Here is a 69,873-nt window from a genome sequence, read left to right as displayed (position 1 = left end):
ACTTTATATAATGCTATAATAAACACTAGATATGTTCCAAGCTCTCTTATTAGGAAACGGAGTACATTTAAACTGAATGTCCACGAAAAGTTGGCATATTAATGCTAGACAGTTGTAAAAACAAAATTTTAAAAAGTTTAATTATTTTGTATTCATTTCTTAGAGAATTAGTTTATTTCTTTTTATTAAGAAATGTATTATCTAGATCAGTGGTTCTTAACCTTTTTAAGCCGCGACCCAAATTTGAGAAATATGTTCATGTCGCGACTCAAAAAAAAAGTCAAAATTTTTTCATTGCTTTATTTTAGATCGTATTTTTAAAAAATCTTCAATCCTACCATGATGATTTTTTTTAACTTACAAATTTTTTATTTATTTTTTTAATAATAATGATAAACAAAAGTACTTTTCGATCCAAGGAAAATTTAATTAATAATCAAGTGTTTTTAATAATTTTTATTGACCAAATTAAAATATATTTATAACTTTTTGAAAATAATTGACATTTTAACTTATTCCTAAAAAAAAGAAATATCAATGCATATGTTAAGTCTTTTAAATTTTAAATGCAAGTCATACAGTTTTAATGAGATCCTTGTGCTTGAATACATTTTGAAAGATCTTCAAACCTCGGTTGAATGTTTGTCAAGGAGCACCTTATATCTATTTCAGGATTTAACTTGTTCCGGTAATTGTTTTTGAATACACACAGAGCCGAAAAACCAGCCTCACACATATATGTTGTTGAAAAGGGCAATAATACTTTTAGGGCTTCTTTAACAATTATTGGCTTTTCGGTTTTTAATTTTAACCAGAAAGCACATAAAGATTCAGTGTTTTTGTAGAAATTGTAACGAAGTGCTTGGTCACTTTGTATTTCTATTAATTGTTCTTGAAATTGATTAATATTAACAAATTCCTCATGCAAATCACTTACATCAAAATTAAATGGCATTCGAACCCAATTATATTTGAAAATATCGTCTGCAGGGAAATATCGATCAAAGTCTGCTATTAGTTTTTCTAAATGATTAATAATAATTTTCTGTATTTCAAATAGAGCCAGCTTTGCTCCATTTAGTTCTCACCGTTATAATCATCACACGTACTTTTTTTGCTCTCGCTTTTTAATCAGCTGATATTTTTTGATCTTGTTAATCACATTCATTTTTGATTGTTGATATTTATTCAAGTCGTCATTTCTAAAATGTCTGAAATTTGGTGTATTACTAAATTTTTTGGTTCGACTCAGCGCGACCCAAGAAATATGCTTCGCGACCCAATTTTGGGTCGCGACCCATAGGTTAAGAACCGCTGATCTAGATAAATTAAAAACATTTTCAAATCGTAGCCAGATATAGTTTTAAATAAAGAATGCCTGTTATTTTTTTCTGCAGCTCTAATCTGAAAAGCGAAGATTCATTTAGGAATTCAGAATTCATTTCCAAGCTTTCGGTTAAAAAAAAAAAAATTCATGAAGTTGTTTAATAATTGGAGTGAATGATCCACTTTTATCTACAATGAATATCAGTGGTAGTAATTATTCACTTTAATTGATAAGTTACTGGGTTGATTACTACAATTCTTCATTTTTTTCCACCCTGCAGCTCAAATCTAAGAAACGATATATGGCTGAAACTGCAGAAAAATCCATACTTACCAAAATGAAACCATGCTAGCTATTGTTAATACTCCTTTTGAATTTATGTTCTGCTTGAGATCTTATTTCAATCATCAAATTGATTGTATTTTAAAAATTACTTATTTGCTTACATTGTTTTCTTTGATGTGAAAATATTTGTGATTTCAGAGAAAAGTACTTTTAAATATTATACGCAAGATCTCTTGTTTCAATCCTCTGAATTAATCCGATTGGAGATAACATTTATTTGTAAAACATTATAATTTCTAATTTTGAGAGTAGGAAGAAGGATTGTTAACGCTTTAGTCGTTTCGTAGCAGTTGAACATGAGAACTGAATGTTGAGCTTCTAATGAAATCTCGCTTCTAATTACGCACGAGATAATTTGTCATGCAATAAATGCATTTAAGATATAAATGAAACAAATGAGGGAAATGACAGTCGTATCGGATATTTTTATACTCTGCCATTCTTTCGTTCGGTTATCTTTTATAAACACTTTAGTTTTGAAACTATGGAATTTTTTTTAAAAAGAAAAAAATATACACTCATTTTATTAAAATGTATTCATGCCATTTATATATAAAATAAAAGAATAAATATTTGTCATTATACCTCACTCAGTGATTTTAGATACAAATGAAAAGGCAGTTTACATAGGGAAAATAAAGCCTTCCAATTCATTATCTAATGCTAAAATTCTCTAAAATGTTGATTATGAAGGAATTGGGGGTGCAGGATTGAATCGATTCGATTAGCTCTGAAATCTTTCTCTCATGTCCTTTTTACCTAAAGTACTAAAGTGGCGAAAAAATTTCTAAAGTGTAACTTTTGCGATACTTCGAACGTCATTAGATCAAAACAAAACAGATCTGATTATTTGAATGTTTCATTCTATATATGCAAACCTATAAGAATCAAGATGAAGACAAGCCTTGATAGAATTTTTTTTCCGATAAAACAGAATGTAGCATATTTAAAAACAAATTGTTATAATTCGACGCAATAAACTTTTATTCAATACTACTGAATCAAAGAGTACCCGGAGTACTAGCATAAAACAAAAAATATTAATTTATTGCGCCACCAAAATAATCTTCGCCGACTGCCATGTCAACTTCTGACATTTTTTCCAATCGTCAAACACGCCTTGAAGTCATTTCTGTTAAATCTCTTCCGAGTTCGCAGTGAATTTTATTTTATCGAAATTAATAGATTAAAAAAAAGTTGCGGAGAGAGGTTAAAATTAAAAATCAAATAAGAAACTTTATTTAAAGAACATTAGAAAACAAGCATAATTTGAAGGCAATAATTCCTGAATTATCGTATCCTATAACAACGCTTTCACTCGCCCGTCCAAAAAAATATACTGTATTGTTGACGAAGTAAATGTACAACCCATTTAAGTGCTTTGAACCATTGATTATTTCGTATCAGACACACGCATATTTTTAAAAATTCAATCAATATTCATTAGCAATTACTTTTAACTACATCATAAAGAATCTAATTTATCTCTATGTACCGAGCTGAAAGTATTTCAATTCTCTACTGTCAATTACTTGCTCATTTCTTTTAAAAGGACAAAGTTAATTTAACCTATTGATTAAAGTTACTCTATTAATCAGTTACATACAGTATTGCATCGATATCTTAAAAATATTTTCAATTCATCTATGCATTTTTCTTTTTGAATGAGAATGGTATTCAGTTTAAAAATCTACAGACGTGACTTAAACGTGGATGGCAAGTCATTAAGCAGCCCGTCCAAATAAATCATTACTTATTTTCTACTCAGTTTGACATTCGTAGAGAAGGCATCAATCTTTGATGGTGTTTCAAATGGCGACTCGCATCGAAATTTCCATTCTAGATTGCAAATTACACTGATCTTCTGCTCAATTTAAAAAAAATACTAAAATTATTTGAAGAAATAATAAGTTATATATCCTTAAGTATCTATTCTATAAGTACCGTCAATAAATATCTATTCATTTAACACTTATTTTCAGTCCTAAAATAATGAAATATGTAGATGATCATTCGGCATCTACCTCTAATTTTTAGGAATTTTGGAAATTATGTAAAATTAACATGCTATTTTTCAGAAGTTTTGAAGCTTAAAGAGTAAAAATTAAATGCAACAAGTATATGAAACGAGATTTTATTCACAAATTTATAATACAGAAACTAAAATTAGATTAACATAGCAATACTTGCTAAAAAGATCGACAGAGCAGTAAGAATAGGTACAACGCATTCATACACCCATTTGAAACAAAGATTTTGCATAAATTCTGTTATTATAACATTAAGACAATTAGGCATTTATTAAGACATTTAGATTTATATTAATATTTAGGCAAGATAATACTGTAATTGGAGACATTGGTAATATATTTAAACAAATTCTAATACCAATATACATAATTCAGAATACTATTATAGTTACAAACATAACAAATCGAATAAATATGCAATTATGAAATTTAAAATTTTTCAAACATTTCTTAATGGGCTGAGTATTTGAAATTTTTACACTTTTGTATGGTCGATGACACTACACATATTCTATCTATTATAATTAGATTAATTGATTGATTAAATTGACAAATTGTTCCAACTGGCAATACATTCAAGAAAAAAGTCGATTTCACTATTCTACCGTCTTTTTACAATTGTAAAACTACAGATTTACAGTTACAAAAAATTAAAGATGAAATATAGAAAATGAAAGAAATAATCTTAGTACTTTCATAAAAAAAATACTTAAAAACAATATTGGGGAATTATTGGAAAAATAATTTCAATCAAGACATCGAATTCATTCAAGAATCACAAGTAGTTATGTTTTGCATACAAATTTGGCAAGTTTCAAAAAACCAATACCAATTTTACCAATCAATAATACCAAATTTATCAATAATAACCCATCTTTGAATATTTGAATTTTAATATCAAACTTGAATTCTTTGGCAAGAAACATTAACACAACAAGGATTCAAAGTTGAACATGTTTGCGCACAAATCTTTTTCAACTTATGTTGACTTAATGGAACCGATGAAGACTAATAAGCCCGCATAAAATTAAATTATACAAATACTTCTTAAAAAGAAAATTGACAAGAAAGTAAATGAATAGCATTCAATATATTCAAGCCACACTACATTTGAAACAATATGGGCAAATATAGACTTTGCGTCATTAAAAACTACGAATTTGCATCCATTTGATTTTACTTCTAGAAATAATCTTCAATTAAAAATATTTGATTTTTCATTGAAAAATTTTTAAGTTATAAAATATTAATGAAATTTGTTAATTAAAATTTTAAAAGAATAAATTTTCGTTATTAAACATTTGAAACCTAGTGTTTTCTTAAGCATTTTAATTACCATGCTGATCAGGCATGGCAATAAAATGCCTTTTCTATTTCTTTAATCTATGGATTTCTGATTGGCTGGCTAGCACAACCATCAGATATCCTTTGCAGATAATCTATAAAAAAATTAGTTTAAAATTGTCTATATATTTTCACAAAATTAAAGTTAAAATATTTCCGATTTTAGACACTAAGCTACCACTTTTTATAGTTAAGAAATTAAAAATGGATGCAAAATAGACACGTGCTGTGAGCAATTATAAATAACTAATTATTTTTTAAATATTTGAAAAATTTCAAAGATTTAAATTAAATTGTTACAGTATGTACGAGTCAACATTCATTTGAAACTTGATTATTTCTCTGCATTCCAAAGCATTTTAATGTGTGTCACGAATTTCCATATACCAAATTATTTTCCATTTCCAAATTTCATGCTACGCAGATCATTACGTTTTCATAAAATTCAAAAATATTGTATCTGGCATTTATAACGAAAGATTTAATTCATACACAACATCAAGTTTATTTGTAAGGTAACAAACTTTAAATAGCTTAAAAATAATTATAAGCAACAAGACATTTATAGCATACTCTTGAAAACAAATATTTTAGATATTTTAAATTATACACTTATTTACTTATTTCAAATTTGTTAATTTTATAATCAATTTTTCCTTCGTTTCATATATTATAATTTAGAAATTTTGTAACTTTTTGATAACACTGTTTTACATATTTTTAAAATTATCAGTTAGATTTAATACCTAATAGAACAGGAACCAGATAAGAATTTAGAAGATAAATTACAAGGTTTCGTATCATAATGAATTATAAATTAAAGTTTAAGAAATAAAAAAACAATTCTATTTTATATTATTAATAAAAACAGTTTTAAATTACATTTATTACTGAAAATTCTTTCTTGCGCTTCATGGAGGACGAAATGTTTTCCCATTTCTCAATTTTGAGATTCAGCACTTTAACTTAAAATCAAAGCTTCAAATTCTATTTTAAAGCTCCAATCACCAGAGAGTTCTGAGTATTAAAGAACTTGAATAAAGAATCTTAAGCAAGCAGAATTGTTTCAAGTTTCAGGTTGTCGACGCTTCAAAAGATGGATGCCAAAATATTTACATATTAAGTCTTAAGCAATGAATATCTGACAAACAGATGAAACTTGTTATTTGGCATTTGTACAAATGCGTGGCATATAATATATGCATAAATTAAATATTGTTGCACTCTAGGCTGTCCTCATGTAGTACAAATAACGTAATATTTCTAGAATTTAATCTAAAGTAAGATATGAAGCAAGAATTACTCATAACTATATTCAAATTACAGCAGAGCATAAACTGAGTATACAATAGCCTGAATCGCAGAGCTCCTTAGATTTCACCATGTTCAATAGCTAGGCAACTCTGAAGCTGAAGTAGAACAGCTGCCGGTCTTAGTTTTGCGCGATAGAACAAACTTTCTGGAGATTCTCTGCATCTCAAAAACCAATCTTCTTTGAATATCGAGTGGGCACATTTCCATTTGGCGATAAATTTGATTTCCAAATCACCAAAAGACAAAACCGTTGCAGCAATATTGCTCATGTATTAAAGCCATCGTAATTAAAATTTCATGGCATCGTGGATTGGATTCCATGTCATTAATTTTTTAGTAAAAAATTAAAAATTTTCGTTATAAAACTTACGAATAACTGGAAATATTAGCCAGTGAGAAAATTTACATATCAAAATTAAGCGCAAAAATATAAAATTTAAATATTTTATTATATTACAATCCTTCCTTTGAAATAAAATCAATCATTAGATGACAGAAAAACGCATTCTTAAGACTATCGATTCAATAACCAGCTTTTAGAACCTGTATTATGTTTCAATTCTATTGGCACAAAATGCCGAACATTGTTATCTTTCCATCATATATCGAACATCTTGTATGGTCGGATCATTCCTTATTAGCACAAGCAATGAACGGAAATTGCTATGAAATAAGAAAAAAATAAATTAAATATTTCCGCATTTGGTCTGAACAAACATTTCGATTGAGAATGTTAGAGATACAACTAACATTTGAAGAAAAACTGATCAATTTAAATCTTAAATTCATTTGAAGCAATGAAACCATGAAATGATTAAAGAGCTGCTTACTAAGTTATTGACACTTATAAACTATTTAATCGATAGCAATTCTGTCCACTGTTACAACCTTTAAAATGATAAATTAAGTCTGAAAGGAGGTCAGAATATTACTTGTTTTCTGTTATGTTTGAAGATGTTGCTAATCTAATAAACCGTGATATCCATATCGAAAATTACAGCTGTCTTGAGAACTGAATAAGCGTCTCGATATTCAGTTGTAGCAAAATTCGTGCTACTAATAATTTTTTGAATAATATCTCGTATGAAATGTTAATTCCAAGTATTTAAAATATGGGAAAAAGTAGCAGATAAAGAATAATCAACTTCTAGTGAAAATCGTTTAAGCCGTTAAACACATTTTCTTGCTTGCATAATTTCTTGCATCCTTCAGCTGTCACCAAGAAGAGTTGTTGGATGCTCCGCCGTTTGTAATATTCTTTTAAAGCCTTGCGATTCCAAGAGTTTGATGATTCAAAGCAAGCAACATTGAAAATGATAAACAAAATGTTTGTCTTCCCATAACTGAGGTCTGAAAAAATAAACGAAACATACTATATATGGATCTAATAATTGTTAGCAAGTCAAAAAACTTAACAAATTAATGATCACAGTAATATAATACTATGTCAGGCCCAAATTTATCTAAAAATAGATTTCAAGATTTCAGCATCAAGGAAATAGAGTAATCATAAATTTCGTTAAGACGTTAGTGCATGAATGTACGGATTTAGAACTGTTGACAACAAAGTATTTCATAGCACAATAAATTGGTTTATCATTAAAATTTATAACACTTGAAAGTCTGAGTATGTATTAATTTCAAAAACAGGGAATAAGAAGTGCATAGGACGAATGCCTTGCAAAATGAATATATTTTTTTAAATAAAATAATTTGATTTCTAATTAAAATATTTATACATTACATTTGAACTTACCAAGTTCTTACACATGGGACGCTTCTATCCATCCTCAAAACAGAATGTTACCATCCAGAAAAGTTGGTGTTGCTGTTGTCCAAAGATGGATCTGGCATTGGGAAGACGCAAGAGCCAGATGGCTATATTATCCAAGAAAATAACAGAAACAGATGAATCTTCCTTTCTGCGACACTTTATTGAAGGCACAATGGATGTAGAAGATACGTGTGGAACATGGCAGATCAAAGCAAACTTCACTGTAGAAATTTTCCTTTGAGTTAGAGCCTGCAAGCTGTCAGAAATCTATATGCGATTGTAACGTTCAGCACGACTCTTAAGCATCAAGTTAACGCTGAGCCTATGCAACTACCAGGTTTCATTTTCCTTAAAAATTGAAGTGGAGTCACAGCATTCTATATATCTTTCCGAATTGACTTCGGGAAAAATTCTACAGATCTCTCCAAAATCATTACTGATTACACCAAGGAAAGCTACATGATTTTAGAATACCGGCATATAAAAACTGGTGACATGATATATTAGAAGATAACTTCTTCATTCAGTTTATCTTAGGAAAACTATCCTAATGCATTCTAAAAACTATCAAATCAGTTTTAAAAACTTGAATACATGCAGTTCGAGAAACAAAGATACGAAGGAAAAACTAATTTAAAAACTGCACCAAACTAATTTAATTTAAAAACTGCAGTTTATTAAATAACTTAAGGATTTCATTAGCATTTATATTCGCTGTTATTGCAATCGACAATTTTCTAATGAAATCATTTCATTCCACGTACAAAAGTATTGATATTTGATTTTTCCCAACCTTTTCTAGTCGATTCTAGTACGATTTCAACCCGGAGTAACTTCAATGTATTTTAAATGCTGAATTCTGAGCATCCACAGTTTATGAAGGTTCATCCTGACCATTACTGTTGAGTTCTTTTATTCAAGTAAAAAATTGAAGCATGTAAACAGGACATGTATGTCAATTTGAGTATACGAGGCACGCATGATAAATCCCGTATTTAAATCGTAATTTTAACTTTAATGTGCAGAAATTAATTTAACCAATGATTTTAATATTAAATTTTAGCTACTATTAAACACCCGTTTATTAATTGATGAATTTGAGAACTTTTATCGTTGACATATTTCCATACGTTTTACAATGTATTCTATGGTGGCGGGGAGGGGATAATTAAAAATTAAACTGAAATGAGATGAAAATGTAAAACCGTTTCCATTACAAGTGAGAAAATTCCAAGATCAGGTAAAAATAAAGCACTACGAGGATAAAAGACCAGATATCAAAAAAAAAAAAAAAAAATAATATATATTACGAAAGAGTGAATTAATGAAATTCAATATTTGAAGAATTATCTCGAACTAAAAAAATGACTCCGAGTTGTTTCGTGGATTTAAACAATTATGATATGGAGTAAAATTTATGGGTCGTTCTTTCCAAAAGATTAATTAACTTTAGGATACCACTTTCAGGGTGTACCTATAACACGAAATGAAATTAGATACCTAAAAATTTTGCAACCCTTTCATGGGATGTTTAATTCTTTCAAAATGGCGATTTTGCATTTCACTTTTTAAGATTTCTGCGCATTGAGATACAAAAGTCTCTTAAATCTGAATTTCCTTCCGAACATCGCTAAATAATTTTAAGCTTCGAAAAAAATCGGATATTTAAATATTTAACTAGCAGTGATAATTTGATAATCAATTACAATTATCATGAGGGGTTCTTTGATATCATGTCACATTAAACCGTTTCAACCATTTCCATTGGGTTTTCACCATTTAAGTTTTCCCGATTTGAAAATTCCCATTTTCCAAAACTTAGAGAAATCAGAATTTTCTTAGCATCCGATAGAATCTAAAACCGATAAATTAAAGGAACCCAAATTTCTACCTCATGTCTCATTTTAGAGTTATATCTATTTTTGAACTATCAAGTATTGCATGGTGTCCATATTTGGTCAGCTAGATATAAATTCAGGATAGAATTACTCTCACAATTTGACATTTAATATTTTAATGACTTAATACAAGATTCAAAGTTAATATTTTTGGCCAAGTTTTGCATCACACACATTCACTATTTTCCAATTTAAATTCATATCGAGTAATGCGATGTATTCAGCTTTTTATCAAGATTAAGGATTATATAATTCCGGTTTTGTAATAATTACACTTATTCGACTAGACATTTCATTAGGAGATAAACTAGTGTTATCGTCCGAAAAAGCTATATTAAGAAAATTCCTGGAAGATTTTTTATAATGTGTTTCAAAATATAGAAATAGTTTATTCTAAAATGATTGGCTTGTTAAACAGTTTCATATCTTTAACCCTTAAAAACTGGAGAGATCAGTTTTATATTAAAATCTTTCAAAACTGTTAGATAAAATTAGAATATCCTAATATTTGGGTACTCACTCTTCGGGTGGGCAAATATTTTGTGACTTAGATGCTAAGATTGCGTTTTATTAGGTTCTGGAGTACAGGAGAGTTTGCTATAACCTGGAAGACATTTAATTTGAGAATGAACTTATATAAATATGAGATTACATTTCTCTTCCTCCCCCCGTTCTCTTAGAATATGGTCATTCCTGGAAATTGCACACCAATAAAACACATTTCTGAAGTAAAACATTTAACAACAGATTGAAAAAATCCCCAAATGGAATTATAAATATACATATGTACATTTTTAACGGGCTAAAAATCATGGAGTTACTATATTTCAGTAGACGTTTCTCACAACCATGTATCTAACGGTTTTAAATTGTCTTGATGCTCAACTATTCTGCAGTAGAATCCCTCTCCCCCTAAAATTTTCCATAAATTCACAAAGACGGTTGGCATAGGTCTTTATGGGATCTGTCATCTGATCTGGTGTGGCGCATAGGTTAGTAATCTTCATATTGATTTTTGGGAATTTAATTCTTTATTGAAACAAAATCTGCCGAAGTTGCAATAACCTGGGCAGTTAGATTATAAATTATTCCTTTATTAAGAATGGTATTTAGAGACGATTCAGAATAAAGCAGAATACATTGCAAGACAATTTTAAAATTTATAAGTACAAAAACTAGAAAGCTATTGCGGGAGTTTGCATTTTAAAAGCCATTATGTATGTATTGTCTATAATATTACGTTTACCATTTTGATACGACTTAACAATAGAGAAGATATATTTGGAAACAAGAACCGTAGTTACAAGAATTAAATCCGCAGCATTTCGAGTTTTAACAAGGAGGAATATTTCGCAACGGGACATTCTATATAGTCTTCCGTAAATAACCAAAATCTGCAAATCAGAAATAAGGAAAAAAATCTAAAAATACTAGTGAAACGCATCTAGAAAACGTTTATGACAGAAGAATGGATTGAGATACAAGTTCCTTTTGCATTAAATAAAGATGTTTCCGATTTCCACACAACACACGCATAACCCACACCACAACGATATTCTCCAGTTTTCATACATAACCCATGTCACTTGATCCGCCAATTCCCCCGGCACATGCATTCCTTACCCACGCCACAACGATCCACATACAGTTCAACCGACACATGCATTCCTTACCCACGCCACAACGATCCACATACAGTTCAACCGACACATGCATTCCTTACCCACGCCACAACGATCCACATACAGTTCAACCGACACATGCATTCCTTACCCACGCCACAACGATCCACATACAGTTCAACCGACACATGCATTCCTTACCCACGCCACAACGATCCACATACAGTTCAACCGACACATGCATTCCTTACCCACGCCACAACGATCCACATACAGTTCAACCGACACATGCATTCCTTACCCACGCCACAACGATCCACATACAGTTCAACCGACACATGCATTCCTTACCCACGCCACAACGATCCACATACAGTTCAACCGACACATGCATTCCTTACCCACGCCACAACGATCCACATACAGTTCAACCGACACATGCATTCCTTACCCACGCCACAACGATCCACATACAGTTCAACCGACACATGCATTCCTTACCCACGCCACAACGATCCACATACAGTTCAACCGACACATGCATTCCTTACCCACGCCACAACGATCCACATACAGTTCAACCGACACATGCATTCCTTACCCACGCCACAACGATCCACATACAGTTCAACCGACACATGCATTCCTTACCCACGCCACAACGATCCACATACAGTTCAACCGACACATGCATTCCTTACCCACGCCACAACGATCCACATACAGTTCAACCGACACATGCATTCCTTACCCACGCCACAACGATCCACATACAGTTCAACCGACCCATGCATTCCTTACCCACGCCACAACGATCCACATACAGTTCAACCGACCCATGCATTCCTTACCCACGCCACAACGATCCACATACAGTTCAACCGACACATGCATTCATTACCCACGCCACAACGATCCACATTTAGTTCCCTCGGCACATGCATTACCCACGCCACTACAATCCACATTTAGTTCCCTCGGCACATGCATTACCCTCGCCACTACAATCCACATTTAGTTCCCTCGGTACATGCATTACCCTCGCCACTACAATCCACATTTAGTTCCCTCGGCACATGCATTACCCTCGCCACTACAATCCACATTTAGTTCCCTCGGCACATGCATTACCCTCGCCACAACGATCTCCAGACGTATCCCTCGGCACATGCATTACTCACGCCACAACGGTCCCCAATTCCCACAACACACATTTCCCGCATCCATTGCTTACAGTTCCACATAACCTATAAACCTGTGTTTTGCCACTTGCACCGCACATACTTCATGCATCCATTACTTGCATAAAACTATTTACCCTATGCATTATTTACCATGATCCACACACCACTCAATTTTCAATCCACACATTGTATACCAAGTTAAACCTTTTATCTCGCATATCACCGACATTTTCACTTCGCGTGGTGGAGTAGTGATGGATGGTACTTTGAAGGCCATTACGGAGACAGAATAGTAACTAGAAAAATGTATACTGTAAATATATCCTTGCACCCCACATTTCAAATTGATTTCATAACTTCTGATTAAAAAACATTCCCAACTTTTTGCTAAAACTACTTCATGATAGATTCTGTATATGTCGCATACTAAATTAAGGAATGTTTTTATAAACTGACCGAAAGTCAGTCCTAGGGCATTCTAATAACTACACACTTCAAATGTCAGTCAGTCTCTCATGACCTAATTATGACACCGATATCCTATATCGTTTTAATTACTATAATCTAGCGAGTTACGACAGTTTCTTCTATAGGCATAACGATTTTAAAGCGATCTTAAATCTAGGTTTGAAATTCTGTGAAGGGAGGCGACGGAAAGGTCGGGATAAATGCAGCTGCAGTAATTTTTAATATCATCGACTAAAGATTGCAACGAAATCAATTCGAGCTAAAGCAAGCTCTGAAAACCATATTGCTTTTTCTTTTTGAAGGCAACTTTCGTGTGAAAAGATAAACACTGTTCGAATTTAGAAAAAAAATCCATGAAAAAATGCACCCACAATTTCAGTTTTTGGAAAGCGGCTAAACTTAAAGAATTGTCAACTGATACCCTCCATTTTACAATTATGAAATCGTTGATTATTCGTATCTTATTGGCTCCGAAGCTTTCCTGCCCTTGCCCCAGGCTTGAAGAATTTATTTCTTTAAGAAAGCATCCACCTTATATGATATTTAAATTGGATAATTAGTCAAAACACTCGTTAATGTTTTCAATGGTTTACGCTTTTTTTTTACTGAGATTCCTGTCTAGATTTTACCCTTTGTAAGAAATATACAAATAAATGTTGGATGTTTAAAAGACATTTTTATCTACTGCCACTTCGATTTGCTCCACAATATGTTTTATATAAACATTTTTCCTTACCAATAAAGTCAAATTAAGAACCAGGGTTCATAGACCTAAACAAATCTTTTCTTGTATATTTTTGTAATTAATAATTCGGGACTTCTTAGTACCCAGTTTGATTGCGATACAATTCGCGTCCTCAAAACCAGTGTCATGAACTGAAGTTTTGCGAATGGCTGGTTAAAATTTCATAGATAACTACGGATCCAAGAGTAATACTTTCTTGCCAACCTTTCTTTGTAATATTAAAGTTATTAATACCTCCCTTGCCAAAAAATCTGATTTCTGATATTCAATACTACACTGTCATTTTAATCCATTTCCAATTCCCGAAAATTTACCCCAGGAATGTTTTAAATATGTTTACTCTTTTCTAAAAATTGCTCTGACTGATCAATTACCAAACTTGCGATTCTAGCATTTTATAATCTCATACCTGGATAAAATGCGTAATGAAGGAAAAATCGACAGTTGAATTTGAGTCAAAATAGTGGAGAGTACAGAATGTGAAGTTCTTAAAACATGCTTAAGAATTTTAATTAATACAAAAGCCAAAAATCAGTTGTAATGGCAATCTATTTGAATTAAGCATCTGGCTTACCAAAGACTGACAGCATGTAATAAATGATTAAGCCTTTAAGAATAGATATCGCCAAAAGAGATTAAATAGGAATCTCAATTCTCCTTAAGATTAATGGATTCCTGACAAGTTTAAATGTAGACTTCACTACGTTGAAAATTGAAAATTAATGAATTGGATTAAAACAGGAAGAAATAAAACAACAACGTTATGGGAATTGTTGAAACAGCTTAATGCAATACGATATCAAAGATTTCTTATGATGATTGAAATTGATAATAATTTATCGTTGATTAAAAATAAATTTATTGATTCTTTAATCATTTTGTTCTATGTTTAAATTTAGTAATTCTTAGAAAATTAATGAATATCCGATTGATAATTTTTCGGGACTCAACTCATAGAAATGTCTTTCTAAAATTGCTTATTAAGACTAATAGCAATCTTGATAGAGTTTAAGATCTTATAAAATGGTTATAAAAATTGGATTATTCGTAGTTCTATTTCATAACAAACCTATATTATATCTAACAAACTTGAATGTATAGTCCAAAAAGATGAATCTCGTAAATAGATATATTTAGTTTCAAGTAGAACTCCAAAAAATATCTTCGCCTTTATTCTTACACATGGAATTTTTTAGCTCTTACGAAATATTTTATTCTAAATTTTCTTCAAAATGATAAATATTTCCTACATAACACATTCCTTTTTGCTATTTCAGCAATTTAATTTTCCATTTTAAAATACGATGTTGATTTCATCCTGTATCTTGTTCATTCAAATCTTAACTGCTAATAATATTCCATCTATCTGAAGACAATTTAAATTTTAATAAGATTTCAAATATCAGTAATCAAAAATTAGGGATATTACGCGTTTTCGTCTAGTCTATAAATTACCGTAGTAATAGATTTATATAAGTAGTTTCTAAGTACTTGTCAATGTTTTAAAAAGAATTTTTTTTACTTTAATTATTTCGCACTTAATTTGAAGATAAATATTTCAAATTCATGATCAAAGCATCAATGGTACGGAATCTAAATTTAAATTACTGAAGTTCTGAAGTTGTTTAAAATAATTTGTTGTAATCCAGAATACATAGTGACAACTTCAAAATTAACTCACTCCTGAAGAAGTTTTTATTCACATCTTTAAAAGCATGAAACAATTAAAAAAATAAGCGATTAAAAATGAGATTTAAAAAGCTACAACTATTCAGATATTCCATTTCTGCTATTAAGGTAAGAATAGCTTTTATACTTCAAGGATTTGTTATACGCAACTTTTATATAGAAACTGAAATGGCGTATGGTCCAATTAATGGTTTAACCAATTTAATTAAATGGGCCAATTTTTTAAAATTACATTAATGAACTGAACTAGGGAATTCAACTGAAACGGACCTAGGATGTATGTCTTAAACACAGACAGATGCACAGAATTCAGCATTTGAGATTCATTAAGAATATTCCAAATTGAAATCATGCTTGTATTAACCAAAAAGCTTGGAACAAGTCCAATATTAACGCTCTTGTAAGACGAATGAATTTCATTAGTCGATTGTCAATTGCGAAAACAACGAATACGAGAACTGTTAGTTTCTAACTTAATTAAAATCTATTTTAAAAATGTGCCGAAATGGTCCATTTTTTATAAACCTATTTGAAGTCCAATTTCTCCTGCAGGACGTCTGATAAAATGGTATTGTTTATTTATTTTCCTAGCTTCAAATATATTTTATTTCAAAATTTTTAATATGCGTTAAAATTATTCTCCTGAGATAGTGAATGAGGAAGAATTATCTTCTAATATGCCACACAACCAGCTTTTAAAGACGAATATTCTAAAATATGTAGTCTTACTTGATGTTGTCCAATGAATCGGAAGATAAACTGAAGAAATTTTCCGTTCAATTAACTATAATAAAACATAGTACAACTCTTCTCTTTTATGGACACAACTTGAATGCCACATAGCATCATGCCAGAAAAACTTGTTTCTCCACGCCAGCAACAGCATGATCTCATGCACATGATGACTTGATTACTGGACATTAAGATGGAGACGCTTGTTCTCATTGCTATTTCCTTTATGCGAAGAACTGGACCTGCAGAAAAAAACTGCATTAAATATTTGGAAAATAACGCTGGCGTACTAAACCACTAAATTCACTAATTTATTAAAAATGGCTACATTTCATACATTCACAAATCTTGCACTAACTGCCAAATTTTACTGTCCTGATTAACAAATAGTCTTAAATTTATGCCCATTCGGAACAAAGAGCAACTGAAACCTTTCAATATTACCTTTCACAATTCTTTATTTTTACTTCTATACGTAATATAAAGAAAGTATGCTAATCAAAAAATTAGAACTAATTTTGACGTTTATTTCCACATTTTAGACTTATTCGAGTTCAAAAAACATTTTTGGAAACTGTACGTCTGTCTGTGACAAAGATAATGCAAAAACGCTTTGATCTAAGCGAATGAAATCTGGTATAAAGTCTACACCAAATTTGTAGATTTCTATCAAATTTTGATCAAAAGAAACCTGTTTGTCCGTCTGTTCGACTACATTTTACATAAGAAAATGCACATTAAATGCAAAGAATGCACATGCTCGGCATTCTTTGAATGTGAAATCTCAATGTTCCCCAAATCGATCAGTGTAAGCGTCTAACGAACAAAGCATGCGCCAGGAGTTTTCAATTAGTCGAAAACAAAGCGTCCCAAAATGCATGCTTGGTTCTTTATTCTCTGAAGCACAAAACGATCATATGCGAAATACTGAAATCGGATACTATGAGTGCTGATTGCATTCCCGACCATGCACAATTTTTATACGAGTGAAATGTGGATGATCCTCGCTTACTCCTAAGAAAAGTTGAAGTTTAGAGAAGATTATTCGGGCGAGTATTTAACTCATCAGAAGGGTTTATGGCAAAATTTTATCCTAAATGGATCATTTATAATAAAAAACCATTAAAATTTTTACATTAATATTTATGTGAATAACCAATATTCAGGCAAATTAATCAAACTGAGCCAAACGAATTGTTTGAAAATTATTCTCGGTAACCATTTTTGCTACATTTAGTCTTGTAGCAATATTAACATGCATCATCGCAATGATGCTATTAACATGCATCATCGCAATGATGCTATTAACATGCATCATCGCAATGATGCTATTAACATGCATCATCGCAATGATGCTATTAACATGCATCATCGCAATGATGCTATTAACATGCATCATCGCAATGATGCTATTAACATGCATCATCGCAATGATGCTATTAACATGCATCATCGCAATGATGCTATTAACATGCATCATCGCAATGATGCTATTAACATGCATCATCGCAATGATGCTATTAACATGCATCATCGCAATGATGCTATTAACATGCATCATCGCAATGATGCTATTAACATGCATCATCGCAATGATGCTATTAACATGCATCATCGCAATGATGCTATTAACATGCATCATCGCAATGATGCTATTAACATGCATCATCGCAATGATGCTATTAACATGCATCATCGCAATGATGCTATTAACATGCATCATCGCAATGATGCTATTAACATGCATCATCGCAATGATGCTATTAACATGCATCATCGCAATGATGCTATTAACATGCATCATCGCAATGATGCTATTAACATGCATCATCGCAATGATGCTATTAACATGCATCATCGCAATGATGCTATTAACATGCATCATCGCAATGATGCTATTAACATGCATCATCGCAATGATGCTATTAACATGCATCATCGCAATGATGCTATTAACATGCATCATCGCAATGATGCTATTAACATGCATCATCGCAATGATGCTATTAACATGCATCATCGCAATGATGCTATTAACATGCATCATCTCGCAATTTGAAAATAAACTACCACGTTGTACTTAAATGTTTTATCAATGTCTTGCATCGAATTACAGAATTTTATAGTTAAAATTGCATTTGAATTTAGCAATATTGAAAACAAATCATTTGTGTACTTTTAAGCACATCGAACTTCTTTCCCGAAATCAAAGTGTTAAATTATTCAAAATTGAACCTGAAAGTTCATGCACCAGTTTTCTTAGGTTTTTATCTTAAGATGATGCTTTACGCAAGATTCAAATGCTATGTATTTCAATGCAACTTAATTTCAATTTAAAACACTTTAATGTATCGATTTGACTGTGTAAGATTATGTGTACCCACATCCGAAAATTCGAAATTAAATACGTAGAGGAATGAATTTATATTTGCATACATTTCATCATGCAATTAAAAACTTAAAAATAATTTAGTTTTTGCATAAAGGGTGAAATTGTTTAATCGTTGTGAAATGCGGTAAATCCTAGTTGAATGTGCCCCTAATTTCGTCAAGCAAGCCAACAGTATAATGTCACCAATCAAGATGGCTGACAATATAAACAATATTATGAAACGGTTACAATTTTAATAAAATGATTACTAACTAAGATTTATTGATTACGATTGTTTTATCCAAGAAAATCCTTTTAACCTTTATGGGTCACAATTCCTAATGCTTGAATTTTGAAATAACGAACTATTGTCAAATGGCTACGCCTCAAATTAAATTGGTTAATTTAAAGACAAAATTCGAACACACGATGCTTTCGACATCTGAAGGCATAGGAGAGAATTTTTTTAACTTAAAAAAGAAATATTTTACGGTTTTGCTGCAGGGGAGCAGGGACATAACTTCGTTAGTTCATAAATTATAAGGTTTCTGAGAATGCACAAGGAAAAATGAAAGCATCCATCCCCAATAGCTTCGCTACTAGATTGATGCTCTTCTTAAGAAGAAATTTAAAGGAATAATTTCATTTACTCGGTTCAACTAATTCATTTGACCAGGATACGATTTAGGAATTCCCATAAATAAAATTTAATTTTTCAGTAATGCAAACATTGTTCTGTCGGCGCCATATATATTTCGAAATGTAGACATCGAGTTTTCAAATAAAATATCCCTCCCAATATTTGTGATCATAATATTTCTAATTATCCCAATCAGCAGACATTGGATTATTGAATAGTCACTCATCGAATAATCGGGGGAAATCCACGAAAAGAACAAATCGCAAAGAATTCCATTAGAACGTTAAAATATTAAAATGAAAAACTTAAAGACAAACGATTCAAAAAGTTTGAGCAGATGTTTCATTTCTGCTCTGACAAAATTCGTAAATGAACGATTTTAATTAGAATAAAATAATTCGCCAAGAATTGCAAAAGGATAAATATCTGTTCATAGTTTACTTTAAAAATAACAATGTTTTATAAGCAGTAATAATTTCAAATATAAAATAGGATTTAGTTAAATTCTTTAATGGCTGTTTATTTGTCGATAATTTTTAATTTTTACAATATTGCCGTAGTATATGTACAACTCAATAAGCGAAAAAAGTTGTAAACAAATCAGTATTAAGGTTATTAAGAAAATTATTCCACTTGCTTTTTGGGTACCATATGGCGACAAGCTTAGGGTACACTAAACTAGGATTCAACCCTTGATACATCCATATAGCAAATGGTTGAATTTTCACAGCAGGTGGATTAAAAAATAGCTATAGGTGTACATAACTTTTGATAAATTCATTTTGTTCTAATAATTAAATTTTTTATGGTTCTCGCATATATCGCACTTATATGGGCCCCGATAAACTTATCGATTTATCACTAGAATTAAAACATTATGGTCCGATTCAAAGTCACATATCAATAGCAAATATTTTTCAATTACTCTTGGATCGATCACATACCCATGATAGATAAAACTTGTTATTGTGTAATAACATGATGTAATAAAGGTTTTGGGGTAGAATATTGAGGTTAATGAATGCACGAAGAACAATTTCATTTCCTTTTATAGCTTTTTCTCGCATGCCTGTACACTCTTCTTGGCTATTTAACTGAATATTTTATTTACCAGAAAATTATGATAGCATCTATTTGAATGTAAGCCGTTTCGATTTAATTCAGATTCCATAAAACTTTTAAGACAAGTATGTTCATTATCGATTTTCATAACATTTAATTTCAATATCGAAATATAAGGTCTATATGACTTGAATTTGAAATATTTCAAAAATAATTGCATGTAAGTACTGTCAAATTGACTAAGCTTACGAAAATTTTCAATGATGCATTTAGTCTGAAATTTTCTAGATATTTCGAAACGTAATCGAGCGTAGAGTATAATGCTCAGCAAGACAAACCGTACGTACAAAGATTACCAAATTTACCACATACTTCTGAAACAATTCTCATTAAAAAAGTTTTTCCAAAATTTTCATAAACAAGTTATATCAAAAGTTAAATCAAAATTTTAATTTTTCCTCAATAACATCGGCGCACAACCCATTTTTGCATCATTTTAAAATTTAAAAAATTATCTTTTCCACGATGCCAATTTTATCTCCATGCAAACGTAATTCTCTAATTACAATTATACTTAGGAATATTCGTTCGCTTTAATGTTTTTGACGAGATTAGAAATTTAAGAAGATTTTCTTAACGAATTGACCAATAGATGCAAGCTTTCCGATTTGGTATGTAAATCTTATTCCTTCAGATCCTTTTGAAATTTTATAAAATATATGAAGACGGAATTTTATTTTTAAATATTATTTGCTTACAAAATCCGAGCTTCAGTGTGTGCATATGTTCACAGGATTTATAACAAAATTTAAATACTAAAATTTGGACCTCAAGTAAAAATATAAAGTCATGAAAATGAACAAAGTGCATTCTATTTCTGCTAAAAGTGTGGCAGTAAGTTAGAGACATTGCAAAAGCGTTGTAGAAAATTCAAAAAGTAAACTGATAGTGTATACAAAAGACTATATAGTTTAATTTCCTGTAATCATAAAACTGTAGCCAATTTTAAAACTTTTTTTACTTTTGCAATGCAAGTAATTATATTTTATGAAACGTTTAATTTTTAATAGGAAAAAATCTTACTTTTTTTTAATGCAAAAATACGTATAAAACTTGAAATTACTTATATCAATCATTTTATTAATCGCATTACATTTCAGTTAAATGAAAAGTCGTATTTTAACTTTCATTATTCTTTTTTAAGTTTTATCAAATGTCAAACATTATACCGTGGATAAAAAAAATCAGAGCAAATTTTTATTTGGAATACTTGCTGGAGAGGTCATTTCCATAAAGAAAAAAATTAAAAGGGTTTTTCTTAAATTCACGCTTAGAAAGCAAAGTTTGGCTCTTATTAAATGAAAATGCAATTTGTCTCGTCTTGCATTCACTCCCGAACAAAGTAATATAGTTATAAATTAAGTTTCATTTCTTAAAAAAGTTCCAGACTAAAATGCGGCGCTATAATAGCGATGGGAATTTTGCATTACAATAATAATTATATTCAGACGTTTTAATGAATGAAGAAAAGGCTCCACACCATTTAAAATATTAAATTCAGTAATAAGTAACGAACTATTCTCCCCCTAGACTTTATAGAATACAATTCATTACGGCACGCTTTGTTTATTCCAGAACTTAGTATGGAATTTAATCGGTGGAAAAAAATAAGCCTTAGTCTAAAATCTGATACGAATTAGGCATTTTAGTCACAAGACCCCATATTCGTTTGTCTAATTCATTGCGTTCACGATTTATTGCTTTCATATATTCTTAAATGCACACACGGTTGTAGTTTTGATAGATTTAATCGAAAATTTAATACACGTATACAATTATAATCGTAAAACTACATGCAGTATTTCTCCCAAGATAGTTGTTTGTGCTTAAGTTCTTGCATTCGCTTTAACATAGATGGTCGAACAAACTTTCTGCTGAAGTATTTCATTCAAAATTTGGTAAAAAAAATATTTGATATATTTGGCGAAAAGAGTCAGCTACAAAATTTCATGCTTGTGATTAGTTGCGGTTTTCAATTATCGTATTCGCAGACTAATAGAAAGACCAGTAGCCATTATTTAAATGCGTTTTTCGAACAGAAAGAAGTCTGAAATACGGAGATTCAATCAAATTTTGAAGTTGAATTTTTTGGCTATTGCATTTATCCTCTTTCTATATTTCGTATACAATAATCACAAAACATTAAACTGTTCAAATTATGCAAAAGAATTTCCTAATAAAAAATAAGTACTACATTTATAGAAATGTAATGAAGTAGCGTATCTTACCTGTATAGTATCTTAACAAAACCAGATAAGCTTCTAAGAAGAAAAAAATGTCTCAAACATAAACGAAACTTGGTTCAACTATCCAAACCATCACTTCGGGAATTATAAATGATATTGCGCAGTTCATACAAAAAAAACTTGTAAATGAAAACTGATTGATGAAACTCAAGTTAATGGTTATCAGTATGTGAACGGAAGGCGGAGCTATCCCTTGTTCTCTTCTTCTTAAGATGTTCATAAAATAGCCGCTCAGAAGGCTTGGGGGCTAATAAACGAATCTTAGACATCCGTATTTGGACCTAAATGAAGAAAATGACAAACCTTGAAAAATATTGGATTAAAAATATTTAACAATATTCAGCGATAAAATAAAACATAATGTGGCCATCTTTCGTATAGAAATAAGAAAATAAAGATGATTAATTATTCCTTCATCATATGTAATTATATCTTTAAAGGTTTCCCACGGACACCAAAATATCTGAATGCCACTATGTCCAAGTGATTATGTCAAGGCTGGATTCGAGATATGGATCTGGGATCAAGAGTCAATCCCATTTAAGATCTGCTCCGTGGGCGTAGTTTATATTAATATGCTTCAAAACGTCAAATTCTATATTCGAGAACGATTTAATAATTTTATAATGGTGATTAAAAAAACGAAAAAAATTAAATTAACATTATATTAAAATCGTGTAGCGGGATAAGTAAAGATACGTGTCACATGTTTCATGGTTATGACGTCAATTTTGTGGCCTTGGCAGGCAAGAAAGTGCACATTGTTTCACTTTCACCGACATCAACCAGCGGCAGTGATCACTTTAAAACTTTCACGAATACTATCCAATTAATGTCTCAATCGTGCCGGCGTCCTGGCATAGAGGTAGCGCGTTTTGCCCGTGATCTGGGCGTTCTAGGTTCGAGTCCCGGTTTGAGCGTGGTTTTTTTTCCGTTATTCTATCTGTGAGATGTGTGAATGTGCCTTCTTGTAAAAAGGGGTTGTGCAAGCGAATGAATGAGGCGTGAGTAGTTGGCGCTACTAAAAAAAAACAAGAGATGCTCCCCCACCGGCTTAAATCGCAGTCTGCGTAACAGCGGGCTTGTCCATAGCAAGTGCCATAAGAAACTACAACATGTCTTAACCGTCTAACTTCCCACATAAAATTGATTAAAGCCGCAAATGCTTTGTACGGTATTGACGGACAATAGTTACAAAATATAGATCTTTGACTTGAATCTAGTATTTATACTATATCTATCGTTAGGAATATGTATTTTGAGTCTATTTTGACGCCCGAACAAAATCAAAGTTTGACAAAGAATTACAATTGTAATCACTCTACCACATATCGAATTTCGTTGATTTAAGCCATTCCATGAGTTATTACATTTAAATGCATTCGAAAGTATATGCCGACATTCGGTCAAACCTTTAACAGATTTGATTCAAAATCTAAGAGCAATTATTATTTCACATATTAAACCTTCATATAAAATTTTATATATCTAGATCTTAGCGTGTTGGAGTTATCGCCCTTGTAATCGAATACACAGGTTTTCTTTGAATGGATTTCGTTCTAAATTTGATAAAGACCTATAAATTTGCTCGAAGACTCGTATGCCAAATTTTATCTGTCTAGATCAAAGCTTTTTTTTAATTATAGTATTCATAGACAGACAGATATAATGGCAAAAATGTTTTTAGAACTCAGGAAGGCCTAAAAAGAGAAGATGCTTCAAAATGTTGAGTTGGAAATTTTCGACGATTACAATAAGAGAGAGTAAAAAAAATGGACCTGACATTCAGCAAACACATTAAAATTATGCTTTAGCCTTAAAAAAAATCGTCAACCTATGTGACATTACAAGACGTTATAAAGAGAGAGTCTGTTCTTCCACATAGTAAAGCTAGAAAATGTTTAGAAAGCAGTGACAAACGATATTAAAGGAGGGTGGATCCGGCGTTCCAGTACTATTCTGATAGAAATAAACATCGACACTGCTTCTGCAATAGTGAAGGGAGATGGACGAATCACATTAAAATACTTATCAGAAAGACTGAACATTGGAGGTCACTTGCATACTATTACAAAAGAAAAAAAAGAAAGAAAGAAAAGAAAAGAAAACAGCACATGGCGGTTTCCCAGGCTGTGAAATATGTTCCTCGTTCTCTTTATAACTCTGATTTAATACAATGCGATTTTTTCTTTTCAAAATATTATAGGCAGTAGTAAAAATTGATGAAGCGATTTTGTAAAGAATCCTGTAAGAAAATGACTTTGTACATGTGTTTGAAGATTGGAAAAAATATAGGATACATGCATTCCATTTTATGGGAAGTATTTTGAGAAAAACCAGGATAATTCAGAAAATAAGTAATGGTGATTATTTTTTTATCAATTTATAATCATTCTCTCTCTCCCTCTCTCTATATATGTAACATTTTTCGGATCATGTCGGCTTTTTAATATGTAACATTATTTTATGTGAAGCATGATGCAGTTTGAAGACATTGAAGAGACATTTTATCTTTTTAAATACTTTTTAATATCCATCGGGAAAGCATAATTATTTACAAGCAGAAACGCGGACAAGACGTCCGCCGCAGCGCAGACAAAAGCCGAAGTGGGGAAAAAGAGGGCCGAAATAAATTATCCCTCGCCTTATATAACCTTAGATTTTGATAGGGAAAATATTTCTTCACAGTGCCAATATATTAATAAAATTCTGATAGGGATTTCTGACGCATGTCAATCACATGTAAGGGAAACACAGGGATCTTTTAAGAAAGAATGTGCTTACTGGACATTTTTACCCCTTCACGCCGAGCGTGTGAAAGTATCGGCGTTTAGCTGACTAAGCAATTTTATAAAGCTTCTCTTGAATTAATTAAGTAGAGACAGTGGAATTGGATCACGAAATAAGAGAATATTTTAGAATGAAGTTACTATGGGCTAAATTAAGATAAAATCTTGGAAATTAATTAAACTGAAATTAAAAGTTTAAAATATCATTACATATATATGTGTGTGTGTGTAATGATATTTTAAACTCTAATTTCAATTTAATTAATTTCCAAGGGTTTTTCTTAATTTAGCCCATAGTAACTTCATTCTAAAATATTCTCTTATTTCCTGATCCAATGACACTTTCATAAGGGCTAGAAAAATGTCCAATAAGCATATTCTTTTTTTTTAAAAGATCCTTGTGTTTCTCCTGCCTCTTCTACGCGTGTATCAAAAATCTCTATCGAAATCTCATTGTATATAAAGATTATGGAGAAGTATTTTCCCTATCAAGATCTCAGGTTATATAAGATCAGGGATAAAATGTTCAAGAGCTTTTCCTCATTTCTTTCTGTGTCGTTCTGTGTTGTATGTGTTGCTCGTCGCTCCTGCTTATACATAGTGCCTGCTTCTCCAAAATGAAATAAAACGACATCAAGAAATCGAAAGTCTCTTCACTGTCTTCGAAACTGCATTCTGATTCACATAAAATAATGCTTACACATATATATATATGTATGTGTGTATGTAATGATATTTTAAAATCTAATTTAAGTCCTAATTAATTTCTAATTTTCATTTGAAATGAGCCCATATAAATTTCATTCTAAAATGTTCTTTCTCTTATTTCCTGATCGAATTCTCATTATTTATTTAATTAATTCTACACACGCTCTAGTAAACTGATAGTCTCAGTATTTTCTCATGCTCCGAGTGAAGGGATAAAACTACCTCATGCTTACAACATTCTTTTAAATATACCTAAGATTCCCTTCCATAAGACTACACGTTAAATGTTACAATGGTTTTTATATGTTACTTTACACTTTTATATTGTATAATTTTACACTGTTATACTTTTTACTTTTATTTTATGATTTTATTCAGAAAATTGAAAAATATTTTACTATTTCTTTTTTTTCTGCGGTTTACTATTTCTTTCGGAAGTGAAATTTCCTATTCTAGTTGGTGCCCTACAAATAAAGTGATATTTTTTTATTTAAAAAAATGTAGTCTTTCAGTGAAAATAATAATGACTTTTATTCAGTCTCCAAAAAAATAGTATGCCATTATTTTCATAAAACAGTTGATTCCACAAAATTCGCATTTACGAAACAATACAACTTTATCACCATAAAATATCTAATCTATGACATTGTAATAAAATATAGATTCTTCTATACACAAAAGACTGTTATCAAAAACATGACAATAATTCATTAAATATACATCAACATATTTTATCCTTATAACAAAATATTCCATAAAATTGCATTAACAATGATAAAACACAACCATGATTTTATTGTTTCAATAAATAAAATATGGCTTTTAAAGAATCTTTTATATAAAATACGAAATATCTTGATATATGGGAACATAATAATATTATTCGGAGTTTAAAATTGCCATTTTCTACTTATGTTCGTAATTCGAGTTGTAGATTTTTATTTATTCGTAATAACTTTTAGAATCCGTAATAAATTTTAGAATGCTTTTGTGATATTTTTGAAGAATAACAATTTTTTAGCTATCTTTTCAATATATAATCATATAGCAATAAAATTAGACAAGAACTTTATTGATAACAAACATGACAAATTTTAATTTGAGTTCGTCTTATTACAGTTTTAATCATTTCATTAACTTCAGATTCATAAAAATCTTTGCTGTCATCAATTAATGAAGATTCCTAAGTATAGCAATATTAAACTACGCTTTTATGGCAAAACAAAATTGATTTCCAGGAACATGAATTTTATTCGTTGGCATAGATATAAAGCTTTATTTTTAGTATAATAAAGAAGCTTAATAATTTGAATGCCGAATTTCTAGTATTCTATGGAATTAAATCAAGCTCGAATATTTTTCTGAAAAAAAAGCACAGTTACACAAAAATATCGATAATTTATAAACATGAAAGTAACAAAGTATTAGTATTACAACTTTTCTTAATGAACTAGAGGTAACCCTACATTCTTTTTTGTCTTTCACTGTATATTTCCAAAATATTATATAGACTTCTGTGTATTTTTAAAAAAACTATTACCGTAAACAAAACATTTTTCCAGTAACAATTTCCATAAACAAAAACAAAAAAAAAATCTTTTGAATATGTTACTTCACATCCTTTTCAATGGAAATGCAAAAAGCACCAAGAAAATAATGAACACATTCCGTGGGCTTTTATATAAAGATGAAATTCATAGACACAAAACAAAGTTTCCTTTTTTACTTAATCTTTCTTATGACTGTTAATGAAGTTAATTTACCAAAAAAATAGAACATCAAAGCAATACAACTATAATACACAGTGTATTCTTGGATCCCCCCTACTCGTTCAACTTATAACCACATCAAGAATCCAGAATTTCAAGAGTCAACATGTTAAACCACTGTCAGTAAACCAGCCCAAAATTTCTTTTGATCAATCTGATACTTCGTAAAGATTAGCCATCCCCTTGATGCTTTGGGTGAACCACACCAGTGTTTAAACACTGAAATATCATTCTAACAAGTCTCTTGAAATTTTCAGTGTGAATTTGTAGGATTGGGTGTAGAATCTGGAATGGTGACAGTAGTAGTTGCTGGTTTCGAATCCTTCCATTCCATGAATAAGAAAAATGTTCCGGCAGCGTAGGCAATGAAATTGAACAATCCGAAACACTGAAAAGAAAGAAAATACAATTAAAAGGAATTTGTATTTGAATTTTTCTGAATAGTTAATAAAGTTAACTCTTTCAATACTGAGATGCCCGAAATGCCTGTGAAATATCCTGGCGAAATTTACACCCTTTATAACCAAGCCATGTATTTTGTTAATTAGAATGCATCATTCTGAAGGGAAAATCTGAACCGATTTTCTTGTAAAACTCCTCCTAATACCCATCAGATATGCAAAATCCTCACTTGCACATTAACCTCTTAAGAATAAAAAGATGTCTTCTTTTTTTTTTTCCCCTTTCTTTTTGCGGGAGGAATCTTAATCTTTTTTAACTTTGGCAGAGGAAGAGCTCAAGCAATTTAGTATTCTGAGATCCAAGGGCTCCGTGGCATTTTGGAATTAAAAAGCAATGCTGTAACTTACAAACTGTGCGTCCGGAGTCGTTTTCTGATGGTTTGTGGCAAGATCTTGAATGTATATGTGTTTTTCCTCAAAAGTGTGACGTGGGTATTAAATGTTCATCAAAATCATCATTACACATACGAAATATTTTTCTGGTATTAAATTTAATAATAAATGCTCTTGTTTATCTTAAAAAATTCCTTTTTGACCAAAAAAAACCCTCTTTCGACTGTTCGTTTTTTAAAATTCAATACACCGACGAAAATTCAATGAAATGTTCCATTCGATTTCTAAAAAGTGATTTGTAATTTTTGTAAGTTTGGGAACCTCAGAGTAAGTGATAATTTACTGAGAATTATACGCTAATAATACAAAATATGTTGCATATGTGGATGAATTTGTTTGTAGAAAATTTGAATAATTAAATCACATTGTGACTTGAAATATTCTTGAATGGTAAAGGAGGCAAAAATACTAAAATTAACCAATGAAAGAGTTCTCCCTTTGATTTTCTGGTATATTAAAACAGTATAATGTATTGCGTTTCATAGTATTGTAAAAACGAGCCTTCCATCCTACGTAATTTTGAGATAGTGAATGACAGTTGTCACAACAGCATGGAGGTGGAAAGTATGTTGAATTCATCAGTCGCCATGGTACAGCCTCTCCCGTAGGAAGTATCCCTCTCCCCTTCATCGGAGTGTAGAAGATTCGATCCCACATCTTGCTATATCTACCAGGAAAGTAAGAACCAACCACCATACTGGAAATTTCTCATTTCCATCTCTGAGATGCCCTCCCATACAGATTTTAGGTAATACAGATTTGAAATAAATACAGAATTTAGGTAAATTTTTTCCCACCATTTGGGTCTAAAATTTTATACAGATATAGGATATAACAATATTCAGATTAAATTTCGGTTCCTAACTGCTGCGAAAAAGTGTTATTTCTTCTCTGATAACTGCTACTTTTTTTAATCACAAATGTAATTTTTAAAATCACAATAAAAGTAGAATTCAATTACCAACAGTTTTGAGAGAGGAAACGATCACAGATAAACGTTCCAAAATAAAGACGGCGAAATAGCTGATTTTGTTAGATATGTTCAAGCAGCGATCTTTTATGCAATATTCAAGTATATAAATTGTAAACAAGATTCAACAAATATTCATTTAATTTATATATTATGAACAAATTTCGTTTCCTTTCATATTTAAAACTTTTTTTAAATTATCCATTTATCCAGTCTAGTCTAAATTAATCCAGATAACTGGAATTGTACTATATTAGATACAAAATGATAAACTAGTGTCTTTACTTCTGAAACCATATAAGAGAAATAATATCTGTGAATCATCGAATTACCAGGATTTGGCCTGGCCCTAATTTATCTGGATAGTTAAAATTTTTTCAATGTTAGGTTCAAAATAATAAAAGATATTATCCTTACCCCTGCAGCTATATACGAGGAATAATATCCGTGATGATACAAGGCATAATGATAATCTTTCCTATTCGTTGCAGCTAGTTGAACAACAGCTACGGTGAAGTAAAGAACAGTTCCTACTGCTGTGGTACCTAGTTCCTGAAAAAGCAAAAACATTAAATAAGGCAGAAAAAAAGAAAGACAAATTTCTATCATCAAGAGTAGAAATATAGTAGTATGTAAGATTAGAATTATAATGTAAAATTTTTTTACGTTTCTTTTCATTTTTTTCAAAACATAATTATACTCCCATTTTAAAAAGCTTACTTACTACTATTCCATGGATAATAAGTAGCTTATTACCCCGCAGTTAAGGTTTTCGGATTAAATCTGACTGACCTGACTGCAACATAGCAACACTGGCGGATACCATGGTCTACTGGTATCCTAAGGAGCCATTACCAGTCACGGTACAACCCTTCCTGTGGGTAGAACGTCCCGTCATCGATAGGAGATAGCCGCCCCAACTATTTCTGTTCCCACGTGGGTGGCGAGAATCAACCACCGTACCAGAAGTCATCCTCAAATCTGAGCACCCCCCCCCCTCCCCTGGTAGAATACCATAGAATATTAAAAAAAAAGGGCAAACAATATGTGAAATAATTCAGATTGTTATTGTGATATGATAATTCTCTTAAAAGTCGTTTAATTTTTAACAAACTCTTACTTTAAATTTCAATAAAATTCTATTTAGAAATCGAATAAATATTCAATTTTTTTCCCCTTCATCTCATAATTTAATCACTGTGATTTTCTTTGTTTGATATAAAATTACTGCAATAGCGACCACCTCTGAAAGCTGCAGAGCTAAAAGGAATTCGGGTATTTTCTTATTTCTGCAACAATGGCTGAATTGCACTGAATCCATAAAAAAAAACTTTTCAAATAAAATAAAATAAATCATGAGTAATAAATTTATTACAGCTTTTTAATGCATTCTTGTCTATACTTATGTAAGAAATCATTTGAGTGCATATGTGGCTGAAGTGTTCAAACGAAACTATCGCATTACAGATATGAAATTTCGCACTCAGTTTTAATGGTGACTCAATGCACTTCGAAGCCCGAATTTTAAAATTTAATGTAGAAAATTTTTATTTAATGATTTATATTGATATGGATGATTTTTTGCAGATATTTGCCGGTTGATTGAATTGGGAAGAATATGTAAACTGTCAGAGACAGCAAGTAACTGTCATTCGAAAATAATTGGTTTTGAAAAAACTCTGACATAATCTGTTGAATTTGGGTGAAATCTTTAAAAATTACCTACTTTTTCTGAAAAATTTTCAAAATTGAAACTATAATTCTTGCATCCGTCATTCTATTTCATCTTTCTTTTCCAAATTTTTGCGATCATTATTCGAACTTTTCTCTCAAATAACACGAACGAAACACAATTATTAATACAAAATAATAAACTTGATGCGAATAGCCTACCAATCAGAATCAGCCAGAAATAACGTCAACTGTTCTGTTTTCACTTTTTATGTATGTATTAAAAAAAAAGAATTTTTGATGTAATGTTGTGTTGTGTGTGTGTTGTGATTAAATGTTTTATATATCACATCCTTGTTTATTCAGCATATTTTTAAATTCCTTCAGTCAAAACAGACATCGGGTAGATGTCAGGCCAGCATAATTATTTGGAATATTCAGTAGCATAGAGTTACGCTACAAAACTGACCTGGAAGCAGGAAGTTATTCAAATTCGAAAGGAGCTCCTTTGATTTGTAGTATGATAATAAATAAAGAATTAAGACAAACCCTCTGAAAAAAAACTGTTTAATGTTAAACAACTTTGTTTTTTATACAGGACATAACAGTTATGTATGAGCTTCTCACAAGCTACTATTTTTGAGGTGATTGTTATTGTTCCAAGCAAAGAAAAAGTCAACTATGTTATACCAAGAAGTTTTAAATGACTGATTTCTTATTGAACATAATGTTGATTTTAAACATCCTAAAATCACGTATCTTAATTTCCATATTTCTTTATAATTCTGCTACCAGAAAATATAAGCTTTAAAAATTGATGATTTATTTTTCATCATATAGCCTTTTATGCAATTTTAAATAATTAATTTTTTTAGCATTTAATATGCTTATAATTTGTTATTAATAGCAGAAAACGCATTTGATGAGCGAACGAAACGAGCCGGAGTTACATAATGATATTCCTATCGATACTGCTTGGTTCAGTGGTGGCGGGGGGGGGAGGTCGGCTGTATACAAGATGAAGTCACGTAATGATTCCAAAATAATTACTATGTGATTCTCGGCCGAGTGATTCTATGTTGCCGAGAGAACGATCAGGGTGTGTGACCCCTTATTTATTTCCATATAATTTAAATTCTAATACCATCTTTTCTAATTTTATTATCTCTCTCTTCTTTTTTATAACGTTTCATTTCCATCTACTTATCTCGATTTTTATCATCTATAGTTCACTAAGCAATGTCATTATCATAAGAATTAAATAAGCGTGTAAAATCATCGTTATTTTTTTTATTTCGTTTTTATATTTTCCTGATTTTGATTTCGCTAAAATTCATCATGTTACTTGCAACGCCGTGCAAATTCTGCTAAAAATTTATAAAATGTTACAACAATATAACTACAATTCAGATTTAACTTTTCAAGAATAACTTACGATCAAAAGCCAAGGGAGCTTGGGTAGCAGTTTTTTGATTGTGAAGAAGTATATGATGCAGAAAACGAGGGTGATGATGAAGTATATGGCAACAACGAACATGAAGAAATTGGTGTAGGAGGTGACGACTGGGGATCCACATCCCATGCAGATAATAGCGAACAACTGCAAAGCAAAAATTTGAAGTTTACAATTTCATCAAGAAAACACACATGAAATTATCAAAAATTTAACAATGAATACATTTTAATTATAAAATGAAACAGTCATAATAATGCTAAATTAAAGTGATTTAATGCCTTTTTTGTGTGGCTATGAATTTGATCTGCATTTTTAATGTGTTTTCCTTCAGATAGATGGCAGCACGGATTAACTCATGGTGTTACATGACTATCTCTAGAACATGTTTGATCGTGCACGTTTTCTTGTACAATGAAGCTTAGAACGATTGAGAAGAAATCGGTACATAACGGAAAGAGAAAATAAGACGTACAGACAATCATAAAAGCATAAAGAATTCCTTCAACCCAAATTTGATTGTAATAAAAAATATTGGTAATAAGTTCTCATACCGTTTTTCACCCTCCAAGTTAGCTGGGTTTTTTTAGAGTTCATATTCATAGACAGAGAGAGCCTGCCAGATTTGTAGACATAATTTCTAAAATAGAATTTTTCGATCCAGGGAGGTTCAAAACTTCGAGATTCATTAAAATGTCGAGACTAAATGCTGTGATGATGACAATGTCTTTTCTTTGTACACTTGTACACGAGGAAGATTTTAAAAAATATATGAATCACATACCAATATACGACTTCGTATTGAAAAACCTGATACGTGAAAGATATCAGAACACATTATTAATGAATGTGTGATATTTAAATGTAAGAGGAAAAAGTTTAAATGAAACATCATGTCTTTTTATCTTTGAATTTGTCATTTTTAGGGAATAAGAGCACATTCATAAATGGTATCTGTTGTATGCCATGCGGCCTTTTTCAACAATATAATAAAACAGCTATTTAAAAAGAAAAGTAAGATTTTTTATTGCCTTTTCTGGACATAAAATAGCCATCTAAGCCGGGTAAGGAAATAAGTGACCAGCATAAAACTAACCAAAATAACAATTGAGCTCTATGAAAATAAAAGAAGATAATAAAAATGCATCCTGTTCCTTTTCTTACTACATCCTTGGAAAGAACCAAACAACCATGGAAACTTTTAAGGTGCCATTTTCTTTTATCACAAGTGTACTGTCTTTTAAAGCATTATGAAATAAACAGTAAAAAATACGAGCATAACAACCTTGTCGAAAATGTGGAGGAGGGAAATGAAATAAATAAAAATTCGTTAATGCTACAAGTTGAAAATAAAAATTAAGCCCTCTCATAAATTTTGCAGACATCAAATGTTGATATTTACCACCATTTGTTCTTTTCTCTACTATTTTATTTCTCTGATTGTTAATGCTACAGACAGGTAGATTTGATTTTTACAACCCTAGTATTAACGGAAGAAGTATAAATTATAATGGAAGAAGAAGGAACGTATAAAGCAGAGGAAGTTTTAAAGCGAGTTTTGAGCAAGCTGTTAATTTCATACACAATAAAAATCGTTTTATTATATTGTTCAAGACATCGTTAACCGGTACAAAGTGATATACCAACAAAAAATATGAACCATTGATTCTTATTTCAAAATTAGATAAAGACTTATTTTAAATTTAAGTTTTATTTTCTCGCATATAAAATATGCAAAGTAAAAGTGTTGTAATTGTGGCGGTATGTCATGTGCGAGGATAGAACCTGGGACCTTGTGCTTCGCAGTCTAGTAACATGACCATGATACAAAAGCAATTGCTCGGGTAGCAGAGTTATTAACTGGCTTATAAGCTATTCACCAAATAATCATCAACAAATTTGAACTCGAAATTTGTAAAACTCTCCACATTTCAAACCACTGTGACTCTGAAAAACACATTTTTGAAATTACACTTATCTGTGAACACGATACATACTTCTGAGAAATTTTTGCATCGCCTAAAAATTAAAAATCTTTTCCTTTTACTAACTCAACTTAGTTGCCGTCAAATTTTTGAATTTATTTTAACGTATTTATAAAAATAATTTTATGCAATTTTTCAGTGAAATTGTTACAGTGAAATTTACATAGTTTTCATTGTTTATAAAGTATTTAATTTCTTGCTTTATTTCCATTTTGAAACATAAAAAAAAAGAAAAGATCTGTTTGATTTTTTAAAAAAATTTCTGATGAATTAATTTTTTTTTTTTTTTCATTTCATCAGTGGTTTTTTTTTTTTTTTTTTTTTTTTTCGCATGTATGAGTTTTGTAATGTCATCTAATACATTAAAAATATATTTTCAAAAAGCTCACAGATTTGGTTAGTATTTGTTGACAAGAAATTTTTCCCAAAGGAGAATAAAACATTCAAAATTTCCACTTTTTAAGAATAATTCGCAAATGGTTTGACTATAAATTTTGGCTGAAAGCCTGCGAACTACATTTATTTACTTCAATTCTTTTTCATTGTATTGTTTTGACAATGCACTACCGAGTACTGATGGTATTATACAAATACTTATTATAGAATTAAAATAAATAAATAAACAATTATACAATTCGAAATAAATATTATACAATAATATATAATTTCGAAATAAATAAAAAGAATTCTGGATCCAAAATAAAGTCTTCCAAAGTAAAATTAAATCAAGCATAACCCCTTTAGTATATATTCAGGTTTTATCTTAACTTAAAATTCGCAGTTCAATAGATGGTTTTTGCTTTTAACTTAATATAAAAAAACGGTATCAAAATGAATGTTTCTGCATGCACAATTTGAAAAATATGAATATCATATCTACCAAAGTTTCATCACTCAGCTAGAATTGACAGAAATATCGAACATTTCCAATTACTCAAAGTGGCTGAAATGTAGGTAGTTATGGTTGATACGCTGCTGATAATACTGAATATTGGAATAGCAAACGACGTTTGCTAAGTGCATCATTTAGTATGCAGACATAGTTTTTGTCAATGGCAGCAATCATATTCTTGATTATAGCTGGTTTTCAACAATAAACGCTATGCTTCAGATTAACTGAGAAAAATAACCCCGAGAGAATGAAATTCGGATAGTATTTGAGCAAAGAAGATGGAACGCAATGATCCCTCTTCGTTCCTGACCATGTTTTTTTAAAGAATGTCCCATCAAGATAAGTAATTATGATTACTCGAATTCCATCGAGATAACTCAGATATATTCATGCATTCATTCATTAATCAATTTAATGAAATTTTTATGGATTTTATGAATTATTTATGTAACAGTCCTTCAAAATGTTTATGCAGTTTTTGCATATGTTATAGTCACTGATTTTTTTTTAAAGCAAAGCTGCATTCCAGTACATGTAAAAGAATTTGATTATTTATATGCATGAGTGATTCGTTCCGAAACATTTAGGAAATGCAGCATCTCATTTTTCGCGCGAACATAAATTTACTCACTCATTTACTTTATTTTATATGCTATATCAAAATCCATCAATAACTTATTAACTTTTTTTAATTATGGCTATATATTTTTTAAAATTGGGTCAAAAACATTATACATTTTGTTCGCAACTTCTAAAAGTACACAACGAGCTGTGGTTATAAAACGTATTCGGTTTCTGTCCACTGTTTGCGAGTAGAGGAAGACTGTTATGAATTCAGGTAACCACGTGATCTTCCTGGGTGGAACTAACTGCCAATAATGTATCATGTGGTCTCCCTGTTGTTATTTAGTATATATATATATATATATATATATTCCCCAGTAGAAGCGAACTTGACTCCTGTACTAGAGGGAGTGTGATCTCGGCTCTCTCTCTCTCTCCCGAGAAATTTTATGTGTAGTTCCCTTGGCCTGCTACACTTTGGCGTCATGTGCCTTTTGTTGTTGATGTTACCAATAAACCACATAAAAGACAACCTGTGTTTTCAAGTCATTTCACCCAGACCACAATCTTCACTATCAAATGAATTATTGTGTAATCAAGAAAGGCAACGATAATTTATTTTACCAAGACAATATTTCTAAAACAGTTACCTCTTTCTAATTAATTACACTCTACAATATTATTATGATATTTTCGCGATAATCTGGGGAATTCAAAATATTGAATGACATATCATAGAAATAGAGTAGGTGCTTATCTTATGCAACAAGATAACTTCTAGAAATGGTAGAAGAGGGATTTTAAACGTTTTTCTGCTCCAGAAAATGTTTCTATAAGTTTGAAATTTGAATATAACTAAAAAAATAATGAATGTTATTGATTAATAAAAAAAACTAATTGAAAACATTGCACTGTAAAGATTTTTCTTAATGTATTCTGTATGTAATTCGACATCTTATAATATAACTGGGTGTGTGAGATTTTATCCAATGAACAATTTTTTATTGTTTTTTCTTTATTTATTTTTGGAATTGGACATCACACACACGCACACATAAAAATGGACAAAAATTACAAAACATTTAGGATAACACATAGCATTGAACCCTGGCTATAACAAAGAACGAGATGTGTCTAATTTCACCAGAACAGACACAGTAACAAAAGCAAATACTTGCCTCTCATTCTCAAACCATGCAATTTAAAGAATACATGCAGTGCCATCTATTAACAGTATTAATTAGCCTATTTAGTTTGAGAATAATTAAACAAAAAATAATAATTACAAGTAACAGAATTACATGAACCCTATATACGCATTTATTATAATCTTGAAATTTCCCGATCTTCCATTCTTCAACTGAGTAAATCTTTATAAACCACAGTAAAAGATACAAAAATAAAAATCGAAAAATGTCTATTTTAAAATTTTATTTTTAATTAAAATGATTGAAAATTAGTTATTTCTTTTTTAAAGTTACATACGTCAAACAAAAAATATTTTTCTTTTATTAATTAACACTTTAATTATTAAAAATTAATTAGAAAAAACACAATATAAGTTATGCAGAAAAAAAGATTGTTGACAGTGATATATTTCTGGATCTCTACGACTACAAAACATCAGCAGTAATTACTTCTAAATAGTCTGATAGTTTAAATATTCATAGTATTTAATCATCATTAAAATAATGATATTCCTTTTATTGCATTAATTGAAATATTCCGCACATGAGCGGTTATATATTTCATTAACTGAATTAATCGTTTTTCATATTTTTAGTGACAATAAATGAAAGTAATATTTCCAACCATCATGTTCAAGCCTGCCATCCTATTAGAAGAAAAGTTTAAACCAGCGAAGTGTTTCCCTCCGACTTTACCCGGACTCAGATAATTTAGCAATACCTTCATTTTTCTCTGCATCTTCTGAACACATAGTTTATAGGAATAGTATAAGATGAAAGGTTACAAACTTTTAAAAAGTCACGTAAGCTCGTTAATGTGAATGATCCCTCCCTAATTTCCGTGCATAATGAAGCAGCATGATGCATTTTGTGCTTCGCAGTATAACGAAAAAAAAAAAATTGTTTATTGTAGCAGCTCTTTTTCCCCTTGAGCAGAGAGCGCCCCCTTGTGGCATTTACAGACAAGCAGTTGAATGGGAGACCTGCATCCTGAGGTCGACTTTTTTTCTATGCGCAACCCTTGCGCTAACACCGAATGCTTTCGGTTGGAAACGGTGGAATTCCTCCATCCTACTGTTTACTTTAACTTACTTGTCTATGTTTTTTTTTTTTTTTTTTTTTTTTTTGTAAATTTTGTAGTGTAGCTGTGTTTGTGTAGATTAAAAATATTATATTTAAAACCGGGCAGTTCAGAAGAAAATCGCAACACGCTCACTATATTATGCATTTTGGGCGTTCTTTTAGCTGATTGTTTTCAAAATTCGAGAAAGATCTACAAGCCCGCCTGTCAAATTTTATTTATCTAAGCCGTTATGATTGCAAAGTACGCAAAGAAATACCCATGCCCCTCCCTTTTGTTTTTAAGAAACTTGTTCCACAATTTTTTTATAAAGGTTATAAATTTTTATAGTATTTTTTTTTTTATTTTATTATGATCTAAATTCCTTATGCTGCCGATTCGATCGGTGGTAACTTCTCGAATATTACATAGGCAGATCAGAAGGCTATCTTGACATTAACTGTCAACGACATTATTCTGAGAAAGCTGTCAAATTTTCATTACTAATAAAGCATTGTGTGCAAAATATTCTGGCAGTAGTTTATCCTAACAATAAAATGATTTTCATATCCTTCAAAACGCAACAATTCTATGTTGCGCAACGATATTATCCATGAAAGGTTAATATGCAGATTATGACATTTATTGTATTTATGCGTCATAAAATTGACACTTTAAGCAATTTCTACACTGAAGAATTAATGCGATGGTGCATTCTTACATCAGAATTCTGATAAAATGCTTACGGGAGTTTTAAGCTTCAACCTCAGTTCTTGTTCATTTGTATTGAAATGTTTGTCTTATAAAAGTCCCTGGTTTATAAAGACAATTATAAACTTTATTTATAAGTGATAATAATCAAAAAGAAATGAAAAGAAAAATATTTCAGGTGGAAAAATAAATTGCCATAGTTTGATAATAATCACAAACAGATTCGCTAAAGTGTTTGTTTCTATGAAATAGAGAAAGAACTGAGGAGTGATTTATGATTGTCATAGAATTATTATTGCAAACCAAATGTTATTCCAAATAATGCATTTTGTGGTGAAATTGTAATATTTTTTTAAGTCCAAATTTAAAAAAACCTGAAATTGAAAATTTCTATTTTTATTTCTATTTATTTTTATTCAACAATTTTTATTACATATTTTTATTCAATTTCATTTGTTTCACATGCTTATGAAAACGGGATTTTGTAATAGATATTTCACTCAGTTTCTCTTATAGCGAAATTTGTATTTGTATATTTGTCCCGTTTTGATGAATGCATTATTTTAATATTTCAAAATTCATTAATCATGTAATTCATGTAATTAAATTTTCCATACAAATGGCGTCATTTGGTAGATGTTAAATTCGGTAAAAAAAAAGAAACAGTTTCAAAACTTGTTTATACTTATAATTGTGGTTATCAAATCAAAGATTGAAATATAGCAAGTAATCAAGCTAAAAAATAATTTTTTTATCATGCTAGTAAAACTGTTTTTTATGAAACAATTTTTGTTAAATTTATTCACTTGGCTTTATTTTCCTCTACATTTTGTAATTAATTTTATCATATTCTCTAATTACACTCTTAACATTTATTTTCATGCTGTTCCTATGACCACTACCAAGCTATTTGTGCAAATAAATTCTAGATATTGACAGTCTTTTAAATGAATTTCGAAATAACTTTACCATTTCCTTAGTCGTGATATATGGGATAAACCTCGAAGTAATTATATATTGAGTAGAGGTTATTCACGTTTAAATTTGTGTTCTGGAACAAATCTTAATACATTTTCATTCATTTACAGTTTAGTTATTACAGTTATTTTCATTCATTTACATTTCATTTACAGTTTTTGAGTAAACGTATAAGTAGTTAAAGAACAAAACAATCAAATGAAAACCTGATTCCTGATAAGCAAAAGAAAAATGGAATTAAACACAATTTTTGGTACTCTTAAATGATTTCCTAAACTATTTTCGATCAAACTATCAACTACTCTTCAATGTTTTCGAATAAAGCATTTTATATGGGAACATTTATGTTGCCTATACAGTAGAATCACGTAGAATACACAGAATTATAAAAAAAAAAAAAAAAATTCTAGTTGTGCAGAGAAAAAAATAAAAATGCTAAAATGTTGAGTAGGAATATGTTAAATAGACAAAATCAAATCATGTCATCAAAACAAATCAAGGGAAAGGGGAGGGCTCAAGTTTAAAAAAGAAAGAATGGGTCATCATCAAATAATATGTTCCAAACATATGCGTCGGAATAGTGGGCGTGTTGAAGTAATTAATGAATGTCGAATTAGAGAGAGTTCATTGCAATTTCAAAAAGAATTATATATTTATATAGTTGGATTACCTATGTCATATTTTTTGATGAAAATTCCCTTATTTCAAATTAAAATTCAGCCATAATAGCATCAAAAACTTTCTGCGTCTTGCTTTAAAATAAATTTCATACATCATTTGGCAGTTTTATCCGGAAGGCTAGATCTTTAGAGAAATAAGGGATAATCAAAGATTAAACACACTTATCCATAAGACAATTCCTCTGAATTTCCAGTAACAAGGAGCTACAAACTCTCCCTATATTAAGCCAATAATAAAGTCGAACCATTTTTTAAATGAAGAATTAAAAAAAGGAAAGACATTTTTGAAAGAAAGCAGTACGCCATGAAGAATTTTTGAAAAAATATTCATTAAATCGACATTCTAATGACAAACTTACAAAACAAATTAAGTAGATAACAAATCCAAATTTAATCAAGGCCAAATAAAAAATAAAACTAACATGCCATTACACTTTAATCTGTACCTAACGCCATTTGCCTTGAGTAAACATAAGCCTGAGAAAATCGATTTGCTCCCCACAACATGATTGCAAAGTGATCACCATTTTTTGCTGACATATTTTATTCATAATGACCAGCAATTGAATTCAAAGAAATGTAATTGATATCCGTCGCAAAATGCTTCACGGTAATCAATGGCGCAATCGATTACTTCCTGGAATGTTGCGTAAATGCTCTATCAAGGCCATTCGAGCCACCAAAATAAGTAAGTTAGTTACAGAAAACTACACAGAATGAAAAATATCATGGGTATTTATTTTAAACTAGCTGCTTTGGGCGACCTGCTGGTTGATGGTTCCTAAAATTTTTAATTAAATATTTTGCCTAACTTGCTCTTAATGCCTCCCTCAGCAAAATATTTTGTAACTTCAAATTTTGTTTTAAATATAATACGTACCAATTTAGAGTACTTAAATGTTTTCAATGTGCTGTATATATTTCTAATATTTATAATTATCTGTCATCTTTTCTAAAACTTAAACCTTAATTTGAAAATTCAGTGATTTAACTTCGATTAACATAAAAATTTTCTTCCTGAAACTATTTAAAAATGGACATATTAAAAAAAATTTCCATCATTGCTTACTTGGTGAAGTTGAACTCTAATTTCAAACGAAACAGTTTTTTTATAAAAAACCCATTAAGAACATATTTTGAACATCAAACTTCTCATCATGGAAAAAATGTGCCATGTCTTCATACGTCATTGGTAAACAACGGCAATGAATCTAAAATCCTGGGTGAAATATTTTCAACAACAATGAAAACGATTTGAGTTTCTTAATAACGGTGAACATATTGCTGCAAAATAAGCTTAAAAATAATTACAAAATAGGAAGGGTTAATCTAGTTCTAGATGTATTGGTCTGTCCTTTAGAAACCAACACACAAACAGAAAAATTAATAAACATGATATTAACTTTTAAAGAAAAAAACGAAAGAAAAAAAAAGGTCTCTTGCGAATAAGACGGACTTTTAGAATAAGAAATAAAATGAAATGAGCAAAATATGACGAAATAATAGAATTCTTTAAAAAAAGGTTACAAATACTGCATATTATTGTGTAACATATCTGAGGACGTTGAATATCTATTGTTTTTTTTCACTAGGACATTTCAAAACATAAGCGATGACGAGCGAAAAATAAGACATACGCGTTTAAGTTAAATTCTATTGTTTACCGTACGATCAGAAAGTTTTTACGAGATGCAATTACAGCGTGAAAGGAACTTAATTTACGACGTTTTCTTACTTAATGTTTGAAACATTCTTTTGCGCCTGTAAAACGGAGGTAGTGGTCATAAAAATGGGTGCTTCACATCTTTAAAGAAATTTGCAAGTTTTTTTTTTAAAAAATTAATATTTTTTCGGCAGCTGTATAGTACTGTTTATTTTTGAAATTAAATATCTTAGAAGTTTTACTGAATTAATTTTTTTCATGATAATGTTTATAAGTCATGATATTTTCATGATAATGTTTATAAAATATTTGTAAATAGCATCATGTGACATAACGCAAGGGCAGACCATTGCAATTAGAGCTATCATATTTGGCATGTAGCTACTTCTAGGGTAGCATGTGCTCATTAAGAAAGGATTTTTTTAAATTTTAATTAAATCTATAACCTAAATTAGTTTTTTACGGTGATACTAATTTTATTTCCGCATGATTTCTTCCTGTAATTATAATAACTATTTGAAAATATTGATATATTTTTTAACAATACATTCATTGCTCCAGAAACTGTTTTATACTTGTACACATTGTTAGGATGCGTGTGTGTGTGTTTAAATACTTACTGATGGTGGATACACTACTAAATGGCGGACAAAACATGGAATGGCACGAAATACCATCACACCATTTCCCTGGCATAAATTGATCGTTGCAGCCGGTGTAAAGTGATCAGGTTTCCCGAATCAACTGGAATTTTGCCATATTGTTCCTGGGAATTGAATTAAATGCCCAGAATTTGACTTGTAAAAACATTTATTCCATACAAAATGTGAAATTTCATAATTTAATTTCCTTCTGAATTTTTACTATATAAAGAATATGATCGCCCAAATGTGCCAACACACGATTTTCTAGATTATGTGTGCCAACACACGATTTGGAAGATGAACAGCAAGAATAATAGTAAAATATATTATTAATTTTCTTTATTTTTTTTTACTTTCTCATATAAGTACTATAGAGAAAGTATAGTAATCAGCAAAAAAAAAAAAAAAAAAAAAAAAAAAAAAAAAAATTCAAATTCGAGATTTTGACGAATCTCCAAGTTTTAGACCTCCCTAAGTTCAAAAAACACATTTTTGGTCTGAGCTTTGAGCTAGAAGGCTGAAGAGTTTTATTAAATTTTGAGTAAAATCTACTCAGAGAAAATCCCATCTGGAGGGGTTCGAATATAAGTTAACAAAATAATTATTAAAGAAAGTCAATTAGAAAGATATAATTCAGTACATAGATTTAACATCTATTAAATAGACACCTATCAAATTTTGAGTCAAATACAACTAAGGTAGATTGCCCGTCGGTTTGTACTTTCAGAAACATGTAAGTTAAAAATGCAATGGTTTAAATATACCAAATTTGGTATGAGATTTTGCTACTAAAAGTGCAGTTTTATGTCAAATTTTTGTTTCAATCGGTTTAGAAAAACGAGTCTAAAACATAAATTCGATTTTTCAATACTATTAACGCATACTAGGAATTAAACGCCAAATAACTCGCCAGGAATGAAAACGATTGCTGCAGTAAAAATGATAATTTCATGCCAAAAGTTAATATTTCTTTGTTATACGTCACTTCTATGTAAAGCTTCTTTGACGTTACAAGTTTATTTGAGATACGCAGGAAAGTATTGGGGCGACCACCCACCGATGGTTTGAAATGAATTTTCGACATCATATATTTTCCTGTTTCTAAAGTTTTATTTTATTCGCTTTTTTTTACATTCTCCTTTCCATTCATCATCTGGTGGTCCCGAAAAGCCACTCGGATGCACGTTCAAAAAAAGAATAATCTTTCCACTGAATGCAATATTCTGATACTATGAAAATACTGAACTGGCACTGAAACAATTCTGACGCCCTTAAGTATCCGTCAAGGTCAAAGACCTATTACATCAAAGCAGCGTGATCCGAATTTTAAAGCAGCCGAGTTCTAGAACTCGCAATTTTATTTCCCGTCACAGCATGGATATCTACCTAGCAATCTGATTAAATCTTGACATTCAATAAACTGGTCTTCTGGAAGAAGAAAAGAAAAAGAAAAGAAAAGAAAAGAAAGAAAAAAAAACAGGAAGAAGGAGTGGAATAATTTGTTCTTGAATATAAAATTAACTGAAGCAGAACAGATAAATATCTGCCATCTCACGGTAGATTAAAAAATTTGGATGATATAACAACATAAATATTGTTTCAGTTTAAATATTTCGAGTATAATTGCAGCCATTATTTCGTTGTATTAAAAGTAATTACGTAACAAGTGCTATCAAATAAAAAGAGGGAGCGGAAATTTTGCTTGTGAATAAAACAATGAACTAGTGGAATGAATTTTGGCATGCAAACTTAACACCCAAATTATACACTAGTATGATATTTTGTTCAAAAAATTAGGTAATAGGAAGAAATTTTTCTTAAATTACGTGTTCTCTGTATTACTTACTATGAATCTGAACAAAATAGCGACATATTTGCAAAGGTATTTTCATACTTCGATAGAATAATTGAAGACTTAGAATAAAAGTAAGATTAGAATAAGACGAAGAAGAAAAAAATATATATTTGCAATTGATGCTAAAATTTATCTATCTATTTATCTATAAAAATAAGATTAGAATAAGATTATAAGAATAAAATTATAAATATTTAAAATTAATGCTCAGATTTAACTATTTATCTATAAAAATAAGATTAGAATAAGAATAAAAATATAAATATTTAAAATTAATGTTCAAATTTATCTATGTCGTAAACGTCATACTCAAAGCGAAATAAATCTCAACACATTTTATTTATTGCATTTATTACAACATCTGAGAAACTACATATAAGGCACTGAAAATATTGAATTGTTGAAATATTTCCGAAATAAAAAATCCGCCTGACAATTTAATTTTAAAATCCATTATATATTTTGTAGAAAGAAAAAGAAAAGGATGTCACGACAAAGTGTAAGACAAGGTTTATTTTATACATCAGATGAAATGTACTGTTATATTAGTCACGTGATTGTGATGTCATACAAATTGGCTGTATTCCTTACTATACACATGTCTTCAAAACGCCAAATCAATAAACGCATTAACATTGCATTGAACAACGAATTGCAAACGATTTTGCAACATAAATGTTTCCTCTTTTTGTTGGATTTTTTAACAGCTTTGAGTCAAAGATTTATGCGAAAATTATTGTCAACCAAAATATATTACTTACTGTTTGCGTAATATTTGCATTTCAAGGAAAAGAAAGTGAGAAAGAGATTATTCCTTTTGTTTAATATTTCAATAGATTTTGTTACGTTAGTATCTGCTTTGTTACATACAATAATGCAATGGGGAAAATTTTAAAACAAGTGAAGCAATTGAGTTTTCAATTAGGATTTATCCGCTCTTCACAGGAAGTTTCCACGCTGTTTAGTGATTTGCTGTAGCAGCTGTTATTTTTACAGGAAGTGTCAAAATAACAGATAAATAAACATTAAATCTCAATGTCATATGAAGCGTTATATCTTTGTTATTTGTCGTATGAAACATTTAAACTTAAAAACATGTACAGTGGCTCAAAAAATTGAGAGTACACCTTACTTTTACTTCATAAATCCGACTTTCAATATAAATAACACATTACCGGGAAATGCAAACATGATTTTATTTTTACACATAACAAATGGTTTAATTTAGAGTAAAACTAAAGAAAAATCAACGAAAAATTTCTAAATTGAAAATTTTCAGAAGCATTTTAAATAAACATACGCAGAATTTTACCTCAAAAAATTGTGAATACACCAATGAAACTTTTGCAATATCACGCATAGAAATAAAGTATCACTATTAAATTGCATGTCCTTTGGCTCTTATAATTGCCTCTAAACGTCATGGTACCGATTTGACCAATTTTTGGTGGTATTTGAAGATATTTTACCCCATTCTTCTTGCACCACTTTTTTTAAATGGGGTTTGTTTCTAATTTTGGGTTTTTGAACCACTTTTTCGGATATGGCCCACGAATATTCGATGGCATTGATGTCGGGGTACTGTGGTGGTGGGTGTAATTGCTATTTACAATGAAAAAGACACCATATTTTGAAGTTACGTGTATTCTGTTTGGGGTCATTGTCTTACTGAAAAATGAAATTTCCATCTAAACCCAAATTTTTAGCACTTTTCTTTAAATTGCTGCGAAGTACATCAAAGTAAACCGTATCATTTATAATGCCATCTATAAAAATTAAATTTCCTACCCCGGATGAAGCCACGTAACCTCAAATCATCACAGAGTCACCATCATGTTTAACTGTAGGATGTAAATTTTTTGGATACCAAGCAGTATTAGCTTTTCTCCATACAGTAAGATGGTTGTCACTGCAAAAAATGTTGAGGTTTCTTTCATTACTAAATATAGATTTCTTCCAAAGGTTATTGATCTTCAATTGATGAGTTTTTGCAAACTTCAAATGCTTTTTCTGAATTTGCAAGCTGATGAACGGTTTCTCTCTAACAATACTACTTTTATATCCAGCTTGTCTAATGGCATTTAGCACAGTTTCAGCACTTACACTTCTGCCTATGATTTGAAAAGTTTCTGCAACACGTTGGATGAACCATATGGTAGCAGCATTCTAAAGGAAAGTGGTAAAAATTTGGGTTTAGATGGAAATTCCATTTTTCAGCAAGACAACGACCCCAAATAGAATGCACGTAACGTCAAAATATGATGTCTTTTTCATTGTAAATAACAGTTACACACACCACCACAGTACCCTGACATCGATGCCATTGAATATTCATGGGCCATACTCGAAAAAGTGGTTCAAAAATACAAAATTAGAAACAAAACCCATTTAAAACAAGTGGTGCAAGAAGAATGGGGTAAAATATCTTCAGATACCACCAAAAATGGGTCGAATCGGTACCATGACGTTTAGAGACCATTATAAGAGCCAAAAGACATGCAATTTAATAGTGACACTTTGTTTCTATGCGTGATATTGCAAAAATTTCTTTGGTGTATTCTCAATTTTTTGAGGTAAAAATCTGCGTATGTTTATTTAAAATGCTTCTGAAAATTTTCAATTTAGAAATTTTTCGTTGAGTTATCTTTATTTTTACTCTAAATTAAACCATTTGTTATGTGTAAAAATAAAAACAAGTTTGCACTTCCCGGTAATGTGTTATTTATATTGAAAGTCGCATTTATCAAGTAAACGTAAGGTGTACTCTCAATTTTTTGAGCCACTGTGTATGTATGCTTTGTATAATATATTTGTAGATGTATTATAATTTACGGGGAATGATATAAATTCCAAAAAAATTTTTTAATTCATGTTATAAAATTTCTAATATTATTTAAAAATATAAACATAATAATTACGAACTATTTTTTAAAAAGGTTGAAAAAGACAAATAATTTTATAAAATTAATTACCTACAAATTAATTCTTTATAAAATTTCAATTTTTTTTTGTTGATGAAATTGATTTTATATGCAAGTAAGTACACTAAAATAATATTTTGAATTATTAGACATTTTGACAGAAATTAACTTTTTTGCAGCATTTTCTTTTCTTTTTTTTATTTAACTTTTTTTCGAATGATTATATTTCATATTTATTAAAACGATATTTCGTGATAGATATTTTTTTCACTCATTTTAAATAGATTCCTATAGGAAGACTTTTTTTTTATGTATTGGAGTTTTGAAATTTTATATAAAAGTAGATTCCCTACAGCAATAATATTTTAATATTTTTATAATTTAAATTACTAACAGTAACATTATTAGCAATTAACCCCAAAATTTAATATTTCCATAATTTTTATATCTTTATATCAGTTAATATATCATTTTTATTTAAATAAATTTTTAAATCAAAAGAAAGATTCTGTACATTTGAATACATTTTGAAGGAACCACTCTCATCTCTGTTCAGCACTTTTCTAGTTGCGTAACCAGCTGAAATCTTTCTCCGTTTAGAAAACTCCTAGCTGACGAATTGATGGTCATTCAGTAATTTTCGTCATCTGTTTGTTTACAATCATATGACATACTTCTGATCAAAGAATCTATATATTCAAAATAGCGTGTCAGAAGTGCTGTTTACATTTGCTAAAGCTGTCGCTTAAACTAGAAAAAGAAAAGGCTTTGACGTACATATCAAACGATTCGATTTCCGTCCATGAAATTATCCACGGTAAATATGAATTCTTTGTAATTAATTGTTAACTCCACTGATACTAATATTGCGAAATTCATGTCTTTTCAGATATCCGTCTGAATCATCGTATAATTGTTGTTTGCTTTAGATGTCTAACCCAATCATTATATAATCATTTTTGTTTCCATAAGTTTTAGAAATTAATATTTTGAATTAATACATATTTTACTTATTCACATTCTGTTTCCTTTTTTTTTGTTTGTAAACTGGTAAATATATGGGGGGATTTTAATGACAGTAATCAGATATTACTAGAAAAACAAAAATTTGTTGAATTTTTGATTACAAAAAAACAATACTTATTTTTTTATGAAACATAAAAAAAAGAAACATTGAATAAAGTGAGCAAAGATTTTTAGATATAATTATTTTATTCAAACTGGCACTATCTTTCAAAAAATCAATTTTTAAATGAAATATCGAATTAGTTTCAATAGTTTCGATTTTTGAACATTTTCTTTATAAATTCGATTGAATTTTGATACTACGTTTAGTTTTTACTTCGTTTTTATATTTGGATAATCTACATTTTAATACATTGTTACGTCTTAAAATCCAATACTAAATTTACTTCAATAATAAATTTTATTAAAATATTACAAAAACAACATAAAATAAACTTTAAAGCATATTTTTTGTTCAAATTTAGCATAATAATTTCTCAATGTTTTGCAATTCCTGAATGGCAGAATAAGCAATCTATTCATTTAAAAGAGCGTCACATTTGCTTTAATACTTCATAATGTGAAGTAAATTAAAATTGCATGTTATTTATCAGTGCAAGTCCAATATTTAGTTTCGAATTAGTATTTTATAGTAATTAATATTTTATTGTTTATAGTGAATTTGTATTTTATGGATGTATAGCGATTTTGAAGCTTTGAAGATTTAAGCTAATCATTTGACAAACTTCTAAACTATGAAGTTTTTGCTTTATACATCTTTCCGATTAAAAAAAATCAAATTTTCTAAAAATATAGGCTTTTAACTAATATAATTTTGTTCCGCAGTTATTTTTTTAAATCAATTTTACGTAAAAAAAATTCAAAAATATAAGTATCTTAATTGCATTTTTCAAAATATTCATCTGGAACGTAATCAAATACCTTAGCAAAATATTTAATTGTTATACCAAGCTCCAAACAATGAAATGAAGAATTTATTTAATTCTTTTATTACCCTTTTATTATTGCACTAAAAATATATTTTTAAAAAATTTCTTCTATATTTTGAAATTTATATTTAATTTTATAATTATTAATATTTTTGTATCTTGAAATTGTATAGTTTCAAGATCCAAAAATAAAGCAGGTTTTTTGTTTATTTACTATCAAACGCACCAATAATATGAAATAGAATTTTAATTAAATGAATCGATTAATAAATAATTCAATTCTGAAATTCTTAAAATAACATATTGTTATTAAGAACGCATAAATATAACAATAAGTTTTGAAATTCTATTTAATCAGGAAATGAAGGACGAATCGAGTACATGATTGTAACGTTACAAATATTATAAAAGTTAAAATGAAATATTGTTATATTGATATTTAACTGACAGTGTTTTTACAACATTCTAAGAAAAAAAAATAACTGTTACGTATGAATGACGATGAAATGCATTTGTAATTTGATTCTAATGAAAATAAATCTGAAATAAATTTACAGATGCATTATATAAAATTTATTCGAAAATTGCATCGAAAGGTAACTTAGAGAACCATTTATGAGCATTGCACCGATATAAAGTCATGAAAATTTCTTAAGCTACAAATAAAGGATGTAAAAAAAATGTTGAGATTTGGACCAAATCACATGATATCGTAATTCCAATGTAAATGAGTAATCTATTAACATGCAAATGGAAGTTATACCAGACCACAATTGTAATATATTTATGCGAATGCGAAGTTTTATAATAAATTTTAGAGCATTTAACATTATATTTATAAGAATATTAAAGACTACATTAAAAAGCATTTAAAAATAAACAGGAAATTATAATAAAAAATGCCACTTTGTTGTCACGTGTCTTATTTCGTCAAGTTTGTCTTGAATTAAAACAGAAATTGACGTTCTCTGTTATTAAACGATCTACCAACTTATAATAACATATGACTGTCCTATAAGCTGAAGACTTATAGAGATTTAATAGAACTAATCCATGCTAGAGTGATACATAAAACTTATTGAATCAATTAAATTTTGGCATATTTTTCATTATCCACGAAGACATGAAGCTTAAGCCTAGCGTGACAAAGTGCATAATGTTAAATGATGTTTATGATAATGTTTAATGATAATGTTATTTTTAAAATGGCTGATAATGTTTATTTATGTTAAATGATAATGTTTATTTTTTAACATGGCTGCACTATAAACAATAATGTCTACCATGTGACTTAGGCTGCATTTGAATTGAAGCAAACATTAAAGATTTTTCTCTTTTATTAGCAGATGGCTTAAACATATTTTTCAATTTCTAATATTATTGCTATTTAAACATTTGTTGCTTACAAATAGAAAATATACATTTTTAATTAACTTAATAAATTTTTTTTAACCATAACTTAACAAAATTAAAGGGAAATGCTAAGAATTATCATTAATTTAATCTAATTACCTGTCTCTAATTTATTATCCTTTAAATTTTTATATTTTCTAGCCAAATGAATTAAGTTCTTTAAAAATTCATAAAGATGTCAGCAATTTTCCATCTATTTTTCCGTCACTGTTTTATGAAAAATGTCTCAACACGCAAAGTCAGTTTTATAAAATAAGAACAAATTATTTTAAAAATATAATCCATTCTTAAGTTTAAAATCAACAAAAAACAATCAAAATAAGGGAACAATGTAATATTTTTTGTCTGATATCTCTTCAATAAGTTTCTGCTTTTTATATTTATAGAAATAATTCCCGAACATTGTTTACGCAAAGTAAATGAAATCCATAGTACTCCTTTGAATGGATTTATTTCCTATTTTATTTCACTTCAAAATATTCAAATAAAGCAATTCAAGCAAAAAAATATAAAAGATAAAAGATCACTTGCTTGTTTACGGAGTTCGATGAACTTCAAAGAAAACAGACGTGGGCGAAATAAGGCTTGTTCGAAAGAAAAGACAAGTAGCTTCAGACCAAAGAAACTAAATTTCCATAAAGCAATTTGAAAAGTCCAACTTACTAGAAAATCAATGCATTTTTTTTTTATTCGGAAGCATCGAAGTAGAACGAAAAAGAATCATGATGCCATTATACTTCCTAAATTCGGAAATCTCTTTTTGTGTTCCGTTACACGCGATATCGAAATAAGCGGAAAAACCTATTGTAAATGGATTTTTAAAAAAATGTTTGGTTTCGAATTAGTCTTAAAAATTTTTCAAAGAAATCGACATTAAAGAATGATGGATTTTAAAAAATCGTTTGACTTCGAATTAGTATTAAAAATTTTTTTTCAAAGAAATCTGCATTAAAGAATGATGAATTTAAAAAAAAATAATTTCACTTCGAATTAGTCTTAACATTTTTTTTCAAAGAGATCTACATTAAAGAATGTTTTTGAAATAGTAATATGAATGTAATAATTTATTAATATTGTAGCAAAAATATTTTAAATGCGTCTAGCGTACTGTTATGATTTTGAAATTTTCTTTTTAAAAATCTAACACAATAAAGCAATAATAATCCTGTTTCAGACAAATGTTTAAAAAAATACTTTTGTCACGCCAGTGATGTTAAACTATAAATTTATGTTTTCATGACTTCAAGCTATAATTTTATGTGTTCATCCCAGATCCTTCTGCTTCTTTGTCTGCCTTTTTATTCGTTCATATGTACTTGTTAAAGTAAACATAAATTTATGTGTAATGTAAATAAATTAACGTAGCTATCTTTATTACTGAATCCGGCTTAAATAAGAAGAAATTTGCGATCAAAATCTTTATCATCAAAAATAAATATCGAGTTAATTTTAAAGTTTATTCGAAAGTTTTATGGTTTCTTAATGAATAAGTGATATTTTTTGAACTTTTAAATGTAAACTAAAATGTAAAATATGGATATTTAGCGATTCTTTATTTTCATAAGTGTATTTTAAAGAAAAACATATTAAGGCAAAGAAAAATCTAGTTTAACTATACAATTATGTTTATAGTTAACAATTAAGAATACTTTAGTTTCAATAAAAATGAAGAAAACTAAAAATTCGTATTTAAAAAGTACTGCTTCATATGTTTTAAATTAATTTTAAAAAGTGCAATAAAGATTAGCTAGGCAATATGCAAGACAAGTAGTATATGATTCTATTAAACTTTAATAGCTCAATTTTATCAAATATTTAACTAGTCGCTTGATTTAAAAAATAGATTATCAAAAAAAAATTGTACGTTTAGTTTTAATAAATAATTTAAAATTTTTATAGCAATTTGTGAACGAATTAAATTTTGATTATGCTACTCATTCTAAAAGAATCTGGATGTATGTTATTATGTTTGAAAAATATATTCCAGAATATACTCCTTTTGTTGTTGCATTAAAATGCCCAGTTAAAATTAAATATATTAGGCAATCAAATTGAAATTGTTTTATCTTTTTACTTAATTTTGCAATAAAATTAAAAGATTAATTAAAATATTAGAAAATATCTTTCTATTGTGCTATTGTTGATATGAAAAATAATAACTAGAAATTAGAAAAAAATATATTTCAGAAAATAATATTATCTTAAATCTTATTTATTTTATTATTTATACTATTATTATCTTTCCACAATGTTTAACCAGTAGATTAAATTTCTAAATATTACCAATACTAATCAAACATTTTCTTTTCACATATTATCTTAAGATTTTTTCTCTAATTAATAACAAAAAGAATTTATTTTGATAATAATAAATAACAGACGTTATTTGCACACGAAAGAAATAATTAACATCAGCTGAACAAAGAAACTAATTGTTATCTTGATGGCTCACTATAAAAACAAATTTAAAGACCTTTACTTATTATCCGGCTGATAAAAATAAAACAAAACAAATATTTATCTTCTGAAGGTCTTCAAATGCCAAAGAAAGTGCCGTAAGTACATATACAACGCCTTCTATTTCTTCTATTTGACCTAAACCTTATCCTTCCGGTCTCCAAGAGCGTTGACGCACCGTTAAATGACGTTTCACTCAAGCCTACACGTATCATGTAGGCCTAACCTGATTTCCTTTAGGCGGTGTGAGGATTAGAATAGACAAAAAAAGTTTTGGAACAATGAAAAAATATACGTTTGAACTGAGTGAGGTTGAGGTCAGACACTTGTACTTGCTAAAGTCATTAAATATTCTTCATTTTCAGCTATCATCTAGCTCGTTTGTAATCGTTTGAATAGCGTGGCAAACTAAAATTGAATATGTTATTTACATAACAAAATCCCAAGTATATGTAATTTATTGCAGACGATTTATTTTTCTTCAATGCAAGTGAATTACGATATTTAATTCAATAGTAGTTAACAAAACACTGATGGTTCTTTTTTTTTTATTCATTTTTTAAAGGCTAATCCTTCAACAGATTTAATCTCTTTATGGAATGTTCTTTTTTAAAATTATCTAAATTAAAAAATTTCTGTTCATCATGAGGGAATAATAAATTGAATATTCTGCTTACTTTATAAAATTGAAATGAAGATTAGTTAATTTCGGGAGATTTAATTTATATATTCCAATTCAAATTAGTGGCAATAAACAAATTACAATTACAATGTTATCTTTATGGCCTTGTTTTCCCCATTTATTATTTACAAGGATATTTCTTAATTAATTTAATCCTTTTTTTAAAAAATATTATGACAGACAATTCATTTCATATATTTCAACTCCAAAAAAGCATACTATATAAATTATAACCAGAGATAAAAAAATAAATTTAATTAATTCAGATTTTATAATATTTATACAAGTTAAGATGAAAGCAAAGAATAGTTTTTTTAAATTTTGGAACAATATAAAACTTAACCAATTCATGAAAAAAAGCAACTCATTCAAAATTTGAACAAGATTCTTATTATCTTATTAATAAAATATGCATTGCATTGTATATTTGTTATTTTGAAACATTGAAATTTATTTACAAAAGCCAGTAGTCTAAAAAAACGAAATTCCAGAAAACAAATCTGTTCATCGTTTATAGTTCAATCATAATAATGAACTTTTTTATGTTAATGATGATTTTTGATGTATTAAAGTTAAGTACTAATTAAAATATTATCATAAATTAATCAAATAATAAACTATTAAAGTTGTACCTATTATAAAATAAAAACAAAACATTAAAAAATTCTGAAAATTTGAATAAATACTTATAAGAAAATGTTACATATAAAGAAACTTTTAAGAAAAGTTGTGAAACAGCACTTTAAATTTTGCACTCATTAGAATAGCGATAGTAACTGTATTAGACTGATAAGAAATTAACAATATTCCTGAAATATTTAATTAGAATACAGTGGGAGGGGGGCTTGATTTTTGTATAATTTCAATGTTTAACAATAGAAGGGTTTATGGTAAAAATTGAGAAATTTAGCAGCAAGATTTTGAGCTATTGAGTGCTTTTTCGTATCACAGATTTGTATCGTAATAATATCAAAGAAAACATCAGATGTATTCTAAGACATCTTGAAGTGCTGAAAATATCAGAATAAAATAAAATTAAATCAGAATTAAATTAAATCATTATGACTAGGCAAGTTAGATTCAACCAAATTTTGTATACTTATTATTTAGTTCAAGAAAAGGAATACAATCAATTCTTCAAAGTGCAAAATTTAATTAAATATTCATTTAGTTAGAAATTAATCGAAATTTGTCCATCCTTCCACAATAACTTCGGCACAAATTATCCCAAAAGAAATATTTTTTATATACTAAAATTCAAAGCTTTTCATTTTAATGATATTTAATTCACTTTTAAGCAATATATTCTTCTATTTTTATATTCTTCTATTTTTATCAATTTTTGAAATTCAACTAATAATTAAATAGACGATTTTCCAATGAGGAAATTTATAGATGCGTTGCTAGGCAACGGCAAAACTTTGAATCACACTACTTCTTTTAATTTCTGTTTTATTTTGAATATTTTTATTTTATTTATTTAGAATATATATATATATATATATATATATATATATATATATTATATATTTTATTCATTTTTAATATTTTTAATTTATATATTTATTATTATTTTGAATATTTTTGGCAAAGTTTCTTTATTGTTTGTAAAGGAGTTCTAAAATTTATTTATTAAAAGTAAAATTGCAGACGAAAAAAATCGCTGCAGTATTTTATATTAATACATTTTTGCATTAAAAATTAATGCTGTCATGCACGCCGTGGAATTCCATTGAGCGCAAATATTACTTTATTGCCTATGAATTATAATTAAAATTTTGCCCTCAAATACTGAATTATAAGCAAGATTTTAATGAAGTTTCTGTGATATTTAATTAAACAACAAACTTTTCATTAGTAAAATTTAATCCCAAGCTACGCTGCTTATTTCTGCTAATAATAAATAAGAAAAAATACCAGTTCGAATAGAGACAATCAATAAATAACTTGCATCTCTTCTGAATGCAAAATTGTTATTCGAGCAATACATTAATATTTTATGAATAATTGGAACGAATTGTATTGAACAAGTTTTTTAAAAACTTTTATCACATAGAAAAAAATGCCAATTTTTATTGGGAAAATAATGAAGGTGAAATGTTATAGATTGTATACTGTAATGTAAGAAAAAATAAGCCGTAGCTTCTCTGAAAAATATTATTACTTTTATGTCATTTTTTTTATTCTAAACTGTCCTTTATAATTCTGATTAATCGCCTTATCAATTCGCGAAATTGGTGCATTTTCTTTTTTTTCTATCCATTTATTATGATAAAAAATGGGTAAAACAAAAAGAAAATTGACATACAGTGGCTCAAAAAATTGAGAGTACACCTTACTTTTGCTTCATAAATCCGACTTTCAATATAAATAACACATTACCGGGAAGTGCAAACATGATTTTATTTTTACACATAACAAATGGTTTAATTTAGAGTAAAAATAAAGAAAAATCAACGAAAAATTTCTAAATTGAAAATTTTTAGAAGCATTTTAAATAAACATACGCAGAATTTTGCCTCAAAAAATTGAGAATACACCAATGAAATTTTTGCAATATCACGCATAGAAACAAAGTGTCACTATTAAATTGCATGTCTTTTGGCTCTTATAATGGTCTCTAAACGTCATGGTACCGATTCGACCCATTTTTGGTGGTATCTGAAGATATTTTACCCCATTCTTCTTGCACCACTTGTTTTAAATGGGGTTTGTTTCTAATTTTGTGTCTTTGAACCCCTTTTTTGGGTAAGGTCCACGAATATTCAATGGCATTGATGTCGGGGTACTGTGGTGGTGTGTGTAACTGCTATTTACAATGAAAAAGGCACCACATTTTGAAGTTATGTGTATTCTGTTTGGGGTCGTTGTCTTACTGGAAAATGAAATTTCCATCTAAACCCAAATGTTTAGAACTTTCCTTTAGATTGCTGCGAAGTATATCCAAGTAAACCGTGTTATTTATAATGCCATCTACAAAAATTAAATTTCCTAGCCGAATGAAGCCATGTAACCTCAAATCATCACGGAGTCACCATCATGTTCAACTGTAGGACGTAAATTTTTTGGATACAAAGCGCTATTAGGCTTTCTCCATACAGTAAGATGGTTGTCACTGCCAAAAATGTTGAGGTTTCTTTTATTACTAAATATAGATTTCTTCCAAAGGTTATTGGTCTTCAATTGATGAGTTTTTGCAAACTTCAAATGCTTTTTCTGAATTTGCAAGTTGGTGAACGGTTTCTCTCTAACAATGCTACTTTTATATCCAGCGTGTTTAATGGCATTTAGCACAGTTTCAGCATTTACACTTCTGCCTATGATTTGAAAACTTTCTGCAACAAGTTGGATGAACCATATGGTAGCAGCAATCTAAAGGAAAGTGTTAAAAATTTGGGTTTAGATGGAAATTCCATTTTCCAGCAGGACAACGACCCCAAACAGAATGCACGTAACGTCAAAATATGATGTCTTTTTCATTGTAAACAACAGTTACACACACCACCACAGTACCCTGACATCAATGCCATTGAATATTCTTGGGGGATACTCGAAAAAGTGGTCAAAAATACAAAATTAGAAAACAAAACCCATTTAAAACAAGTGGTGAAAGAAGAATAGGGTAAAATATCTTCAGATACCACCAAAAATGGGTCGAATCGGTACCATGACGTTTAGAGACCATTATAAGAGCCAAAAGACATGCAATGTAATAGTGACACTTTGTTTCTATGCGTGATATTGCAAAAATTTCATTGGTGTATTCTCAATTTTTTGAGGCAAAATTCTGCGTATGTTTATTTAAAATGCTTCTGAAAATTTTCAATTTAGAAATTTTTCGTTGATTTTTCTTTATTTTTACTCTAAATTAAACCATTTGTTATGTGCAAAAATAAAAACAAGTTTACCCTTTCCGTTAATGTGTTATTTATATTGAAAGTCGCATTTATCAAGTAAACGTAAGGTGTACTCTCAATTTTTTGAGCCACTGTATTTCTAAAAATTTCATGTAGAATAATGCTATCTAAATAATTCAAAACACATTACAAAACCAGTGACATAAAATTATCGAATACGGTTCGTACTTAAAGAAGGATCAATTAATATTCATACAATGACATTATACATTACACAATAAGCTATTTTCTAAGCTCTTATGTAAATGACAAATGTAAATTATATTTAGCGAACAATTATTTTTAATCTAGAGTCGATAATATATCGACTTTTGAAATAAACTTTTAAAACACAAACGATTATTTCTTGAAAACAGAAAAATTATAATCCGAAATTAACTAAAACAATGCGTAAAAATATGTTTTTAGGGGTAATTATGCGGCCTCATGGAAGTTATTCTATCATAAATTTAAATTCACTACTTCTTTTTAAAAAACCAATTATTAAGAATATGTATCATCTGAAAAATCTTAACTACAAATTCTATTTCACAAAAAAAATTATATGAAGGTGAATGAAGTATTTGAAGGTTTCCTGGTATGATTCAGGAATCTAATAGATCGTTTATAGGAGTAATATAAATTTTATAGATATCTTTTCTTGTAATAGTAAACCCAAATAAAAAACAGGTGAACAAAGTGTAGGTGAAAGAATTTATCTGAATTGTGTTACTCGTGCCATTTGTACATAGTCATAAAATCTTAAAGGACATTTTTCTAACTAGGTAAGGTTTTGATAACATTTTTTTTTTTATTATTTAGGCGTATGTTATTTGCTATAGATGAGGTTCCAGATTTGGAAATGTCTGGACCTAATTTCCTTGTACAAGACTAATATCAAAAGAAAGCATTTTTTGTTATGTTTTTAGAGACAATATTACTCGCAATGTAATTCAGAATAAGCCCATTAAAAGGAATATTTTCATTTTGTAAAGACGTAATTCAAATAGAATTCGAAAGCATGATAAAATTGAATGGTGTAAGACCAGCAGGCATGTTCTTTCTTTGAAGTACTCATATTCAAAAAAATATATAGCGTGTTTTGTATTTAGATTTTAAAAAAACGATTATTTGTTTGGACATCTTTTTGATGAACTGATTGAGTCTAAATTTAGATAGAAATCTACAATTAAGTGTGAGAAGAACAACTAACAAAATTTATTTTCTGATATATTTTATTTTTGAATAATGTCATTTATAATCAAGAATGGGTTCAAAATTTTTAACTGATCTATGCTTTTAATGTAGAAATCATATACCAGAATTTACTCATTCAATTTGTATTATAATTAATTTACCACGTTTAAATACATGCGAATGGACAGTCAATCAGAAGATAGATTTGGTTAATATTTTGTATAGATCTACAGTTCTAGAAGTACAGCTATTTATTCATTTATCAAGCTAGATATCATTTTATAATTAGCATACTAACAAGCGAACAGAGAATCGTACTACCCGTTAATTAACTTCATCCACAATTTGGTAGATGTAAAAAATTTCGTGTAGAGATCTCATATCTAATTTCATCCGTCTAACTTGGTTCATTTTTTAATCACGTTTTTTCGCAGACGATAAAAGTAAATTAACGAAATTCTAATAGGTTGTTTTTTATGATGCACAAAAAAAAGTGAAGAAATTTTTGAATGTTAAAGAAAATGAGGGAAAAAATATTTACCATTGAGTATAATAATCATTTTATTATATTATCAAATAACTAATAATTGAAATCAGTTTTTAATATTAATTAAATATTTACAATCAATAATATTTAAGAATAATAGTGCACACAGTGTACAAGAAGTTTTTACAGTAATCATAAAGAAATTTAATACAGTGAAAGTAGTAATACGATATTTTTCGTTCTTAAATATGTCAGTTATCATGATATTCGATATCTTTCTTGATTTAGCAACGCGGATTTTATGAAATTCAAGTCAAGTTTTTCGTTTTTCTCTTTGGTTATAGAATCTATCCCGCTTTAAAATCTTGTTCGAGAATGGCTATAATAGCTATTTCACTTTAATCAAAGTATGGGTATTTTTCTGCTTGTTCTTCACCGCTAATTCATATGATGTCGTAACAGTATTTCAAAACAGGTACAATAATCGTTTGCACGAATTCCAAGTAATCGGAAAATCAGTTAATCGAAAAATATCCCTAGTTAATATCGGATTAACGGAATTCGTGTTTTTCTCGAAACTATGACTAAAGTAATGCCTGATTTAACTACAGAAAAAATCTGAAATTCTTAGCAACGGTTGAATGCAATTTCTAAGCAAGAGACAAGGAATTATATGATAATTCCTATTTATATAAATAATTAATTCTCATTTATCACTAAAATTATTTAACAGTTTACTTTGAAGAAATAAGTGCATATTAACAATCCGTGAATAAATAAGCTTTTTTTAAACCTAATTCATTATTTTTTTTAAAGAAATGTTTCAAAATTATTTAATTCTCGTTAGTAAAACAATACGTTTTTCATTAAAATTTGATAATAAAAATTTTTAAAGATGAAACTAACTAAAACAAAAATTTTTTGCTAACAAACTCTACAACTTCAGATTTGAAAAAGTTTTTGAATCAGAGATTATTTTTCTGTAAGATAACCATATTCGAAATTATATGACAAACTAATGCAAAGTCGTACTCGACTGCATAACGGTTTATCATTTTGATATATGCATAAATTTAATTGGCGAAATAATTGGCTAATTATATAATATTCTAAAAGGAATTACTAAAAAAGAGGTAAAATCATACAAAGGAAGTTTTTAGATTAATTTTAAAATACTGCACAAAATCCTTAATAAGGAAATTAGGAAATAATGACTGCTTCATTAGTAATGTTACATAGGTGCACCTTTTTTTCGACAAACAGCAGCGAATATTTTAGGAAAAGATAGTAAATAATTTATTTAATCCTATAAAATAATTAATAAAAATATAATGATTTTTAATGATCCACATAAACTTAGATCTTTATTTGGTAGGGTAGGTAGGTAGCATTTGACTTTGATAGTCTTGCAGCTGGTGATATTAAAAATTAAAAATATATATATTGATTTGAAACAATTTATTAATTTTTCACATCCTGACTCTTATTATTTTACTGACACAGATATACTATTTAGTTCTTTCTTTGATTAAATTCTTCGTACAGGGACATTCAATAGAAAGCAAAAAAAAAAAAAAAAGAAAGAAATGAAAGAAAGTAAAGAACATCAGGCGCATGTTGTTTTCTGACTAAAACTAAATTTAGCATTGTTTTATTCCGAGTTTATCGAAGCGAAAATAAGGGCAAGAAGAAGAAGCATGTAAGAAAAGAAAGACAGAATGATCATTTTATTTGTTTCTTGATGCGTTACGGTTACAGTTTCAGTCAAGGTAATTCAAGAAGAAAGCATCTTCCATTTCAAAAGTTTTCCGTTCGTTTGCAAAGAGTGGGCGTGGTATTGTTGTAAAAAAACAGGGAACAAAATTTCAGCAAATCATCTGCGCAACTTTTTTTTATTATTATTTTTAGTTCGTTTTCCATGATCTCTTAAACAACATTATTTTCTTTCCCGAAAAACATCCCTCAAGAAAAAAAAAATCATAGCATTTAAGAAAGGTTGAGAGAATTATTTTTTGTTTAAAATGCCTCATAATCTTTTTCCTTTAATTCTTTTTTTTAAACTTACTTTCGATTTTATTTCGAAGTAATTAGGTTTATAATACAATATTATTTGCTATAAAATGTCTTAAAAAATCATCTGAAAATAAAACTGATTTTTTATTCTTTAATAAATTATGAAAATCAAATTTAGAACTTTAAAAGAAAAAAAGAACATCCCTAGAATTTCTATAACTGATGTTTTCTAAAATATTACTAAAAAGCTATTGTTTACATATTTAATAGCATTACCAAAAGTAATAAATATATTGTATGTCATTATCACTGATGCCTTCCAAATATAAGTTATTCATTTCATGAATGTTCAACAGTTATCTAAAAAATTTTTGAAACCACAAAAGTGTATATTAAATTTTTTTCCACTTCCAAATTTCTGAGGTTGTGCAATTCCACTTTTTTATGGAAATAGTAATTTTTTTTTGTCTCCTTCCCCTACCAAAAAATTATTGTATTTGTTTGTAACTTAGATAATCTTAAATAAAGATTAAAATGAAGAGAAAAAGAAAAATTATATATCGGAATTTTGATGAATATTCATGTTATAGGCATCCGAGAGTCATAATATGAAAATTTTAAAGTTACACCTATCAATTCAATGTGATGATTCCAAAATGTAAGACAGCAGTGAAAAACATTGATTTAAGGATTTTTTTCCAGAATAATGAGTCTCTATCAAATTTAGGAATATATCTCTTTATTAGTTGACTGTATGTATGAGTATTGTGATAGAAGGCTGTATATACAGTAATCTTTGTATTAAAATTAGTAAACATTGTCCAATTTTGAACCAAATCATTCAAAAGATGGAATATATGTTTATCTGTCCATATGCATTAAATAAACAAACCAAGTAGAGTGATCTTCCTGTAATTTTCTTTGGCAATTTTTTGACGATTAATCGCAATGGTTTTCATACAAGTAGCAGAAAACTTAATATGTATTTTTGATGCATTTCTTTCGATCGATTAAACTCAAACTTTTAAATTTGACTCAGAACTGCAACTGTAGTCACAAGATCACATGCAAAATGCCGCTTTATTAAATCGTTGCAATTTTGAGTTACAATTTTATATGCATGCGAAAATACAAACTAATAGACGATTAACTGTTTGTTCAAAAATTGATATGAATCTACATTTTAGAATTCTAACTAAATATGTGAAATTTATCTAATTATATTTTTATGTTTTCTAATTATTATGTTCACTTGCACTCAGTAGAAAGACATGCATACGTATTAGTGCTGAGTTTTGTTTAAAATTTGATAGAAATATATTTTAAACGAACATCACATTTGGTGTAAAGACCACGCATCGATTTCCATGTATCTAAATCAAAGCGCTTTTTAATTATCTTTGCCACAATTAGACAGATATAATTCCAAAAATATGTTTTTCCGACTCATGGAGATCTGAGACGTAAAGATACGTCAAAATCTAAAAATCGATTTTTTTTTTTTTTTTTTACGGTTACAGTTTTTTCATTGCATGCAAGAAAGTAAAAACAAAACGAATAATATACAAAAAAATAACGCTTTGTCATTCGATTATAATTTATGCGCATATCATTATAATCAAGATATGTTGATATGTTTTTAATCGTTGCAAAAATGAAATGCTTTATTTGTAAAATGCAAAGGAAGCAAAATTTCGTTTTACAAATTGTTTTTGGTTTTGAAGAGGATTGTGATCCCTTGAGTGCACATGTTCCTTCGGGAAATCCTTTCATAAAGTGATACTGCCATCGGAGTTTATAAATTAAAACATTTTAATATATATATTAATGACGAAAAAGAATGTAAAGAAGTTATGCCATTTTCCTTTTCAAAAGCAAGGAGTCGATCAAATTAAATTTGTTTGTAAACATTCTAATCAACAAACGCTCATTGAGCTTAATTTGATTTATAATAATTTTAATCACAGACAATCAGATAAGTAATTTTTTGAATTAAATGCATACTTATATGCCCACAGATTATATAAAATATTATTACTACTCAAGGTGTGCAATAAACATAATTTATCTTACTTGTAAAAAATCTTCAATTTTATCACTTAATTATTGTTTTTCAATGCTATGTTATAATATATTAAAACTAATTTTAATAATTTTTAATTTAAAGTTACAATTTATTAAATCTTTTAAAATTATGGCATTTAATTGAATTTGTATAAAAGCACTGAATATGCAGTCGTCAGAACTGTTTACCAAAATCTTGACTATGTACCTTTTCTTTTATTTGTACGTTTTATGTCAGTTCTTTGAAAGACGTATTAACGATGCTTTATTGTTGATGACAATTTGTATGAGCTATTAATATTAAAATGTTTGATTTGTTGTCGGCAAGCGGTCGAAAATACATGCATATTACTTTTAAATGTACTATAAAATTAAGCCTAAAACATAGTATTCTATTCATAAGTTAAAAAAAATCTAATGGTGTAATTTGTTTTATCCTCTGAAATGCCCTCTATCCTAATTTAAGCTAAAAAGTTGTGTGCGACAAAACTTACTACTTGGTTAAAGACCAAAGAGAGCTCTAAATGATAATATTAAGACGGATGATACCAGAAAATTTTTTAAATGCGAAATGCAACTAAATAGTTTAAGATTTGATTTGAAAAAAAAAAAAAAACAGAAATAAATAAAAAAAAATATTTAAAGAAATTGGTTGAGATCACACGACCCTTTCACTAAAAAGCGAAAATTCCTCATTCTGTTTGCATTCGTAACACAATGGAACCTGATTAAGTTCTCAAATTATCTGATAGAAGATCTTGCTTCGAAATAAGGATGAGAAATTTACTCGGTCGGAAACAGAGCAGAACCTTTGTCTTGAAAGTGGTAATTTCGCAGTGATTTAGAACGCAGGACAGATTTCAACTCATCACTCGTAGAGATAATAATTGGGATGATTGCATTCGATTGCTGAAAGTAAACACTGTGTTACTCCTAAGCAGGGACATTTTCGGCTTATTCATCATAGCAAATTCCCTTTCAAATTATTCAGATGGACATAAGATAGTCACAGAAATACATCATGATATTAGTTTAAAGCATATATTGCATTGTACAATAATCATAGACTGACTACTCCGACCTGCCCTAAGGCACACGGAAAAACTTCAATGACCGGACCGCCGTGACAGCAACACTAGCGGGAACAGTAGTTGAGTCCTAAGGGCCATTACCGGCCACGGTACAACCCTTCCCTGAGGCAGTACGTCCCGTCATCGATGGGAGGTAGTCACCCTTAAGCTTTTGTGCACCCTCAAGGGTGGAGAGGACCAACCCCCATACCGGAAGCTTCTCATTCTCAATTACGGAGTGGCCCTTCCACCGAAAGATTGCATTTTATAACAAGAAACATTGAAATATTTCTCACATTTATTATTTTATTTTTACTTAAAGGCCAGTTGCAATTCTTAGTATTCCTATTCAAAGGACTGCAAAATAAAAATTTTAAAGAAGCTATGATAACTCTAGGTTTAGGGGGAAACATTTGAAATCATTTTCATTTAGGAGATTTCTTTTTATCTTTATATACATTTATTGTCTTTGGCGTGTTTGGGACAGTTTCTACTAAATTTTAATATTATTTAAGGCTTAATTAATGGACATTTCTATTGTAATTGAATTGCTTAAATACTATGGGATGATACCTACTTATACCTATACGATACCCATCTTATCTAAGTTCCTTTTCGGGGCTTTTTCGTCAATTTGTTTTCTCTCATCTCTTTACAGCAAAAAAAAAAAAAAACTTAAAGTATTCTTATTGTTTTAAAATGCCATCTTTGCAAAAGGAAAAAATCACGTATATCCAAATTTTTCAATGCATAATACACAATGCTTAACACATATAATGAACACACATATAATACTTTTAATACACAATGAATAATACACAACCCACAATTTTTTCTGCTACAAAGATGACATTTTAAAACTACAAAACGTATTAACTCGATTTTCTTTTTCTCCTTGGCCACTTTTAACAATAACTCAAATTCAGCATTCATACGACTACAAGTCCCCCCCCCCCACACACACACACTTTCTCTTCTACAGTGATTTAAAAGAGAAATTTAAAAATAAGATCTCGATGTAATTATACAGCTAATAAACATTCTTCTAATCAGACAGTGAACATTTCGTGCCTCAGCCATTTTCACTAATGCTATTTAGTGCTGAGTATTAGGGAAAAAAAAAAGACTCATATATTAGGTTTGTCACATTTCAGTGTAGTATTGACCTGGACAATGCAGAATTTTTTTAGAATTTCCGTTATAGGAGGATTAGGATAAGCTTAACAATAGCATTTGAAAACGGAAATAAGAAAATAAATATAAAGAAACACGAAAACTTGGGTTTACAGGGATTAAAATTTGTCATTTTCGATTCTCAGCATGCAAATAGTTTCAATTACTAAAAATCGATTTTTATTTTTATTAGAAAATATCATTCTAAATTTTCTTTAGTTAAAAAAATATAAAAAGAATAGTTTTATTTTAACGAATTTTGGAACAGAATCCTAGCATTTACATTTTTATCAATTAATAAACATTTCCGAAAAATATCATGATAGATGTTGAACTGAATCAGTAAAAATATTTTTCTTGGGAAAAAAAAGTATTTACATTTTACTTTACTACATCATTTCCTGTCAATAGGAAAAATTCTAAATTTGAAAAAAAAAAAAAAAAAAAAACTCCAAAGAAAACATGTTTTCTATTATTATATAAAGTTACTTCGCAGTGAGTAATATTAATTTAAATATGTTTGTATCTGTTATACATATGTTGAAATACTTTTTATTCATTTATTATAATAATTTCTACAATTAATTTCATACATTTCGCTCGAACTATTGCAAAAAAATGTTAAGAAATATATACATTAAACTTGATATTGGAGCAAGTGTTGAAATTGAGATCAATTAAAATTATAATGATCAGAAAACCGGAAAAAAATAGATATTTCCCTCTATAAAAAGCACGGCTTTTATTTTAGAATGCAATAAAGTAATAATTAAAATAATAATAAAGTAATATAGATAAAAAGTGATAAAATAATAAAATTTCCATAATTAAAGCAACAGTTTGATTCATAACAATAGTTTCTCGTAAAATTACATTTGGCTAATGAATTCTCATTTCGAAAAAAGTAAAAATTTGATTAAAGTTTAATTAAAAATTCATCAACTGCTTAACATAAATATTAGTTCAATTTATAAACGTGATATTATTTAAGAATATTAAGAAAAAAGTATTGCATTTGTTCTAGAATTACTTCACTCATTTCAACATTCAAATTAATTGTAAAATTTTCTATAAATAACGATAATTAAAAAAAATAAATTTAGAAATGAATCGTTAATTAAATTTCTTCATGATGGTGACGAAATAAGGGATTTTGTCATTAATGAAGAAAGTTTTTAGATAGAAAAAGTAAAGGAACGTGCTGGAAAGATGAGCATTTTTCTTTGCGAAATTTGCCATGTTGTATTTGACATTTATAAATAAAATATCAATTACATCTAAAATTTAATATAATATAAAACTAATATAATTTAATATAAAATTGAATATAAAAAATCTAAAAAAAATTATTTAAAAAAAACAGTTTTTTCTCCATAAATAAACAAACCGTTCTATATATTCGAAAAATCATGAGTTCAAACCAAAACCGAAACTACAACTCTACCAAAAGTTCGCTCTCCGAAACGGCGCGATTCCATGTTTACAAACCAAACGTGCGTAAAACTGATGGATTTACAAAATAAAAACGATTAAACTATTTATAGTAAAGAAGAATACAAACCAGTTGGACAAGCTTCAGAATTCCAGGAACTGTTCTGAAATACCAGGGATTCAGCTCCAGATTATCCGTTATCCCAGTAGACTCCGCTTTGGTGGTCACTTTTACTCCAACAGAATGGGATGTATCAGTTTTTCTCGTGTTCGTGGTTTGCACACTCGTTTCCGATGGCGCCATCATTTTTATTCCGAATCAGATTGTTCTTATTCGAAAAGGAGAAAGAATTCCAACAAAATCGTTTGCAGTTTAAAGAGATACTGCTGCGAGTTGAGTGGAGGTGTTCCGTTCTACTCCCTTCATTCCGCAAAGGAAACCTGTTCACCTATGGATGAACGTATGCGTGTGTGTATGTGTGTTAGCACCTTCGAGCGAATAGCGTTCGGCGATGTGTGACCATGAATAGGTTTTTGAGGAATGGAAGTGGCGTTCGACGCAGGTGGGAAATAAGTTTGTGTAAGGCGGGAGAGAGTAGGATTCGTGTTGTGCAACTACCTACCTAGACGAACGTGGGCTCCGTACTTTTTCTTTCAATGTAGGAGCTGTACGCAATCACGTTTTTTTTAAGGTATTGTTCGGGGAAGGGCAATCCGGTAGTATAAAACGAAATTGTTGTAGATGCAGAGTGGTTACTAAGAGATAAGATAGCATCTCAGGAAGTGTTTTGGATGCCTGTTTTGGGATTTGGAGGCATGTAAACACTGAGTGTCGCATCTTGAATGCTAAATGGTCATCGAAGGGCAGATATACGTGTGCTTTTCGAATACATAATACTCGCTATTTTGTGGAATTTTTATTGGAATGTACAAGTTATTTAGCATTTATGGCTAATTCTATTGTTTGTTCGTTCAAAAATGCATCAGATACAGAAATATTGTCTCTTATTTTATGAAAGTTTTCTGAATGTGAGATAAATATATTCAAACGGTTGTGGAATATTGGAAACTGGCAATTTTTTTTTTTAAAGTGTAGTATTTAAATGCAATTTCAATTAAATTATTTTATTTCAAACTTTTCAAAATTAATCGCAATCGCATAGTCAAGCGCTTTCAGGAGAATTTAAATATATCCTACAAAAAAAAAACTTAATTAAATTTTAAAAGCAACAAAAATTCCAAGGTTTTTTTTTTTGCTTTTTATTTTATTTTATCATTATTATTATTATTTTTTATTTATTTATTTATTTTTCTTTTCGTTAATTTTTCATTCTTTTCATTAATTTATTAAATTGAAAAGGATTGGGGCAAGTTTAAAACTTAGTTTAAGAACAAAATAAATAAAAGTCATTAATAAAAAAAAATTATTTTAAATATTAAATAGTTTGAATTTCTGAAATATTACCCTATATTCAGAAATGTTCAATCGAAATTGAAAAAAAAAATATTGAAATAATTTTTCATTGAATGTCAGATAGATAAAATAAATTATTAAATTTTGCTACTAAGCTAATGAGCCTTTCATTATATATCAATATTACTATTTTTTTACATTTCCGTTTAGAAATGTAAAAAAGAAACAGGAAGAAAGATGAGATGAGATCTTATCTTCCTGTGATATTATCTTACTCTTAGAGGCTTTCGAAATAAAAAGAGGAAGTGTTGCAATCTAAAGAGGAAGTATTGCTAACAAATTCAGTTTTAAAGAATTTCCAATGTTTCAAACTTTCTAGAATTCAAATACTTCCTATCTATATATGAACATGATAA

General features: G+C 29.2%; 1 protein-coding gene across 1 annotated transcript; it reads right to left on the bottom strand.

Annotated features, from left to right (window-relative positions):
• Positions 1-26,860: 26,860 nt before the first annotated feature.
• On the bottom strand, positions 26,861-68,592 carry LOC129972906 (CKLF-like MARVEL transmembrane domain-containing protein 8). The gene is made up of 4 exons (XM_056087217.1): positions 68,174-68,592; positions 33,048-33,212; positions 30,359-30,493; positions 26,861-28,505 (listed from the first exon to the last, which is right to left on the bottom strand). The coding sequence occupies exons 1-4, from the start codon at positions 68,348-68,350 to the stop codon at positions 28,371-28,373; spliced, it is 612 nt and encodes a 203-aa protein (XP_055943192.1). The 5' UTR covers positions 68,351-68,592; the 3' UTR covers positions 26,861-28,370.
• Between the last annotated feature and the right edge of the window lie 1,281 nt (positions 68,593-69,873).

The sequence above is a fragment of the Argiope bruennichi genome, chromosome 6, assembly GCF_947563725.1.
Source record: "Argiope bruennichi chromosome 6, qqArgBrue1.1, whole genome shotgun sequence".
Taxonomy (NCBI): domain Eukaryota; kingdom Metazoa; phylum Arthropoda; class Arachnida; order Araneae; family Araneidae; genus Argiope; species Argiope bruennichi.
This window is presented reverse-complemented; position numbering and strand designations above follow the sequence as displayed.

Excerpts from the sequence above, each read along its gene's own strand:
- LOC129972906 (XM_056087217.1), bottom strand. The coding sequence starts at position 68,350 with ATGATGGCGCCATCGGAAACGAGTGTGCAAACCACGAACACGAGAAAA. Across the intron at positions 30,494-33,047 it reads AGCTCCCTTGGCTTTTGATC|GAACTAGGTACCACAGCAGT; the intron begins GTAAGTTATTCT and ends TTGCTTTTTCAG. Across the intron at positions 28,506-30,358 it reads CCTCGTATATAGCTGCAGGG|TGTTTCGGATTGTTCAATTT; the intron begins GTAAGGATAATA and ends CTTTCTTTTCAG.